At 37.9% G+C, this 69,787-nt stretch overlaps 3 protein-coding genes and 1 long non-coding RNA gene across 4 annotated transcripts in view; 1 reads left to right on the top strand and 3 right to left on the bottom strand.

Annotated features, from left to right (window-relative positions):
• LOC118802855 overlaps window positions 1-7,718 on the top strand; it is a 10,901-nt gene extending 3,183 nt beyond the window's left edge. The window contains exons 3-5 of the mRNA XM_036563276.1: window positions 3,065-3,178; window positions 5,573-5,625; window positions 7,223-7,718. Coding sequence (XP_036419169.1) covers window positions 3,065-3,178; window positions 5,573-5,625; window positions 7,223-7,351 — 296 coding nt within the window. The 3' untranslated portion in view covers window positions 7,352-7,718. The remainder of the gene's footprint in view (window positions 1-3,064; window positions 3,179-5,572; window positions 5,626-7,222) is intronic.
• Window positions 7,719-9,256: 1,538 nt separating this feature from the next.
• Window positions 9,257-29,775, bottom strand: LOC118802847. Its single transcript, XM_036563270.1, has 7 exons — window positions 29,687-29,775; window positions 15,759-15,998; window positions 13,405-13,686; window positions 11,674-11,778; window positions 11,404-11,454; window positions 11,028-11,068; window positions 9,257-9,424 (listed from the first exon to the last, which is right to left on the bottom strand). The coding sequence occupies exons 1-7, from the start codon at window positions 29,757-29,759 to the stop codon at window positions 9,257-9,259; spliced, it is 960 nt and encodes a 319-aa protein (XP_036419163.1). The 5' UTR covers window positions 29,760-29,775.
• Window positions 29,776-33,241: 3,466 nt separating this feature from the next.
• LOC118802874 lies at window positions 33,242-37,792 on the bottom strand. The gene is made up of 3 exons (XR_005006790.1): window positions 36,863-37,792; window positions 34,439-34,507; window positions 33,242-33,260 (listed from the first exon to the last, which is right to left on the bottom strand). It is a non-coding gene; the product is annotated as an uncharacterized LOC118802874 (long non-coding RNA).
• Window positions 37,793-41,346: 3,554 nt separating this feature from the next.
• LOC118802846 lies at window positions 41,347-54,993 on the bottom strand. Its single transcript, XM_036563269.1, has 6 exons — window positions 54,886-54,993; window positions 52,329-52,616; window positions 46,307-46,423; window positions 42,816-42,863; window positions 42,512-42,559; window positions 41,347-41,426 (listed from the first exon to the last, which is right to left on the bottom strand). The coding sequence occupies exons 1-6, from the start codon at window positions 54,944-54,946 to the stop codon at window positions 41,347-41,349; spliced, it is 642 nt and encodes a 213-aa protein (XP_036419162.1). The 5' UTR covers window positions 54,947-54,993.
• Between the last annotated feature and the right edge of the window lie 14,794 nt (window positions 54,994-69,787).

Raw genomic sequence — 69,787 nt, 5'->3', positions numbered from 1 at the left:
TAATTGGAATCACCAGAATCACATGTGGCCCTGTGCACAGCTAGACTGAGGTCATGAAGGGCTTGATAAGTACTTGATGGCCACAATCCTGAGTGTTAGAGCAGGAAAATATCATTTAGGATGGATTTTGAAGTAGATGGAAGTGTGAAACACATAATATGCTGAAGTTCATAGGAGACTATGCTTCCTAGCAAGGAAATTTGCCAAACTGAATGCTTTAGAGTGACATGAAATGGCGAAAAACACCATTAAATTGTTCATCACAGCTGTTATGATGGTACCAAGCAGGTAGATTATGAACTAGAACTAGAAGGCCCATTGGTTTCCATTTGGGTCCATTTTTATGTTTTATGTATAAAACTTAAAAGGATCCAGTTTCTATTTCTGGCAAAAGTTGTGAAACGTTTTCCCACAATACATTCAGCAAGTATGAGAAATTTTAAGTCACATCTCACTAAGCACTTTCTTTAGTTTGGTTTTCTTCATTTGTTACTTTGTTACTAAACCTATTCTGGTGTGAAAAAAATCCTTTGGTTAGTTTATTAACTAATTAAATAATTCACAAAGATGCTCAGAAGTTTGTGTTATACTGCTGAACACGTACTGAAACAGTGATTCTAAACTAGAGATATTTTTAGACATGTGTTATATCCTGCAATAATTTCAGACCTTTTTATTTACAACACCCCCTGGTCACATCCTCTACAGAGAGCGCACTTAAATATGGCATTTTTCTGTAAAATGGAAACCACAATTTCATCCGTATTTTTTAAAGTTGAGCATATTGGGAAAAATTATGCGTAAAATGCTAAATGTGTTATGAGTGTGCACAGGCCATATTTTATGTTTTATTTTTTCAGTATGTTAAATTCAGTATTTTCTTCAGTATGTTAAATTCAGTATTTTTCAGTATGTTAATTCAGATTTTTTCAGTATGTTAAATTCAGATTTTTTCAGTATTTTTTTCAGTAAGTTAAAATCAGTCTTTTTTCAGTATGTTGAATTCAGTATTTTTTTCAGTAAGTTAAATTCAGTCTTTTTTCAGTACTTTAAATTCAGATTTTTTTCAGTATTTTATTCTGTAAGTTAAATTCAGTTTTTTTTCAATATGTTAAATTCAATATTTTTTTAGCTTGTTAAATTCAGTATTTTTGTCAGTATGTGAAATTCAGTATTTTTTCAGTATGTCAAATTCAGTCTTTTTTCAGTATGCTAAATTTAATATTTTTTTAACTTGTTAAATTCAATAATTTTGTCAGTATGTAAAATTCAGTATTTTTTCAGTAAGTTAAATTCAGTCTTTTTTCAGTATTTTAAATTCAGATTTTTTTTCAATAAGTTGAATTAGTCTTTTATTCAGTATGTTAAATTCAGTCTTTTTTTTCAGTATGTTAAATTTAGTAAATCAACATGGAACATAATTTTGACCAGGGCACCTGAACCTTTTCATACAACTGTATATAATAGTACAAATAGTATATATGTAGTACAAATAGTGCAATAGAGATTATTAACAGTCTATATTAATGGTGATGAGTGAAGGATTTTTCCTCTCAGGTGTTTGATAGGGAAGTGACTCAGTGATCCTGTGACAAGTGTATGTTCTGCACAGCGCAGATACAGCGGAATTACCCTTAGAACCCTTCACATCTGAATCACTGGATCACAAAACCTACAGCCCTTCATAAATAATCAGCTCCAACTACTCAGTACCAGGACCCTGATTCATACACTCTCACAAACAAAAACCCTGAATGGAAACAAGAAGGCTTTTGGAGCAACGCAATCATTCTACATAGAACCGTAAACACTCAGAGAACCCTTTGTATGACTTAAGCATTCGTTTCATGGTGAAATAGTTCTTCAGATTGGTGGAGAATGTGCCCTATGGGGTTCTGTATAACACTAAAAAACATTCTATTGTTACAAGCTTGACACTGCAACAATAGAAGAACAATTTTTGGGTGCTTTTCAAACCCTTCAAACCCTTTTCAAAAAGGTTCTATAGAGAACATATACAGCACATTCTCCATCAATATGAAGAACCATTCACCAGCAAAAAACACTTAAGTCATGCAAAGAGTGTTCATGGTTCAATATATAGAACCATTTTCTTTGCTAAAGAACCCTTGAAGAACCATCTTTTTTTAAGAAGGTGTTATAGAAAAACAAAATGAGTTGTGCAAGAGAGAAGAACCTTTTTAATACTTGAATAACCTCCACATAATGTAAAGTTTTTTTGATAAAATTGTATAATTAGATGGTTAAGGTGTAAACAGAGTCATTCAGAGTGGTTTGGTGTGAAACGCTCTGTTCTAGAGTCAGAACTGTTCACAGTGGTGGTGATAGGAACCAGACGTCCACCTCTAAAAGCTCCCTCACAGAAAGTTACTACACAAAATAGTTATGAATTCACTGCCTGATGTCTGAGACACTGTTTTACCATAGTTTTGAGAAGATTTTGGTCTAAAATGTATTAGTAGTTCCATTCATGGTGGAGGGATACATGCAGGATGTTGTGAGGCAAAATAGTCCCCAAAGAAAAGAAAGTTTCTCTAGAACAGAGCGTTTCACACCAAACCACTCTGAATGGCTCTGTTTAAATCTTAAACGTTGAATTAAGTAGAAATTTTGGTGGAATTTCTTTTTATGAGATTGTAACTTTTTTAATGATAGCATCTATGAAAATCCCTCATGTAGTACTGTATGTAACTGAGGCTGTTAGTTATAAGAAGCTGTTAGAAAGAATCACATTTAAAGACACAGCTTAGGAAGAATATCTGTCACTCACACAGGCAGACCCCAGTCTGAAGACCACCAGCAGTTTCTGTTTATTGGTAACTGTTGTGGTGGAACGTCTTAGCACTCATAGCGAAAGTTACTCACACTGTGGGGCCCCAGTTTCCTCGTTAAACCCTGTGTTGTGCATGTTTACTGATTTCCCTGAAAAACTGTGGTTGTTAAACTCTTCAGCAGTTTCCAGCCACAGTTTACGCAGCTCTCGAGTCTATAGTGTGACCTTGGCCTGCCCTGTGGTCACTCCTCAGTGTGGTTTGTGTTTCAGGTGCAGAGAGAATCGAGACAGGAACCGGACTCTGCTGGAAGCTGCTCATCACCTCTGCCTGCATCCTCGCTCTGGCGCTCCTGCTTTGCGTCAGCGGGCTTTTATACAGACTCGGTGAGGGTTCAGATGAATGTGGTCTCGGTGAGGGTTCAGAGAACGAGGTCTGAGGTTCAGCTGGACCCCTGAGAGTGGAAGCCTGTTGTTGATCTGCTGTGGCATGAAGCTTAAAGGGCAGCTTCTGTTCATCTGTAGCCACAGCCTGTGCTTGCATTTAGGTTCAGCTACTGCAAAGGCACTGGTGCAGATCAAGGTGGGGCTGGGGGGGGCTGAGGGGACTGGGCGGGGGGGCTGAGGGGACTGGGCGGGGGGGCAGCACCTCCATTTTTAGAAATGACTATTTTGGGGGGGTTGGGGGGTGATTGTAGAAAAAAGTATGTAGCTAAGTTCTAAAAGAGCTCTGAGATAATAATTGTATACAGTCTTGTGCAAAGGTTTGTGCACCCCTGGTCAAATTCCATGTTTTTGTGAATAAGTTAACACATCCTCTACAGGGAACACACTTCTGCCGTTTAACACACAGTTACTGGTTTTGTACTGAATTTAACATATTGGGGGAAGAAATAAAACATATCATATCATATTTCATATTTTGTGTTTTATTTTTCCAATATGTTCTCAGCAAACTCACTGGGACTAAAATTTGCAGACAAAAAAGTCGAATTTAAGTGTGTTCTCTGTACAGGATGGGTTAACTTTTACAAAGCAGTGGGGTGGGGGGTGCTCAAACTTTTGGATATGACTGTAGCTGTCAAAACTAATTAAACCCAACATAGATAAATAGATTTAGTTGTTTTATTCAGAAAAAAAGAGCTGTGGTGAGCACAGTACTGTTTTTCGTAGACTTTTTGAATACATTATTTTGAAAAATTGCTGCCTCAATTTTATGGCAGTGTTGTAAAATAAGCTTTTCCTGCTTTGAGGTTGAAAAATAACGAGTGTTTCAGCCCCCCGGTGCACACCAGTAAAGAAATCTTGGTGCCATCTCTGCCCAATGTGGTTTTCTTGGTTTGGTGCAGGAGAGAGAAAAAGCCTCAAAGCATTTACACTGAAGTTTCAAACCTGCAAACAATGCTAAGAAATGCTCTATGATATTTGTGCAATATTAGCAACTGCTTGTTTCTACTGCCTTGTAAAATGTGATGGAAATACTTCAAACTCCATCAACTATTTCCATTTAATTTTAGCAGATGTGGTACAGCTGTTGATACTTCTATAGTGTAAATCCACAGTTGAAACGTTTTTGACAGTATAATAATGCAGATATGTGTGAATGTAACGTACTGTGTCAGGATTTCAGGAGAAGTGTGCCATGAATACTGACAAAGAAGGCTGCTCCTAAACCCTAATCTTTACCCTAATCCTAACCCTCATCTTAAAGCTAGCCATACTAACAGTGTGTGCCTGTTTTTTTTTGTTTTTTTAATTACAACATTTAAATAAAATAAATACCTTTAAAAAAAGAAACATATTGAGATATTATGAAATTAAATTAAATGAGGATGAACAAAAACATAATTTTGCATGGGACGCTGTGCAAAATGTAAATAAAAACACTATGATGTGCAAATCATTTAAACCCTATATTTAATTGAAAATGGTACAGAGACAACAAATCAAATGTTGAAACTGAGAATTTTTTTGTTTTTTGAAAAATATATTCCCATTTTGAATTTGATGCCAACAACATTGGCCCCTGTCCCAAAAAAGTTGAGACGGGGGCATGTTTTCCACTATGTTTCATCACCTCTTCTTTTAACAACACTGCTGTAGTTCTGAAAGTGAAATGTTTCCCATTCTTGTTTGATACAGGATTTCAGCTGCTCATCAGTTCAGGGTCTCCTTTGCCATATTTTTCATGTCATAATGCTTCAAATGTTTTCAGTGGTGACAGGTCTGGACTGCAGGCAGGCCAGTTTAGCACCTGAACTCTTTTAATACAGAGCAATGCTGTTGTAATACATGCAGAATGTGGTTTGACATTGTCTTGCTGAAATAATCAAGGTCTTCCCTGAAAAAGACGTCGTCTGGATGGCAGCATACGTTGCTCCAGAACCTGCATATATCATTTAGCTTTAATGGTGCCTTCACAGATGTTCACATCACCCATGCCATGTGCACTAACAGGACACTTTTCCACTTCAAATTTACTTTTTACTATTTTAATACATCCTTCCCCATAAATTACTATTGAGAGAGCATTTTTGTTATAGTGTTTGCATATCATTACTGTCGGAACAAAACCCGCCCAGTAAAGGTACGACTCTTTAAACGAGAAGTAAAAAACATCCTTAACTTTCAACGTAAATTAAAATGTAACAAGATTTTATTCTACATCATTTCTCTTTTGCTCTGTCCCACAGTGGTGATATGTTGACAGAAGTGCTGAACTGAATTCAACTGATGATTTGAAGTTAATTGAATGTAAAATGTAATTCCTCTTTCCTTTAGGCCGTCCATCGTCCTTCTGTACGAACTGTGTGAAACAGAACTCCAACCTGAAGGTAGTGTGATGTCAATGCACTTACAATATTATTTTAACCATGTAATGTCACTGTCTTAATGGGGCACTTTATAGAAATGGTGCTAATAATAACTGAAAGGCAGCACAGGCTAAGGGTCATTAGCTAGTTCTGTCTCACTGTATTTGGACCCCCAATTGATTATCTACAGATTTTTAATTTAATTTAATTTAATTTAATTTTAAACTACCTATTGAAAGTCAGTTGATTCTAAAAAGTGTTTAGGTTAGGATTAGCACCAGGGTTAGGTTTAGGACCAGCCTGAGGATACGGTTTAGGACCAGTTTGAAGGTTAGGCTTGGGACCAGGCTGAGATTAAGGTGTAGGACCAGTTTGAGGGTGAGGTTTAGAATTAGGCTGAGGGTTAGGCTTAGGACCAGGCTGAGGGTTAAGTTTAGTACCAGTTTCAGGGCTAAGTTTAGGTTTACCTGAGGGCTAGGCTTAAGAGCAGGGTTGGGCTTAGGATCAGTCTAAAGGTTAGGTGTATGACCAGGCTGAGGGTTAGGTGTAGAACCAGGCTGAAGGTTAGGTTTAGGATTAGGTTAAGGGTTAGGCTTAGGACCAGGTTAAGGGTTAAGTTTCAGACCAGTTTGGGGGTTAGCTTTAAGATTGAGCTAAGGGTTAGGCTTAGGACCAGGTGGGGGGTTGGGCTTAGGATCAGGCTGAGGGTTAGGTTTAGGTTTTGGGTGGAGGTTCATGTTGGTTTTAGGTCAAGTGTTATGGAAAATGAAGATTCATTTAGTAGATAGTTGGTAAAATCTAGGTTAGAAATAAGTATCTATGAAGCACTTACAGTGGGCTGTCAAAATAGAGCATTACCACTAATACTAACCTGTGACCAACTACCATCAGTCCCATATTAACACAAGACACAAATTCAGGTCTTAAACTGCTTGAAAAGGAACTTACATGGAGTGTCAGTTGTGAATTAAAGCTCATTAAACCTCAACTCAAGCTTTACCTTATTGATTTAATTGGCTTAATTTACATTGGTCACTTCTTTCAACTACCAATATTGATTATTGATTGTTCTAAACAACTTCCAGCTGAAATGTCATGCCTCCAATTTGTCTGAATTTTGGAGCCCTGCTGGTGAAACAAGGTAACAAGATCAAGGTCAAGACTTACTTATCTCTTTGCCATGCCTTATTAGGTCATGGTCATGCATTAGAATCTCATCTCCATGCCTTACCAAGTCATGGCCACAACTTAATTATCTTGTTCCTACGCCTTAGTAAGTCATGGCCACGCATTATTTTAATTTATACAGGATGTCACCAGCAGGGCTCCGTAGAAAGTAGTGTGATGACCTACTGTTGTCTTTACAAAGTAAAGTTAGTTGCCTCTAAATCAGGGAAACTCCAGTCCTGGAGAGCCAGATTCCTGCACACTTTGGCGACTTTCCTGCTCAAGCACACCTGATTCAACTCATCAGGTAATTAACAGGTTTAGTTGGTGTGGTAGAGCAGGGAGATCACCAAACTGTGCTGGACTCCTGCCCTCAGCTCCCACCCTGCTATAAAGCAACACGTGTTTCTATGGTGGAGTCTGACAGACTCTGTTTCCTCTGTTTCTGTAGGCGGCTGATCTGCATTACGCAAGTCTCAGACACACCGCAAAGATCCAGGAGAGGCAGCCAGCACCTGCTGAACACAACGTGACCTACGATGTGGTTGCCAAAAAGATCCCAACCAATCCTGGAGTTTAAGCTAAACACTCGTCTGTCTGTCAGAGTACATCATCTCTGTCGGAGAAAAACTTTGTATCTTCATTACTGCTTATTTTATTTTCTTGTAGAATTTGAAAATGCTTGCTGCCGTTTATACTGTGTCAAAATTTCACAATGAACAGACAAATAGATTTGAAATGTGTTACCATCAACTTACACTGAAAGTTAGAAATGTTTCTTCCTTCTCCTGTGAAGTTACTTTTTTGGAGATGCAAGGTTTTGTTCCATGAGCAGCGATGTGTCTTTATTAATCAGTATTATATAAGCTCATACAGAAGCTGGTTCTTCTTCAACAAGATTACAGAAATCTTTATTAGTATCATATTGCAATTTATTACATTGTTTTTATTTCCAAATGTTTAATTATATTTCACAAAATGTCAGAGTGATACCTCTTAAGCTTCTTTTTAGTGTGAACTATGTTTTCTATGCAAGCTGATCAAAATAAAATAGTTTAAATATAAAGTCTAAAGGTCAGAAAAAAACATGCTGAGTATTTGAAAAATGTATTTTTGAGGAAAAAAAGAAAGAGTTTAGAAATGACTGCAAAGCGGCAGCAGAGCTGCTATAAAGCTAAATAAAATCATTATGACTGTATTACCCTGTTGACCTGTTAGCTCTGTTTCCTGTCTGCTACAAGCTTTGACTGAATAAAGTGTGAAATGACAGTGATTTCAGCTGTATTAATGCATGACTGTCTGCTGTGTAGGGGAACTTGGGGCTGTGGTCACAGTACTGTTATCTGCACTGTGGACAGGAGAATTGTGTAGAGATATTGATGGTGAATTGTTAAGCCTCGAAGGCAGAGGCAGCATCTTCTTATGTTCCCTCTAAATGAATGAGATTTAGATAGAGCTTTCTTTTTTTAATACCACAAAGAAAAATGTTGGGTTCAGTCTTATATTATTTACGACAGACACATGAATGGACCCTAAAACTTGGTCATTAAAAAAACATGGCAAAAAGAGTGTAGTATTAATGCTTTGTGAGTGCTCCATCTTCAAATATGAATGTTATTAGCATGTACTTTAGCATAGCTACTCTTGCAGGGCTAATTGTGACATGTGCTATCAGATTTTTTTGACAAAAGAAACATGCATTAGATTAAATGAGGTTTAATAAATTGAAGTAATTAATTCTCTCTGAGTAATTGATGTGTTTGGTAGAGAGCTGGTTGGATCTAGAGTCTCTGAGTAATTGACGTGTTTCATAGGGGGCTGATTGGATCTAGAGTCTCTGAGTAATTGATGTGTTTGGTAGAGAGCTGGTTGGATCTAGAGTCTCTGAGTAATTGATGTGTTTGGTAGAGGGCTGGTTGGATCTAGAGTCTCTGAGTAATTGATGTGTTTGGTAGAGAGCTGATTGGATCTAGAGTCTCTGAGTAATTGATGTGTTTGGTAGAGAGCTGGTTGGATCTAGAGTCTCTGAGTAATTGATGTGTTTGGTAGAGAGCTGGTTGGATCTAGAGTCTCTGAGTAATTGACGTGTTTCATAGAGGGCTGGTTGGATCTAGAGTCTCTGAGTAATTGATGTGTTTGGTAGAGAGCTGGTTGGATCTAGAGTCTCTGAGTAATTGATGTGTTTGGTAGAGAGCTGGTTGGATCTAGAGTCTCTGAGTAATTGATGAGTTGGGTAGAGAGCTGGTTGGATCTAGAGTCTCTGAGTAATTGATGTGTTTGGTAGAGAGCTGGTTGGATCTAGAGTCTCTGAGTAATTGATGTGTTTGGTAGAGAGCTGGTGGATCTAGAGTCTCTGAGTAATTGACGTGTTTCATAGAGGGCTGGTTGGATCTAGAGTCTCTGAGTAATTGATGTGTTTGGTAGAGAGCTGGTTGGATCTAGAGTCTCTGAGTAATTGATGTGTTTGGTAGAGAGCTGGTTGGATCTAGAGTCTCTGAGTAATTGATGAGTTGGGTAGAGGGCTGGCTGGACCGTGCAGCAGTGTGGAGTAGATGACCTGCTGTCCAGTGTCCTGTGTCCATCCTCTGGCTCTCCAGTTCTGCCGTCCCAGTGACGCATACTGGATCTCACAGTGGTTTGTCAGAGGCACAGACTGAAAGGAGAACAAGGCACACACACATATAAACACTTTGACTCACTGATAATCAGTGTTGAGGGTTACGCTGTACACAGTAACCTGTTTTAGTAATGATTACTGTTCCCTATAACTATACAGTGTGATGCATTACAGTTACTGATGAAATCAGAATTTTGTCACTTTAATTATCCATATGTCTCTAAAGCCCTGTTGAAACTGTTAATAGTTATTGAACATTGATGGTGTTTCTTTCAAAGTATTTTTATTTGGTAGGTAAGTAATCTAAACATATTCTCTTGATAGTAAAAGGTAACTGTATTCTGAATACTACACTCTTTATGATGGTTCTTCAAGGGTTCTTTAGTAACAAAAATGGTTCTATATACAACCATGAACACTCAAAGAACGCTTTCCATGGTAAAAGTCTTCTTCAGATTGATTGAGAATGTGCTGTAGACGGTTCTACATAGAACCTTTTTAAAAACAGTCCTATATAGCACCAAAACGTGTTCTTCAATTGTTATTATGTCAAGCTTGTAACAACAGAAAAACCCTTTTGGGTACTACATAAAACCATCTTCAAAAAGGTTCTATACGTGTATATGTAGAACCATCTACAGCTCATTCTTCATTAATTATAGAAAGGGTTCTTTGAGTGTTCATGGCTCTATATATAACCATTTTCCTCACTAAAGAAACCTTAAGGTACAATAATTTTAAGTGTGTGACTTTACAAAATGTAGCTTTGGCCTGAATACAGGTACTTCGTTTCAGTATTAGAATACATATTCACAGTACTTGTACAAAGTTACATCCCACCCCAGTACATGATCTTCTACTGTCACACTTAATGAACTCATTATTTCTTCTAGAGCTGTTATAATCAGCATTTATAAAAAAGAACCACTGAACACTCTGATTCACCTGTAACTGTAAGATGGCCAGTTCTCTATTTGCCTCTGGATTGTCTCTTGAACTGAACTGAAGCTGGTATAGCATGCTAACTGATAGCCAGTAACTTCCCCAGGGTGGGGGGGTAGGGGGTATCAGTTGCCTCCTGCTGGTCAAGGCTGGTGTAGCAAATGACAATTTAAATTTTTTTTAGGTTTTTGACAGCTGAAACTGTAGTGAGGCTTGTTTTTTGTGTTATACAGGCAGAAAGATTTTAATAAAGTGGAAGTTAGACTCAGGAATACACTTCTTCTTCCATTTAGGGCTTCCCCACCATGCAGAAGTAATAGGTGTGAAAAGGTCTTAACGTACTAAGGTTCTTGGTGATTTGACCCGTTCCTTAATGATCAAGCGTGTGCTAATGTCAGTTCAGCTCTCAGCTGCTCATACAACAGAATTCATCAGTATATGAGGGCCAGTTTGATCAGTGGTGCTACTCTGAGTCCTTTAACCCTTTAAAACCCCTGGCTTGTTACATCCTAAAGCTTATTATTCAGTGACTTCATGGAAAACAAGGCAAACTGACTGAGCTGTTCTTCAGTAATAGGAGTGAGGAATAGAAGCTCAGACCTGCTGGCAGCCCCTGGCCACATAATGTAACTCAATCTACAGAGTGTCAGAGTGATCAGACTCAGAGTATGTAGGCAGGTGAGGTTAAAAGACTTACATGCTCCTCATCACCGGGGCTCCTTTTCGGACCTGCTCGGACTGCAGGACACACAAACACAAACATATGTATCATACCAACCAAATCACAACTGCATCTGTCCATCCATGATCAACTCATCTCTGGAACGACACCTGGACGTCTCCAGTCAGCCTGAAACTCATGAGCTTCCACTTTCTTTCATTATATAGTTTCAGTCATGCACACCTGACATTCAAATGCATCAGCTTGGTTCTTCTCCATCTGCTGTTCTTTGTAAAAGGCCCATATCTTATGACGTGGTATCATGGTATAAAACAATGTGAAAGAGTTTTAGTATGAAAGACAAAAAAAAGTGTATTATCCTGTAAAAGAGGACGAAAATTAGGTTTTGTACCTCGACCTGAAGTCTTCTTCAGCTGCAGCTCAGTGTCCTCCTGCCTGGGCGCTGTAAAATACAATTAAAACAGCTGCGAGGACAATTCATGTCCACTAGGTGGTGATAATGTCCATCATTACTGAAGCTCACATGCTAATGCTGTGCTATAGGATGAGATGCTCTTTAATAGTGAAACAATTTGAGCCTTTGACTTTTAAATAATTTCTTAAATATTATTTGTGCTTTAATAAAATCATTCATTGATGATTGTGTGAATAAATACTTTACCTGGATCTTTTCTTCTGCTTCTAAACTTCAGACAGAGAATGACGGAGAGCAGAGTGACCACAACCACGGCCAGCACAGTGAACGCCAGGAAAAGAACCAGCGTCGCTGATACATACACACATACACAAACACAATAACAACAACAATATAAACACCTATTTACATTTAAAAGGAGCAACTACGTCATGAATATTTAACAATGGCCAATCTTAAAGGGGAATTCCAACAATTTTTCTAAATTTCTGCATAATTCAGTGTTTTGGATGTAAACAGAATAATACAGAGTGGTTTGGTGTGAAATGGTTCAGATGTCTTCACAGTAGTGGTGATGTATTTACTATCAAAACCACCAGTGAACCTACACGAGTCATCTGAGTTTATATGGAATGTTGATGATGGTAAAACACTGGAAAGTTTTCTTTAGGGACTTTGTGGGAGCTTTTAGAGGTGGACGTCTGGTTCCTATCACCACCACTGTGAACAATTCTGACTCTTCAGTTTCTCTAGAACAGAGCGTTTCACACCAAACCACTCTGAACGACTCTGCTTACATCTCAACCATTTAATTATGCAGAAATCATCAGTCATCATCAGAGTTCCCCTTTTTAGAGACCTACCATTTTCAGACATTTGGGGGCCGTTATTTTCTACTTCTGTAGAAACTGAAAGATAAAACATAACACTATTCTCAGACAGATTATTAAAAATGATCATTTCTTAATGTGTACACATCTAAAAATAGAACCAACTTCATTACCTGCTGTAGTTGTCTGGAATGTTTCACTCCCTGTAGATTTGAACAGAGTTAAGAGTTTATTTGCACATACAGAACTGCAGTGAATATGCAGTGTATGCAGAATATGCAGTGACCACTAAACATCAGCAGGACACAAAAAAACATGGCTATTTTAATCAGAATATTTCTGTAAAATTAATATAAAGTTCAAAAGTTTGGAATCACTGTTTTGATTGGGTGGCAAATAAAGATGTAAAGCTTATCAAATACGCTAGTTCTGTGCAACTTCATAGGTTTAAAAAATTACAAATAATAACAAAAAGTACAATAATTAAAATGAAACTCTAAAAAAAGAAAAATGTGAGAAAAATGTTACAATTACTGCATAAAGTTATGATGTGTTCTATTTCAAAAGTGACAATTAAGTCTTGAGGCAGCTAACTTGACAAAATAATCCTGTTACTGCTTACTGGTATAGTGTAGAGTGTTTACCCAGGAGGGGGACTGAACCCCAGTCTAGGCCGAGGTGTTACCCACTACACTACACCAACCACATTTTATATATATAAAAAACTTTTTCACAGGCCAGTCCTGCCCCCATCCCACCCCCATGTTATACATTGTTGTAAGCTGCATGCAATAAGCTAAAAGGTAAATACACAGTAATTGTGTATTAAAATGTTCAGAAGCGTGTTCTCTGTACAGAGTGTGACTTAGAACATCAATAACAACATGGAATTTCTCCAGGGGCAGCCAAACTTCTGCTCACGACTGAATAAACAAATAATTACAGTATATTATTTATCCTTGAAACTCTTCACTGAAATATTGAATGTAATGTGTAGATTTTGTATGGATTATTATATAAATAACAAATATGGTGGATATGAATAGTCCAAATTTTGAGTGGTTGTCCATGTAACTGCAAACTTGCTGAATTTTAAATGTTGTAAATCTGAATGACCGTCAGCAGAGGGCAGCAGACGTTCGTATACCTGTGTGGATGACCATAACAGAAGCGACCTCGTGGCCGTTGCACAGGTAGATGCCGGAGTCAGACAGCTGCAGGTTGTCGATGTGCAGGTGGTTGTACGTGTGAAAGAACCTGCTGTCTGGATCTTCTCTCTCCTGCTTCACTGTCCCGTTCTTAAACTTGGTGGAGATGTACTCTCGCTTTGAGGCTGCTGTGTGTTTATAGGCCCATCTCTGCTTGGGCTTCCCGGAGAACGAACAAGGCAGGTACAGAGTACTGCCCTCAGAAGCCACGAAGCTGTCACCTGCAGACGAGAAGAGAGAAAAAGAAAACAGTATATCAATTACAAGAGCGCCCTCTAGTGGAATGTGCATTAAATCAAACAATATTAATGTAACTAACAATAACTGAAAGCCAAGGGCAATGCTAATGGAAATATTAGCTTTCTGTCATTGCTTTTCCACATTAGTATTACTTAGCTAAACTGTGTCTCTCAAATCAGTCTGAAATAAACGAGACCCCGGCTGACTGTGAACAGGAAAAGTGGTCAAAGTCAAAAGTTCTCAGCCCTGTTGTCTGTTTCACAAAGCAGGATTGCTTTTACATTACATTCCCAGCATTTGGCAGATATTCTTATCCAGAGCAACTTACAATTTGATCAGTTTACAGAAGTAGGTGAAGGTAGTGTTAGGAGTCTGCCCAGGGACTCTTATTGGTATAGTGCAGGGTGTTTACCCAGGCAGGGGATTGAACCCCAGTCTCCAGCATGGAAGGCAGAAGTGTTACCCACTAGACTAGACCAACCATGGCAGCCAGCTTACTGTAAGCTTAGTTCAGTCTAAAGCTGTATTTTAGGGCTACATCACCATGGTAACTTATACTGCATGGCTAAGGCCTGATTCACACATACTGCGTCTATGTGGCGTGAGTATCATGTAAAATCTAGTTTTTCATTTCAGCGCCCATGTTAAGTGGTCAATGCTTTCACACAGGCTGTGCGTGTGATGCGGCAGAGCATCCCAGATGCCGCACTGAAGTGGCACAGTATTTAGAAAATAGACCCAGTGCTTTTTTTTTTTAAGATGCTCCACAAAGTACACTGAAATAAGCCATGAAAATCAAAGAAAATTAAACAGAAAGCTGTATACAAACTGTATGAAACAAATACTGTTTTTAATACATATATATATTTAATTCATGGTGAAATACTAGTTAGACATTCCGTGCTGCAGCCAGATTTCCTGGCTGGTCTGCCAGGCTTGAAACTTTTTCCTAATCACGAGTCAGAATGCTGTTGAGAATAAACAAATATATTGTGCATGATATTTGATATGATATTTCTGTTGAGCAGAGTGACTGATTTGACCATTTATCTGTCTGGAAAAACACTTGTTGACAGAGCACAATATACAATAGTTAAAACATCATTGTGAACATAATCAAAAACCATGTTAAGGAATGAAGTAGGAACAAGGTCAAGATCACATGTGGAGGAACTTAGTTTGTTTAAAATAGTTGTGAGCTCCTGATAGTTGATAACAGAGAAAGATGTCATTACTGATGTAGGTGACCTATCAGGAACATTATAGGAGCTTGTTTCAGCTGGCTGAGCTACACCCTGTCGTATCAGGTCTGTTTTATTTTGAAAATGAATTGCAAACTCTTCACAGATATTAGAAGATAAATCATCATGAAACGCACTAGCAGAGAAGTTAGGGTTAATTAGTCGGTCTATAGTGGAAAAAAAGGATTTTGGTATTATGTTTGTGTCTATTGATTACACTAGAGAGATATGACTGTCTAGATATTTTCATAGCATTATTATAGACTGAGATCTGATCTTTGAGAATATCATAGTGTACCTGCAGTTTAGTTATGCTTTGATTTGCACGCACAAGAGCATTAATCACAGCTTGAGTATCTAAACCTGGATTAACAGAGGAAGCTGTTTACGGATGGTTTAAAATAGGTTAGTAGCAATTGCTTTTGTTAGGTTTTATGAAGCTGGAACTTAGTCAGGTCTGAGATGAAGGTGATTCCTAAGACTCCTGGACCTGCGTGAAGTCCCTTTACAAAGTGCTGGTCACTGCTGCTCATCTCACTCTGACTGGACTCACGTGATGCTGGTTGTCATGGTAACATCTACACTGAGCTCTAATTTTCCATGAGCACAAGCTGCATTAGTACTGTTTGATTGAACCCTTCTCTCCAATTCTGTCTAAACAATGATTCCACTAGAGGGCACTCTAAACATCTTCTGTTTTGTGTAAATGTCTAATATTTTTTTTTTTCTTTTTGAAATGGGATATTGGGTAATCATCCTATCTATGCTCTGGCTGTACAGCTAATGTAAACCTTCCACTGATGGTTCTGTACCTGTGAGTATGATGACCTCTGCCACCAGCCGGCCATTGCAGTAGTACCGTCCACGATCCAACTTCATCAGCTGTCTGATGTAGAGCGTTCCGTCTGGGAGGAGCTGGTATTTAGTACTGTCCAGCGGAGACTCGCTGCTCATGTGTTTAGTGGCATTGATCCTCACAATCTCATGTGTCCACTCCACATCTGAACCACGTCTGCACGCCAGGAACAGGAAGTGCTTCTCGGGCACATAGACTACAAAGGCCCCAAAGGGCAAAACAATGGAACATACTTCAAAATACAACAGCAAATTTAGAAACATAACAACAAATCCAAAATCATAACCACAAATCCAAAAACACTGGAGCAGGTCCAAAAACACTACAGCAAATCCAAAAACACTGAAGCAGGTCCAAAAACACTACAGCAAATCCAAAAACACTGAAGCAGGTCTAAAAACACCACAGCAAATCCAAAATCACCGAAGCAGGTCTAAAAACGCCACAGTAAATCTAAAAACACTGAAGCAGGTCTAAAAACGCCACAGTAAATCTAAAAACACTGAAGCAGGTCTAAAAACACCACAGCAAATCCAAAAACACTGAAGCAGGTCTAAAAACACCACAACAAATCCAAAAAAAAAAAACTGGAGCAGGTCCAAAAACGCCACAGTGAATCCAAAAACACTGAAGCAGGTCCAAAAACACCACAGCAAATCCAAAAACACTGAAGCAGGTCTAAAAACACCACAGCAAATCCACTGGAGCAGGTCCAAAAACGCCACAGTGAATCCAAAAACACTGAAGCAGATCCAAAAACACCACAGCAAATCTAAAAACACTGAAGCAGGTCTAAAAACACCACAGTAAATCTAAAGACACTGAAGCAGGTCCAAAAACACCACAGGAAATCTAAAAACACTGAAGCAGGTCCAAGCACACCACAGTAAATCTAAAAACACTGAAGCAGGTCTAAAAACACCACAGTAAATCTAAAAACACTGAAGCAGTTCCAAACACACCACAGTAAATCCAAAAACACTGAAGCAGGTCTAAAAACACCACAGTAAATCTAAAAACACTGAAGCAGGTCCAAAAACACCACAGGAAATCTAAAAAACACTGAAGCAGGTCCAAGCACACCACAGTAAATCTAAAAACACTGAAGCAGGTCTAAAAACACCACAGTAAATCTAAAAACACTGAAGCAGTTCCAAACACACCACAGTAAATCCAAAAACACTGAAGCAGGTCCAAAAACACCACAGCAAATCTAAAAACATTGAAGCAGGTCCTAAAACACCACAGCAAATCTAAAAACACTGAAGCAGGTCCAAAAACACCACAGCAAATCCAAAAACACTGAAGCAGGTCTAAAAACACCACAGCAAGTCCAAAAACACTGAAGCAGGTCTAAAAACACCACAGTAAATATAAAAACACTGAAGCAGGTCCAAAAACACCACAGTAAATCTAAAAACACTGAAGCAGGTCTAAAAACACCACAGTAAATATAAAAACACTGAAGCAGGTCTAAAAACACCACAGTAAATCTAAAAACACTGAAGCAGGTCTACAAACACCAGAGTAAATCTAAAAACACTGAAGCAGGTCCAAAAACACCACAGTAAATCTAAAAACACTGAAGCAGGTCTAAAAACACCACAGTAAATCTAAAAACACTGAAGCAGGTCTAAAAACACCAGAGTAAATCTAAAAACACTGAGTCAGGTCCAAAAACACCACAGTAAATCTAAAAACACTGAAGCAGGTCTAAAAACACCACAGCAAATCCAAAAAACACTGAAGCGGGTCTAAAAACACTACAGTAAATCTAAAAACACTGAAGCGGGTCTGAAAACACCACAGCAAATCTAAAAACACTGAAGCGGGTCTAAAAACACCACAGCAAATTCAAAAACACTGCAGCAGGTCCAAAAACACCACAGTAAATCTAAAAACACTGAAGCGGGTCTAAAAACACCACAGCAAATCTAACAACATTGAAGCGGGTCTAAAAACACCACAGTAAATCTAAAAACACTGAAGCAGGTCCAAAAACACCACAGCAAATCTGAAAACACTGAAGCAGGTCTAAAAACACCACAGCAAATCTAAAAACACTGAAGCAGGTCTAAAAACACCAGAGCAAATCTAAAAACACTGAAGCAGGTCTAAAAACACCACAGCAAATATAAAAACACTGAAGCAGATCTAAAAACACTACAGCAAATCCAAAAACACCACAGTAAATCCAAAAACACCACAGCAAATCTAAAAACACTGAAGCAGGTCTAAAAACACTACAGCAAATCCAAAAACACCACAGCAAATCCAAAAACACTGAAGCAGGTCCAAAAACACCACAGTAAATCCAAAAACACTGAAGCAGGTCTAAAAACACCACAGGAAATCTAAAAACACTGAAGCAGGTCTAAAAACACCACAGCAAATCTAAAAACACTGAAGCGGGTCTGAAAACACCACAGCAAATCTAAAAACACTGAAGCGGGTCTAAAAACACCACAGTAAATCTAAAAACACTGAAACAGGTCTAAAAACACCACAGTAAATATAAAAACACTGAAGCAGGTCTAAAAACACCACAGTAAATCTAAAAACACTGAAGCAGGTCTAAAAACACCAGAGTAAATCTAAAAACACTGAGTCAGGTCCAAAAACACCACAGTAAATCCAAAAAACACTGAAGCGGGTCTAAAAACACTACAGTAAATCTAAAAACACTGAAGCGGGTCTGAAAACACCACAGCAAATCTAAAAACACTGAAGCAGGTCTAAAAACACCACAGCAAATTCAAAAACACTGAAGCAGGTCTAAAAACACCACAGTAAATCTAAAGACACTGAAGCAGGTCCAAAACACCACAGTAAATCTAAAAACACCGAGGCAGGTCCAAGCACACCACAGTAAATCTAAAAACACTGAAGCAGGTCTAAAAACACCACAGTAAATCTAAAAACACTGAAGCATGTCCAAAAACACCACAGTAAATCTAAAAACACTGAAGCATGTCCAAAAACACCACAGTAAATCTAAAAACACTGAAGCAGTTCCAAACACACCACAGTAAATCCAAAAACACTGAAGCAGGTCTGAAAACACCACAGCAAATCTAAAACACTGAAGCAGGTCCAAGCACACCACAGTAAATCTAAAAACACTGAAGCAGGTCTAAAAACACCACAGTAAATCTAAAAACACTGAAGCAGGTCCAAAAACACCACAGTAAATCTAAAAACACTGAAGCAGTTCCAAACACACCACAGTAAATCCAAAAACACTGAAGCAGGTCCAAAAACACCACAGCAAATCTAAAAACACTGAAGGAGGTCCAAAAACACCACAGCAAATCTAAAAACATTGAAGCAGGTCCTAAAACACCACAGCAAATCTAAAAACACTGAAGCAGGTCCAAAAACAACACAGCAAATCCAAAAACACTGAAGCAGGTCCAAAAACACCACAGCAAGTCCAAAAACACTGCAGCAGGTCTAAAAACACCACAGTAAATATAAAAACACTGAAGCAGGTCCAAAAACACCACAGTAAATCTAAAAACACTGAAGCAGGTCTAAAGACACCACAGTAAATATAAAAACACTGAAGCAGGTCTAAAAACACCACAGCAAATCTAAAAACACTGAAGCAGGTCTAAAAACACCAGAGTAAATCTAAAAACACTGAGTCAGGTCCAAAAACACCACAGTAAATCTAAAAACACTGAAGCAGGTCTAAAAACACCACAGCAAATCCAAAAAACACTGAAGCGGGTCTAAAAACACTACAGTAAATCTAAAAACACTGAAGCGGGTCTGAAAACACCACAGCAAATCTAAAAACACTGAAGCAGGTCTAAAAACACCACAGCAAATTCAAAAACACTGAAGCAGGTCCAAAAACACCACAGTAAATCTAAAAACACTGAAGCGGGTCTAAAAACACTACAACAAATCTAAAAACATTGAAGCAGGTCTAAAAACACCACAGTAAATCTAAAAACACTGAAGCAGGTCCAAAAACACCACAGCAAATCTGAAAACACTGAAGCAGGTCTAAAAACACCACAGCAAATCTAAAAACACTGAAGCAGGTCTAAAAACACCAGAGGAAATCTAAAAACACTGAAGCAGGTCTACAAACACCACAGTAAATATAAAAACACTGAAGCAGATCTAAAAACACCACAGTAAATCCAAAAACACCACAGCAAATCTAAAAACACTGAAGCAGGTCCAAAAACACCACAGCAAATCTAAAAACACTGAAGCAGGTCTAAAAACACCACAGCAAATCTAAAAACACTGAAGCATGTCTAAAAACACCAAAGTAAATCCAAAAACACTGAAGCAGGTCTAAAAACACTACAGCAAATCCAAAAACACCACAGCAAATCCAAAAACACCACAGTAAATCCAAAAACACTGAAGCAGGTCCAAAAACACCACAGCAAATCCAAAAACACTGAAGTAGGTCTAAAAAACACCACAGTAAATATAAAAACACTGAAGCAGTTCCAAAAACACCACAGTAAATCCAAAAACACTGAAGCAGGTCTAAGAACACCACAGCAAATCTAAAAACACTGAAGCAGGTCTAAAAGCACTACAGCAAATCCAAAAACACCACACGAAATCTAAAAAACACTGCAGCAGGTCTAAAAACACGACAGTAAATATAAAAACACTGAAGCAGGTCCAAAAACACCACAGCAAATCTAAAAACACTGAAGCAGGTCTAAAAACACCACAGTAAATATGAAAACACTGAAGCAGGTCCAAAAACACCACAGGAAATCTAAAAACACTGAAGCAGGTCTAAAAACACCACAGTGAATCCAAAAACACTGAAGCAGGTCTAAAAACACGACAGTAAATATAAAAACACTGAAGCAGGTCTAAAAACACCACAGTAAATCTAAAAACACTGAAGCATGTCCAAAAACACCACAGTAAATCTAAAAACACTGAAGCAGTTCCAAACACACCACAGTAAATCCAAAAACACTGAAGCAGGTCTGAAAACACCACAGCAAATCTAAAAACACTGAAGCAGGTCCAAGCACACCACAGTAAATCTAAAAACACTGAAGCAGGTCTAAAAACACCACAGTAAATCTAAAAACACTGAAGCATGTCCAAAAAACACCACAGTAAATCTAAAAAACACTGAAGCAGTTCCAAACACACCACAGTAAATCCAAAAACACTGAAGCAGGTCCAAAAACACCACAGCAAATCTAAAAACACTGAAGGAGGTCCAAAAACACCACAGCAAATCTAAAAACATTGAAGCAGGTCCAAAAACACCACAGCAAATCTAAAAACACTGAAGCAGGTCCAAAAACAACACAGCAAATCCAAAAACACTGAAGCAGGTCCAAAAACACCACAGCAAGTCCAAAAACACTGCAGCAGGTCTAAAAACACCACAGTAAATATAAAAACACTGAAGCAGGTCCAAAAACACCACAGTAAATCTAAAAACACTGAAGCAGGTCTAAAAACACCACAGTAAATATAAAAACACTGAAGCAGGTCTAAAAACACCACAGTAAATCTAAAAACACTGAAGCAGGTCTAAAAACACCAGAGTAAATCTAAAAACACTGAGTCAGGTCCAAAAACACCACAGTAAATCCAAAAAACACTGAAGCGGGTCTAAAAACACTACAGTAAATCTAAAAACACTGAAGCGGGTCTGAAAACACCACAGCAAATCTAAAAACACTGAAGCGGGTCTAAAAACACCACAGCAAATTCAAAAACACTGAAGCAGGTCCAAAAACACCACAGTAAATCTAAAAACACTGAAGCGGGTCTAAAAACACCACAACAAATCTAAAAACATTGAAGCGGGTCTAAAAACACCACAGTAAATCTAAAAACACTGAAGCAGGTCCAAAAACACCACAGCAAATCTGAAAACACTGAAGCAGGTCTAAAAACACCACAGCAAATCTAAAAACACTGAAGCAGGTCTAAAAACACCAGAGCAAATCTAAAAACACTGAAGCAGGTCTAAAAACACCACAGCAAATATAAAAACACTGAAGCAGATCTAAAAACACCACAGTAAATCCAAAAACACCACAGCAAATCTAAAAACACTGAAGCAGGTCTAAAAACACCACAGCAAATCTAAAAACACTGAAGCAGGTCTAAAAACACCACAGCAAATCTAAAAACACTGAAGCATGTCTAAAAACACCAAAGTAAATCCAAAAACACTGAAGCAGGTCTAAAAACACTACAGCAAATCCAAAAACACCACAGTAAATCCAAAAACACCACAGTAAATCCAAAAACACTGAAGCAGGTCCAAAAACACCACAGCAAATCCAAAAACACTGAAGTAGGTCTAAAAACACCACAGTAAATATAAAAACACTGAAGCAGTTCCAAAAACACCACAGTAAATCCAAAAACACTGAAGCAGGTCTAAGAACACCACAGCAAATCTAAAAACACTGAAGCAGGTCTAAAAGCACTACAGCAAATCCAAAACACCACACGAAATCTAAAAACACTGCAGCAGGTCTAAAAACACGACAGTAAATATAAAAACACTGAAGCAGGTCCAAAAACACCACAGCAAATCTAAAAACACTGAAGCAGGTCTAAAAACACCACAGTAAATATCAAAACACTGAAGCAGGTCTAAAAACACCACAGTAAATCTAAAAACACTGAAGCAGGTCTAAAAACACCACAGTAAATATCAAAACACTGAAGCAGGTCTAAAAACACAACAGTAAATATAAAAACACTGAAGCAGGTCCAAAAACACCACAGCAAATCTAAAAACACTGAAGCGGGTCTAAAAACACCACAGTAAATATCAAAACACTGAAGCAGGTCCAAAAACACCACAGTAAATCTAAAAACACTGAAGCAGGTCTAAAAACACCACAGTGAATCCAAAAAACTGAAGCAGGTCTAAAAACACCTCAGCAAATCGAAAAAACACTGAAGCAGGTCCAAAAACACTACAGCAAATCCAAAAACACCGCAGCAAATCCAAAAACACCACAGCAAATCCAAAAACACTGAAGCAGGTCTAAAAACACCACAGTAAAACCAAAAACACTGAAGCAGGTCTAAAAACACCTCAGCAAATCCAAAAAACACTGAAGCAGGTCTAAAAACACCACAGCAAATCTAAAAACACTGAAGCAGGTCTAAAAACACCACAGTAAATCCAAAAAACACTGAAGCAGGTCCAAAAACACCACAGCAAATCTAAAAACACTAAAGCAGGTCCAAAAACACCACAGCAAATCTAAAAACACTGAAGCAGGTCTAAAAACACCACAGCAAATCCAAAAACACTGAAGCAGGTCTAAAAACACCACAGTAAACCTAAAAACACTGAAGCAGGTCCAAAAACACCACAGCAAATCCAAAAACACTGAAGCAGGTCTAAAAACACCACAGTAAATCTAAAAACACTGAAGCAGGTCCAAAAACACCACAGTAAATCTAAAAACACTGAAGCAGGTCTAAAAACACCACAGTCAATATAAAAACACTGAAGCAGATCTAAAAACACTACAGCAAATCCAAAAACACCACAGCAAATCCAAAAACACCACAGCAAATCCAAAAACACTGAAGCGGGTCCAAAAACACCACAGCAGATCCAAAAACACTGAAGCAGGTCTAAAAACACCACAGTAAATCTAAAAACACTGAAGCAGATCTAAAAACACGACAGCAAATCCAAAAACTCCACAGCAAATCCAAAAACACTGAAGCAGGTCTAAAAACACCACAGCAAATCCAAAAACACTGAAGTAGGTCTAAAAACACCACAGCAAATCTAAAAACATGATGAAGACTCTAAAAACATGATGAAGAACCACTAAAGGAACCAGTACTCAAAAGTGAAGGTAGAGGAATTCTGTGGACAATCCTCAGGTCCTTCTAAGCCTTTAGAGAAGAGCTAATGATTTCTAGAGACTACAAAAAATTATATCTCTATAACATATAGTTAATTTAATATTTAATAGAATCCTCTGAAGGTATGTCACATAAAAGCTCAATAAATGTTACTGTCTGTTGCAAACTTCAGTTAAAACATATAGAATGTCTTTTGCAAGTATTTAATGTTCACTTAAAAAAAGATTATTTTTTAAGAGTTCTATAGTAAAGAATCTATATAGAACCATGAACACTCAGAGAACCCTTTGCATGCTTAAATTGTTCTTTGCATCATGAAAGCATTCTTCAGATTGATGAAGAATGTGTTGTATATGATTCTATATATAATCTTTTTGAAAAATATAGCATCAAAAAGGGTCTTGCTATTGTTACTATGTCAAGTTTGTAATAATAGAAGAACCGCTTTTGGTGCTATACAGAACCCTTTTCCAAAAGGGTCTATACAGAACCATCTACAACATGTCCTCTGTAAATCTGAAGAACGCTTTAACCATGCAAAAAACCATCTAATTATGCAAAGGTGTTCATGGTTCTATATAGAACCATTTTCTTTAGTAAACCCTTAAAGAACTCTTTTTGAGAACAGCCAAAACATGCTCCTGGGCACCAGCGTCAGCCTATTAGACCCCATTAGATCCCATTGGGCCGCTAATAGAAATTAGCATTGTCGGAGAGCCATTTTTTCTCATTTTTGACCAAGTTTTGGCCTTCATGGGCCAAACTGAAGGCCTCGCTGTGACACTCCCTGATTTGCCAGCAGGACAATCACTTTGCAAATTTGCAAATCAGCATGTTTATGAATATGTTTCAAAATCAAAAACTCTAATGTAGTGTCGATTGCCATGGCTGTAGGTCATTTAATAAAAAGAGGAAGTGTCATTAGCTCTATAGTTAGGCCTTCAGCTCAACATTTCCACTGTAATGCCACCTTCCGTTTTACCCATTCACCCACTCTTCTGGGGCAGCACTTCCCACCTCGTTCACCGCTTTGATAAAATCAGTCCTGAAGACTAAAACAAACCCAAACTTTCTCCTAGTTCAGAACAGAAAACCACACTACAGACTTTCAGTGGAAGGGAAAAGAGTAAAAATAGTAAAGAGAAAATCTCACTGCAAACCATAAAGCAACCTACTCTGTCTGACATATTTCTCCCACAGACATAAGTGTACAAACCTCAGTTCCAAAACAGTTGGGACAGTATGTGAAATGCAAATAGAAACAGAAGGCAGCAATTTGCAAATCCACTTAGAAATGTATTAATGCAAATACAGTACAAAAAAGGTATTTAAGTTTAAATGTATCGATTATTTGTTTGTATCACCACTTTCCCAAGAAATGGGTCAACAAATGATTAAACAGTCTAAGGACAAATGCAAGTTAAGCACAGTGGAAACCATAAATCAACAACATCCAGAAACACCGCCGACTTCTCTGGGCTCAAGCTTATCTCAAATTGACTGATGCTCAGTGGAAATGTGTGCTGTGGTCTGAGGAGTCAACTTTTCAGATTGTTTATGTAAATGATAGTCATTGTGTTCTCTGGACCAAAGAAGAGAGGGATCATCCAGATGGTTACCAGTGTAAAGTTTAAAGCCAGGGCCTGTCATGGTATGGGCAACATGCACATCTGCGAAGGCATCATTAATGCTAAAAGCTACATACACATTTTGTTGATCTCTGGACTATGGGCCCATTTCAATCATTTTTTAATGTCCACTTAAACGCACCACAGTTATGTGTCACGTCAAGGTTACACAAGTGCCAACTCACAGCACAAGGGGAGGAATGCACTTGCCATTGGCAAGTTAGCCTCACTGTGCAAATCGGCTGGCCATGCAAACTTTGTGATGGAAAAGGTTTTTTGAGGAGTTCAAAAAACAGTAACACTTTATTTTGATGGTCCACTGTAGATTCTTTGTAAACGCTCAGTCTATTTTTAAGCAACATTCAACTACATATATATTAAATGCAACTGAATTTAACGTTCTATTAAATCTAACCCTAACCCTAAACCTAACTCAAGGCAAAACCTACACATAGTCCTAAACTTAACCTTAGCTATAATGTTGTTGATAATCAACTAATTATCACCAGAGAGATTGCTAATAATTTAAGTATGTGTAAAGCATCTATAGGGAACCATCAAAATAAAGTGTGACCCAAAAAACTGCTAAAAATAAAACGGCTCATCCAATAAACATCACTTGAGCCAATAAAGTAATGTAACAGTCCTTAAGATGGTGCTGTGGATTCCCCCAAAGTGAAATGGCAAGACCAAGTGGACAAAAGCCAGAAATTGAAATTAGCTACCTATAGATGTTCCACCGGTACCAGTGGACCTACAGATGCAGCAAAACTGAATTTTCTTGAGGAAAACAATGATTTGACCAGCATTTTTTAGATATAGGATTGGCATTGTTTGGCAAATTCAGTGGAAAACCTCCAGGCTTTCTAAGCCTTCAGTGATGCCCTTATCTAATAAAATTCACTTAAGCCAATGAAGTAATAGAATAGACCTTAAGACGGCATCAGGTATTGCCCAAAAGGGTCAGGCCAAGTGGACATGGGCATCTTATAGCCAGTATTAAAATGAACAGCATTTCTTTTACAGTGACATCTGTAGTTATTTCATGAGGACAGGATCTAATAAACTTCAGTTGAGCCAGTAAAGTAATAGAAGGCTCTAATGGTGTTGATTCCCCCAAAGGCAAATAGCGAGGCCAAGTGGATGAAGTCATGTTAAAACCAGTACTGAAATGGGTAACTCATCTTTTTCAGGGACATCCATCCAAGCCACATTCTAGTTAACTTACATCATTTACTGGTACTTTCTGGCTGGTCACTAAACATTATATTGGCTACAGCTGCTGTGGACTTTCATGAAAACTTGAACATGAACATAAATAACTGACCTTGTTTTCTAGAACAATTTATTATAAACACCAGTACACCCTTATGAATACATATCCGGCTGCTGTTCAGTAGAACAGTCGGATCTACCGCAGGCTTTCAGTGAAAGAGAAAAGCTCACCACAGACTCTGAACCACAGCCACGTGCTGTATTTAGAGAAAAGCGTTCTATCTGGCCTGTATCACTATCACGCAATGCACACTGTCGTATGCAAACGTTTGTGCACCACTGGACCAATGATGTTTTGTTAATTGTCTATGTGAAGAAAGTTGACATCTTCTACAGAGACACACTTCTGCACATTTTAATGCACAATTACTGCTTATTCGCTGAATTAAACATATTGGAAAAAAACATAAAATGTGACCTGTGCAAAAATTAAGCTCAGCCAATTAAGTAGATATTTAAGGGATACACTTAAAATCCATATTTAGTGTGCTTCCTATAGAAGTGTTAGCACTATCACAGAGGTGAGTTTTTATGCTAACATGTTGTCCTAGTTTTGACACGTATGAAGACTTAGCTCTAAGTTCTCCATTGCTGTAGACTATAACTAGGGTCCTACCAAATTCATGGCTGTAAAAAAATCACGTCACAGACCATGAAATGAGCCTTTCCCCATTTAAGAGACTATCATGAAATACAGCTAAATTTTAAATTTAAATTTGTGCCAAAGCTGGACTGTGCAGAGTTAAACGTCAGTGCTGTTCTCTTTTTTTCTTGTATTTAGATCAGTCATGAGAACATCATGCAAACTGGGTAGCAGCCAGATCCCTGAAAGCTGGGTGCGTTTTTGACGCTAAATAAGTTCTAATTTCAATAGTGGATTTAAATTTAGCACTATTCATTGACAAAAACGTATGGTTATCTATAAACACGTCTCACAAGAGGCAGACACGACATTACCAGTGTTATGTTTTTGGAGGTCATTTGAGTCGAGGCTCCTACATCTAGCTAAACTACAATAGTGCTGGCCATCAATCCTGATGTGGAGAGAACCATGTCAAAACAAGGACAAGCTTCATCTTAGATACAAGCAGGTTTTCTATCCACCAATTTTTTGCGAAATTTGAAAATGCGCCAAAAAACTAAACGGAAAAACCTGAGATTTGGGAAAAAAAACACCTTATTGCAAAAAGACTTTTTACGCTTGGACGCAGCGGTTAGAACATTGCTGAAGCCAAAATGCAAAAAGGGTGATGAAAAGGGTGTTTTTTTAATAAATGATGATGTATCAGGCCATAAGTAAGAAACAATTGGCCCTACAAATGGTCCGGTCGTGGCACATAGCTGTTTGAAGGTTGCTTTTGACACTCTGAAATGCCTGATCCAAACCTTGTTTGACAAATTTTACACAATATGCTCTCAAAATTTGTGTGATGCGTTCCAAGATGCAAGGTGGATGTCGTCGGGGTGGTACAGAGATTTCAGAGTGCAGAGCTTTCTGAGCTGCAAACAACACAGCTGGAAACGTGACTTGGTTCGCATTCTTTTCTGCCAAAATTTCATAAATGTGCATAACATTTGCAAAATGTTTGAATGCAAACCCAGCTACAGAGCATGAAGCCTTGCACTATCGCCAGATGTTCAGTGCTCACCATTTAACCATTAAGGCTGCTTGTTTGCTGTGTATGGTGGGGCTACAACATTATGTGAACAATAAGTATTATTTAATAAGCGCCATGAAACATAGCATTTCTCTCAAAAAATCAATATAATCTGTAATTTTTGAGAATCTGAATCCGTGAACGTCACCAAATTTTATTGTGAATTTAGTCAGGCCCTAACTACAACATTATGAGAGAGAGAGAGAGAGACAGAGAGAGAGAGAGACAGAGAGAGATAGAGACAGAGAGAGAGTAGGACAAAATGCATAAGGGACTATGAAATTTATGTAAGCATACTCCATCAAATAAAAACCAATCTACTACATGAAAAATCACTCATAAGAAAAACCTGATCCAAACTCAATGCTCAATGTACTCAGCACAAAACCCCATTTTTGTTGGGCCCTAACACAGACAGACAGACAGACATGCAGTGCTGTGTGTTTCCTGTGTGTCTCGTGGTTCTCCTTTATCAGGAGGAAGAGGGCACACAGAGGCCTAAGAACAACACTCACCACTCACAGTCAGAGTGAGTCAAACCTCCCACCAGCCCACTTTAGCTACTGCTGCTTTTATAACTCTGTTCTCTCACCACTCAGACACCTCGGTGGGTGGTAGATACAGGGCCCTCATTTGGTCCTCATTTGGTCTGACAAGTGGGTGAACCACCATCAGAAGGCTAAAGCTAACATGCAGCAGTTCAAGCATAAAAAGTATTATTGCACTTGTAAACACACTATATTATACTGTAATATACCGCATTAGACTGTACTACACAAGTGTGAGTTTAAATATAGACTCATACATATATATATTTCATGATCAATGAACCAAAAGAAATGGCCCAAAATGACTTGGAAAAACATCTGGTTCCATTGACTTACATATATATATTTATGTATAAGTCAATACATAAATATATATAAGTATATATACACTTTATGAGTCAATATTAAAACTAAGAAAACCTGTGTAGTACAGTGTATATATATATATATATATATATATAGATATATATATATATATATATATTAAAACAACATAATATATATATATATATATATATATATATATATATATATATATATATACACATTATTAAAAGTCAGCCAATAATAGGAATATTGTGCATATTCAGTATAGAGATTCAGTTTTTTTTTGTTGTCTAGGCATTTTTTCTTTCCATTGTGTCACTAAAACACTTAGTCTGATCTGCATTACAAATATTTTAGCAAAATACGAAATATTGATAAATATGATGAGATACAAATCATAATGAACATGATTAAGGCATAAGTCAACATACACAGTATAGTAAAAAAGTGTTGAAATGATTTCAGGAAGGTGTAGCACTCCTGTCTTTCATCGTAACAGACTTTAGCTTCACAAAACAACAGTGTATTTTGGCTAATCACACGGTGCTCTTCCTGTGGATGGTGATTGTAGAAGGTCTCTCAGCTTACCCGTGATGGCTTCATTAGTGTGGAGTACAGAGATAAAAACCCAGGCCAGCAGGACGTTTTTCATGGTGGACATTCATATGACTGACTCCCTTCTTCCCTCTTCTTTCAGAGCTTCCTGCCCATCATGTGTCTGTGTATGTGTGGATATATTAGGAATGTTATCATATCCGGGACTGTGAGAGCTGCATTTGGCGTCAGGAATCACCTTAGACTATACTACAATAGACTATACTACACTCTACCCTATTAGACTATACAACAATAGACTATACTATATTATACTATACTATACCACATTAGACTGTACTACAATAGACTATACTTAAGCAATAGAACACGAAAGGGAGTGTGTTATCGTGAAATAACAACTCGCCTTTGGCTCATGCCGGTGACCAAATCACAGCCGTGATGTTATTGGCGATAACACACTCCTCGAGTGTTCTATTGCTTTAATACAACAGTTAAATAAATAAAGTAATAAATTAATAAACTGGGCCGTGAATGCGGCGTTTAATATGTTTTAATGTTCGCAGTTCCTTCACCAAATTATAGTTCCTTAACAAGCAGCTTGTTGCTACGTAACGAACTCCGCCCACTCGCTGCACAGCCGGCAGTGCGTTCTCCAGCTCCTCACAGAGCAACTGACAGTTTGGGAATTTAGTGTCGTCTCATCTTCAGAGTCTGACCAAATCGGCTGTCGGTCAAATATGATCTTAAAAGTGTCCATTTTCTGTTTGTGGCAAAGTAAGTAGTAAAAACTTTCAGATGGCTTGAGCGTCTCCTACAGCTGTCAAAGTCGTTGCTTAGCAACGGCGTCTTAGTGGAGTGATATAGTGTGAAAAAACTGTGATGTTATGGTGAAATAACAGCACAGTTAGAATGCTTCTCAACCAATCAGCTCGTGTGGCCGGAACTAACTGTTGTATATCATACTACACTATACCATATTTGACTATACTAGTATATAATAGTATATTGTGTACTTTATCATATACTTTATCATACTATACTATACTAGACTGTACAACAGAGTATACTAAACCATACTACATTAAACTATACAGTAGGCTATGTTACACTATACTACATTAAACTGAACTACCGTGTACTACACTATACTATACTATTCCATAGTGGACAATACTACATTAGACTATGCTAGAATATACTATACTATCACACACTAGATTATACTACAGTTTGCAACTCATTTAAAAAAAAAATAGACCTTGATAAAACAGAGCATAGCTCAGCCAGCTGAAGTTCCTATAACCTTCCTGATAAGCCACCTACATCAGTAATGACATTGTTCTCTTTTATCAGTTATCAGGAGCTTACATCTGTTGTAAACAAATTAAATTCATTCACATGTGATCTTGACCCTGTTCCTTTTTCTCTCCTTAGGATGACTTTGTTCAAAATGATGTTTTGACTATTGTAAATCGCTCTCTGTCAACAGGCGCTTTTCCAGATTTATTTGTTCTTTCTTACTGTAATATTATCTGGCCATGTACTTTCAAAAATAACATAAGTTGTTTACATATTTCGGAGGCCATTTGTTAGAAAGGTCACATAGCTAATTATTATGTGAACTTTCATCCACTTTTCCAAAATATTCAAACACTTAATGTGTATGAAATCAACCACAAATATACCAGGTTATTTTCTGCATTACACACAACTGTCTTCCTGAATGCTCAGAATGACATGACAACTTTAAAGCTCATCATTACTCCACAAGATCTTCTAATAACCTCCATACAGCTCTCTTTAGGACATCGTTTATCAGTTAACATTCTTTCATCAAGGTCTTTCAATCTAGAACTGTGTACCGCCTTATCTAAAGGAAACTGTAACTGTCTTATCAGCTTTAAACAATAGGGCAAAACTCATCTGCTTTCACTCTAAAAAAATCATATACAGAACAATATTTCTGTTTGTTTTCATCTGTTCAGGAGGCTAATAATATGGGTTTTCATGGCCGAGCAACTACGCACAAGCCGAAGATCACTATGCGCAATACCAAGTGTCGGCTGGAGTGGTGTAAAGCATGGCTTCACTGGACTCTGGAGCAGTGGACACGTGTTCTCTCATACTTCTCTATCTGGCCGTCTGATGGACGAAGCTGGGTTATGGTGGATACCAGGAGAACACTACCTACTGGAATGCATAGTGCCAACAAATAGGTTTGGTGGAGGCTGTTTTTCAGGGTTTGGGCCCCTCAGTTCCAGTGAAGGGTGATGTTGATGCTACAGCTCACAAAGACATTCTAGACAATAATACACTTCCAGCTTTGCATCAGTAGTTTGGGGAGGAGCCTTTCCTGTTCCAGCATGACTGTGTCCCTGTTCACAAAGTGAGCTCCATAAAGTCGTGGTTTGATCAGTTTGGTGTGGAGGAACACCAATGGCCTGAACAGAGCCCTGACCTCAACCCCACTTAACATCTTTGGGATGAACTAGAACGGAGAATGTGAGCCAGGCCCTCTCGCCCAACATCAGTGTCTGACCTCACTAATGCTTCTTTGACTAAAGCTTCCCAGAAGAGTGGAAGCTGTTGGGGCTGCAAAGGGGGACCAACTCCATATTAATGCCTATGGTTTTGAAATTGAATCTCCAACATACCCATATAGGTGTGATAGTCAGGTGTCCACATACTTTTGGCCAAAGAGTGTATATGTTTTTGGGAGTGAGCTTTACACATTCAAAAATCGTGATTAAATATATGGAAAAATAGAAGTGCATTTCCATTATACATCAGCTTTTATTCTTTTCAAAAACTTGGTATATTCAAAATTACTATAATTAGATATTCAGCATTTTGGAATTAAACTCTTCAGAAGCTCTTTAGACTTCATATGTATTCAAATCTATCTGCTAGCTTCTGTAGATCTGTAGTGCATCTAGGTTGCTGACTTTTTCTGAGTTTTCAATAATAAGAAAAATAATGATAATATATAAAAAATAATAGAGTATAAATAATAATACTGTACAAATATTACCGCACAACCAATAATTACTTAAACATTTATTAACATGCAAATAAGCTATCCAGATTATCAAGTCAAGTCTTTACTGTACATGTGGTATATACAAAATTCTATAAAAAATCCAAAGATATGTATTTAGATCTAGTTTAAAAATGTAAACATGTAAGCAAATTCAAACAGAAGCAGACGAGATGCTGTGTTATTCTGTATGGATCTTGAAGGCAGTGAGGTCTTCATTCCACACGGCTACATGTTGACTTCTTGGATGGTGGAATAGAGCGGATCACTCTGAGGGATGAAAACAAACATCTACTGTAACACATTACTGTGTTGTTAGCACTGTTTACACTTCAAACTGGACTTTAAATACGTCCGCTGACGTTTCAGAGGTCTGATAACATCATGAAGACAGAAAAGAGAACTGAAACAGGAGAACTGTGTTATGCATTCAGAGTTTCATTAGTTTGCTTATTTAAGAAATGTTGATGTATGAAAGTGAGACATGTTACAGGTCATTTACCGGGTTGTTCTCAGAGGACTGAGCTTGTGGTATAAAAGGGGAAGCTGCATTTTGGTTCTTCAAGCCTGATAAACAGAAAACAATTATGACATTATGGTATAACATTATGACCACCTCCTTGTTTCTACACTCATTGTCCATTTTATCAGCTCCACTTACTATATAGGTGCACTTTGTAGTTCTACAGTTACAGACTGTAGTCCATCTGTTTCTCTGCATACTTTGTTAGCCCCCTTTTACCCTGTTCTTCAGTGGTCAGGACCCCCATGGACCCTCACAGAGCAGAAACTATTTGGGTGGTGGATCATTCTCAGCACTGCAGTAACACTGATGTGGTGGTGGTGTGTTAGTGTGTGTTGCGCTGGTCTGAGTGGATCAGACACAGCAGTGCTGCTGGAGTTTTTAAACACCTCAGTGTCGCTGCTGGACTGAGAATAGTCCACCAACCAAAAATATCCAGCCACTAGCGTCCTGTGGGCAGCGTCCTGTGACCACTGATGAAGGACTAGAGGATGACCAACACAAACTGTGCAGCAGCAGATGAGCTATTGTCTCTGACTACATCTACAAGGTGGACTGACAAGGTAGGAGTGTCAAATAGAGTGGACCGTGAGTGGACACAGTGTTTAAAAACTTCAGCAGCACTGCTGTGTCTGATCCACTCGCACCAGCACAACACACACACATATATATATATATATATATATATATATATATATATATACACACAAAATAACTCTGTAGTTGATGTGTAACTTATTTTTACTTCTGTATAGGATAGTATTGAGTCTTGAGGTTGTTGATCTTTTTATGAAAGTGCTCAGATGAAAGACATCAAAACCAAATCGCTCATATTAATGCCAACATAGTTTCTGTATAAAATACAATGGTGCATCCAAAAAAAGACACAGAACTTCATTTGTGCAATTACTAATGCACAGAAACACTACAAAAAGTCTAATAGAAATACCATTAACATTCTCATTGGTTCTAACACGTTACTGTAGACATGCAGACATGATGTTAAAATGCAGCCCTGGACTGTGTGGTCAGGAACTAGTCTGAGATGGTACATGTGGTAAAAGGATGTGGTTCCACACGCTGCCTGTTGAGGAAGTCTGTTTAGCTGAGTGCTGCATAATCTTATACAAAGAAGCAGAAGCAGGAGATTTTAATCAGCGCTGTAGCATCAGATAAACAACAGTAGATGTAGATAAACAACAGAAACGTCTGAAGTCTTTACCCAGTTTTATGACATCTGGATCCCCTGCCAGCACGTAAATGGCTTCATATTCCTTTGGAGGAGAAGATGCTGTGAAAGAGAAGAGAAATCCAGTTAATAATCAACACCACGTCTGTACATAGACTGCCTGTAAAACGTTTAGGGACACCTTGCTTTCTACTCAGTATTTGTACTCCGGCTTGTTTTGGATTCTATAGTATTTGTACTTGAACTTGTCCAGGACATGTCTTGGTTTCAATAGTATTTATACATGAACTTGTCTAGGACATGTCCTGGACTCAGTAGTATTTGTACTTGAACTTGTCCAGGACATGTCTTGGACTCAGTAGTATTTGTACTTGAACTTGTCCGGGACATGTCTTGGTTTCAATAGTATTTATACATGAACTTGTCTAGGACATGTCCTGGACTCAGTAGTATTTGTACTTGAACTTGTCCAGGACATGTCTTGGTTTCAATAGTATTTATACATGAACTTGTCTAGGACATGTCTTGGACTCAGTAGTATTTGTACTTGAACTTGTCCAGGACATGTCTTGGTTTCAATAGTATTTATACATGAACTTGTCTAGGACATGTCTTGGACTCAGTAGTATTTGTACTTGAACTTGTCCAGGACATGTCTTGATTTCAATAGTATTTATACTTTAACTGGTCAAGGACATGTCTTGGACTCAGTAGTATTTGTACTTGAACTTGTCCAGGACATGTCTTGGACTCAGTAGTATTTGTACTTGAACTTATCCAGGACATGTCTTGGTTTTAGGAGTATTTATACTTGAACTTGTCCAGGACTTGTCTTGGACTCCAAGTATTCATATTTGAACTTGTCCAGGACATGTTTTGGTTTCTATAGTATTTATACATGAACTTGTCTAGGACATGTCTTGGACTCAGTAGTATTTGTACTTGAACTTGTCCAGGACATGTCTTGGTTTCAATCGTATTTATACATGAACTTGTCTAGGACATGTCTTGGACTCAGTAGTATTTGTACTTGAACTTGTCCAGGACATGTCTTGGTTTCAATAGTATTTGTACTTGAACTTGTCCAGGACATGTCTTGATTTCAATAGTATTTATACTTTAACTGGTCAAGGACATGTCTTGGACTCAGTAGTATTTGTACTTGAACTTGTCCAGGACATGTCTTGGACTCAGTAGTATTTGTACTTGAACTTATCCAGGACATGTCTTGGTTTTAGGAGTATTTATACTTGAACTTGTCCAGGACTTGTCTTGGACTCCAAGTATTCATATTTGAACTTGTCCAGGACATGTTTTGGTTTCTATAGTATTTATACATGAACTTGTCTAGGACATGTCTTGGACTCAGTAGTATTTGTACTTGAACTTGTCCAGGACATGTCTTGGTTTCAATAATATTTATACATGAACTTGTCCAGGACATGTCTTGGACTCAGTAGTATTTGTACTTGAACTTGTCCAGGACATGTCTTGGTTTCAATAGTATTTATACATGAACTTGTCTAGGACATGTCTTGGACTCAGTAGTATTTGTACTTGAACTTATCCAGGACATGTCTTGGTTTTAGGAGTATTTATACTTGAGCTTGTCCAGGACATGTCTTGGTCTCAGTTGTATTTGTACGTGAATTTGTCCAGGACATGTCTTGGATTCAGTAGTATTTTTATTTTGGCTTGTCTTGGACCCCATTGTATTTGTTCTTGAACTTGTCTAGGACTTGATAGTTTTGATTGACTGATACTCTGATTCATCTTGGATACAAACATAATCTGTATTTATATTTGTCTTTGACTCCATAGTATTTGTACCTGGTTTTATTATGTATTCTAACTCGTCTTGGTCTAAGCAGTATTTGTTTTTGGACTTGTCTTGGACTCCAAGTATTTATACTTGAACGTGTCTGGAACTTGGGCTCAGTAGTGTTTGGACTTTGGCTTGTCTTGGACTCTACACTATAGTGTTTGCATTTAGACATGTGGTTGATTATATTCAGTAGTCCTTGTACTGGGACATGTCTTGCGATTGTAGTATTTGGACCAATCTTGGTCTCGGCCATTCATGTTGCCAAAATTTTTTCTAACCCTGAAACTTGACTAGTCATAATCTTGGACTTGTCTTGACTACAGCCCTATTAAAAGCACACACTGAAACTTTTTTGCCTTAAAGGTGGTTTAAACACCTGACAGGTTGAGTGCTGATGAGTGCTGACATCACAACATGGGAATAAAATGGTTGGCCTTTTCCATTATTCTCGAAGTTGTAATGTCATTAATATTTGCATAACAGTGTTTTCCTTAGTCTTTAATAAGTTATAATAAAGCTTATAATAAAACATGCTCATCTATTTGAAAAGCTAGGTGTCCCGTGTAATTTGACAGGTCATGTACACCAGCTAAAGTGTGTCACTGCATGAGTCAAACTCTGTTAAGGCTCACCAGGCTGTGTGGTCGGTGCAGCGTCATTTATGGTTTCGTAGACATGATCAGTCTTCTTGGCTCTGGCAGCTGAGAACAGTAAGACAGACAGTTCAGTACAGGATGATGTGTTGATTAAAATGAAATTTATTACTGGTATGTTGAAGATGTTGGAATGCAGCTTGTCATTTTAACACAATCTCTCACCTTTCCTTTTGAAATAGCATCTCTGTAGAAACAGAGCCAAAACTATCAGCAGCACCCCGACCAGCACAGCAATAGCGATAATGAAACCTACAGTCACAAGAGACGTGGTTTAGATTACTGGATTCAGAATACATAATGTAGAAATGAGAGTAGAGGATGTTGTGCTGTGCTAATGTGTCCATTTCCCAGGTGCAACTTACTATCCAAGGCCTGTTATTTACACTCTTCAAATAAAGGTACCACAAAGGTGTGAGTGATAGATCTTCATAGAAGAAGTGTGTGTATGTTGAGAGTGTGAAGAACCTTCATCGAATGTAAAGGTTCTTCTTGAAAACATTTACGCTACATAAACCTTTACATTATGTGGTTGTCCTTTAAACTTTAACAAAAGTTCTTCACTCTCACACACTTCTTTTACAAAAATGGTTCACCAAAACTGTGCATATGCAAAATACGCCAAAGAACATATTAAAGAGTATATCTAAGTATGTCTGGATGTTTCATGTTTAGACAGAGGACAGATTCCCAGCTACTCTTCCTTGTCCAGTTCCATGTCCAGTTACTGACTATGAGGAGGAACAGAGAATTAATTTAGATGCTGCTCATTATAAAAGTCCTTGTGACGTGAGCAGGAGGTTCACAGTGATCATAACTGCTGATGTGATGTCAATACTGGTGGTGCTGATGGCACCTGAACTTCCACACTTGCAAAAGAACATCATATGAATGATTGTTGTGCTTCTTATTAACCCCTTAACCCTCTGTTGCACGGTGTTGCCATATGGCAACTATTACTTTATCTCAATTTTACCAAAAATCAGTAATATAAAATCTGTTTTCCTATTTAATTGTTGAATAAGGGTCTTTTACTTTGAAATGACAAATAATTTATGACATCACATGAGCAGGAATTCTTAGTATGATGTTGTTATTACCATATATTCCAAATACCTTTTGAAAATGTATTAATTTATAATATTTGTGAATATTGGGTCGTATGTTTGTATTAAGTATAAGTTGGATTTGTTTGGTCTTGTTTTTTTTAATAAAATGATGTTTTTAGAGAATTTGTATTTTATGGTGCTTTTTTTCCGATTTATTGGTGCTGTGGTATGATTGAGCATTGTTGCCATATGGCAACAATTTACCAAATACCCCACTTAAAAAAATATATATATATTTTTTTCAAATATTTCCATTATTTAAGCAATTTTAAATAACCACACGTTAAAACATTTTTATCATGTTTAAGTAATAATTGCAGTAGAGGGTTAAATAGCCAGGACCTGCCAGCAGGTCTAAACAGTTATTACATACATCTAAACACTCAGTCCCGCTTCTCTCTTTATGTCATCAGCATACATGTTAAACAAGAATAGTGGAGTATGTTATTCAGTTCTTATGGATGAGTTATGGAGTCCCTATGTAGACTTTAAATAGTGTCACCACATATCTGACAGCAGCACCATTAGCTGTGTGGCCTTACTGTATGTACTAGTACCTTTATTGTGGGCTGGTTCTCCGTTTCTTTCATTTTTACCATGACTTCCACTTTCTCTTCATAAAGAGCAGTAAGTAGCACAGATAGCATGTGATTAACATGTGTACATAATATAATCAGTGGTATGAAATAATGAAAACACTACTTTAGTCTGTGATTAAACATAGTGTGCCTAACACATTCAGCTGTGTCTTACCATCCTTTTCCCACTTTTTCCACTTTTTGTTAGGATGTGCAGACTGTGTTGTGTTGCTTGAAGCTTTTGAAGAGTCTGCAAAAGAAAACACACCAAATTTTAACTGTTAAAACTCACAGATTTACTGAAAAAGATGCTAATTACTGACAGTTTGTTGACTCTCAGTCTAGCAGCTCATCGACTTAGAATTTCATACAAATGAAAATCATCTTTCAACAGCCAAGCTCTTTACTAACATCTGACCAGCGCAGTACAACCATATTTACATTTACATTTACATCATTTAGCAGACGCTCTTATCCAGAGCGACTTACAAAAAGTGCTTTGTCTATCCAGAGAAAGAATCTTTGCTAGCTACCAATAGGTTAGAGAGAAAGACAGTCCTAAACTTAGATACTGCTAGAATCAGAAAGTCATTGACACCTAGTGAAAAGGAACAGAGTTAAACACAGAACAGTGCAATACGATACAATACATAAGTGCTGTACAATACATTACAATCAATACTTAATTCAGTGCTCATTTAAGTGCTGTATAAAGAGATGTGTCTTCAGTCTCCGTTTGAAGACAGCGAGAGACTCTGCTGTTCGGACAGCCAGTGGGAGTTCGTTCCACCACCTGGGTGCCAGCACAGAGAACAGTCTAGATGTTTGCCTTCTGCGCGCTTTGGAGGATGGCGGGTCAAGCCGAGCTGTACTCGAAGCTCGAAGGGCTCGTGGTACAGTTCGAGATTTGACCATTGCCATCAAGTAGGGAGGGGCTGGTCCATTTTTGGCTTTGTAGGCAAGCATAAGGGTTTTAAATCTGATGCGTGCAGCTACAGGAAGCCAGTGAAGGGAGCGCAGCAGTGGGGTGACATGGCTGAACTTTGGGAGATTGAAGACGAGTCGTGCTGCTGCATTCTGGATGAGTTGCAGAGGCTTGATGGCTGCATCGGAAGACCAGCCAAGAGCGAGTTGCAGTAGTCAAGCCTTGAGATGACAAAGGACTGCACTAGCACCTGGGTGGCCTCTCGAGAGAGAAAGGGTCAGATCCTCCGGATGTTGAACAGGAGAAATCTGCATGACCGAGTTAGGTTCGCAATGTGAGTCGAGAACGATAACTGGCCATCCAGAACCACACCAAGACTTCTTGCCTCTGCTGACGGGACAATCAGAGAGTTCTCGAATGAGATGGCAAGATCATGATGAGGACCTGTAGTTGCAGGGATGAATAGCAGCTCAGTCTTGCTAGGATTGAGCTTCAGGTGGTGAGCTGCCATCCATATTTGGCTCACATGCTTTCATACTGAAGCTGTTTCTGCCTGGTAGAAGAAACTTTCTGTGGCTGTTTCAGGTTCAAACTGTGACTCATTAGGTTGAAATAATGAATTATTTGTTGACTTCCTGCAAATAAATTATCAAAAATTATAATTTTTAGAAAAAAAAAAGATGAGTTATTCCTCATTGAGAAAATATGTGATTATTTTAATCTAACAACTCATTATTTTGAGAAAATAAGACTTTCTGTTTTGGCAAATGGGTCAGAAACGCAAGAAAATCCGTATTTCAGTTTTGAAACACATTAGTTTTCGGCTGGTGTGATGAGCTGAGCTCTGTGCCGAGTCCACGTGGAAACTGTAAAATCTCTGTTTAATTTCAGTGAGAGCACTCGGGTCGTTTGGGAACTGTATGAATTTGATCATAACCTCAAACCTACAAGCAGCACATCAGAGAAAGTCTTTTAGAGATTCATATTGTTGTTGATCTTTCTATGTCTGTAATTGTATTTATTTTATTTGTTTTATTAATGTTTAATTGCAAACATTTTATGATGATAATCACTTGAACTAAAATCTCATTACATTATCTTATATTAAAAGTTATTAGTGTTTTGCCTTCTTCTTTGAAGTTACTATTTTGGAGATGTTCTTCTTTGAACAGCATGCAGGCCAGTCGAGAGGTCATCTGTTTCTAACTTTTTATTTGTATGTGTTCTTCTTGAAAACCTTACATTACAGAAATATTTACATTATGTGTAGGTTCTTTAAAGAAAAAAAGTTTTTCATTTACAAAAATGGTTCTCCAAAACTGTGCATATGCAAAATATGCCAAAGCATATATTAAAAAATATATGTAAGAACATCTGGATGTTTCATGTTTAGACAGAGGACAGATTCTCAGCTACTCTTACTGTTCCATGTCCAGTCACTGACTATGAAGAGGAACAGAGAATACATTTTTAATTGCTGCTGATTATGAAGTTCCTTGTGAGCAGGAGGTTCACAGTGACAGATAACTGCTGATCTGATGTCAATACTGGTGGTGCTGATGGCACCTGAACTTCCACACTTGCAAAAAAACATTGTATGGATGTTTGCTGGGCTTGTTATTAACCCCTTAAACAGCCAGGACCTGCCAGCAGGCCTAAACAGTTATTATACACATCTAAACACTCAGTCCTGCTTCTCTCTTTATGTCATCAGCATACATGTTAAAAAAGTATGTGTACTAAATAGTACATGTACATAATATAATCAGCTGTATGAAAGAATGAAAACACTAGTCTTTCCTGCTTTTCTGTGACTAAAGTTTACCCAACATGTTCACATGTAATGTAATCTTAATGTGTCTCACTGCTCTTGTTCCACTCTTGTTCAGTCTGTGTAGATTTTGTTTTCTTTCTTGAAGCTTTTGGAGGTTCTGTAAAAGAAAACACACAAAGTCTTAACTGGTAAAACACTCTTGAGCAGATTTACTGTCACTTTGTGCTGGTGGGGCCAGTTTAGCAGCTTATCTACTCAGAACTTCATACAAATGAAGATCATCTTTCAACATCCAGCCTCTTCACTAACATCTGACCAGCGCAGTACGACCATGTTTGTCTCACATGCTTTTGTACTAAAGCTGTTTCTGCCTGGTAGGAGAAAAAGATACTTTCTGTGCCTGTTTCAGGTTCAAACTGTGACTCATAAAAAATAGTTCTTGCTCACCAAGACAACGTGATTATTGTAACATAAAAATTCATTTTGAGAAAATATGACTTTATGATTTTTACGTTCTTCAAACACGGTGGCTGTCTTTTACATTGTGTAAACATTTTAAGATGATAATCACTCACAATAAAATCTTGTTACATTAACTTACATCAAAAGTTAAGAGCTTTTTATCATGCTGTAAATGTTCTATTTTGGAGATGCATGTTTTTATTTGGACTGTGATGATATCTTAATTTTATCTTTAAGGAATGTCCTACAAATGGATGTCCAACAAAAGAATGTCAATAAGAGGGATGTCCAAAAAAGGGATAACCAATAAAGTGATGTCCAAAAAAAGGGTTGTCCAACAAAGGGATGTCCAAAAAGCAATATCCACCAAAGGGATGTCCAAGAAAGGGATGTCCTACAATTGAATATCCTACAAAGGGATGTCCAACAAATGAAGGTCCTACAAAAGGATTTCTAATAGCTGAATGTCCTACAAAAGGATGTCCTATGATGGAATGTTGTGCGATGTAATGTCCTAGGAAAGGTTGTCCAACAAAGAATGTCCTACAAATCAATCTCCTACAAATGGATGTACAAAAAGGGATGTCCTACAAAAGGATTTCCAAAAAATGTCCAACAAAGGAATTCTGTACTTGTAGGAATCATGTCCACCTGTAGAGCTCGTGCAATACAGCAGAGCCATCTCACCCAAAACCCACGAATGGAACTAAGCAGGTTTGAACCAATCCTGCATCTGGGTTCTCTTCTGTAAAATAACGTGGTAGCCAGTTGGTGTCTTACCATCACTTCCTGAAGAGGACTGAGCTGTGGAGTTGGTGGTTGAGGCCTCTGAGGAAAGTAGAACAAAACAGATAAACTCCTGTGTGTTTGCAGTAACAATGTACACTGATCTTAATTACTGTTGAACTGAATAAACAAATACATATGTGTTAAATAACTGACCTGCTCAGAGCAAAACACTAAATGTCTTAATTTGTGTTCTATGAAAAGGTTTCACATCAGTCGCCAGCGTTAGGCTGTCAGGTGAGATGATTCCTTTCCTGTGATGACTGCTGTGGTACTGTAGTTATAATGGGTCTCTTACCTGAGTTAATCACTGTAGATGCAGGTGTGAGTTTGGTAGGTGAGACCGCTGAGGAAGTCAGAACATAAAACACATCAGCTGTTTACTATTGTTAATGTAAACATATTAAACAATAACATAAACAGAATGCCAATATTTGTAGCATAGTATAATTAACAAGTTTTATATATACATATATACACATAATGCCCACACAGTCACAACTGTTTGACAAAACAATTTGACAATATATACAATTACATATATATATAATTTACATATATCAGTCTTAAAGGCACAGTAACTATTTAAGCCTGTTTAATTCTGAGGGATAAAGAGAGTAAATGGCCATGTAGAAATTCATTATGACTGGTTTTGATATATAAAACCACACAAACATCATAAGTGGATGTCAGAGGGAATAAAATTGAAGAAAAATATAGCAGTACATTTATAGAGTGTGCAATGCAGAGTTTGCAGGCCTGCAGCGTGTGCGTTCAAACACCTGTGGACACTGCAGCTTCTTTGATTTCAGTTTTAAAGCAGTTCTGACCACTGAAAATAACAGCTCTGAGACTGAAAGCATAAATGAAGCTGATTTCGCATGAGAATGCTTGTGTTAGACACTGTTAACCAGTGGTGCAAATTACTCAACTTAGTTGCCAAAAAACTGTTGGTCAATTATTGCATAGGCCAGCTGTAAAGTACAGTAGCACTAACCTGCCTTGGAACTGTATTCAACACATCTTTATTGCACTGTGATAGTTTGTTGACTTATGACTTTACAATTATAAATAGTCCTTTCTTTTTCTTTTTAATTATCATCATATTTATCATTATTGGAGTATTTTGCTGAAAGTTATATAGCAACTGTCATGTGCAACTCCCAAACTGGCCACCAGAGGTCATCCTCTCCTGAATTCTAACTGTCACGCACCCACACCTGTTGTCAATCTCCGTTCATCAACTCCCCTATAAATACTCACACTCTTTCCACTCTTCGTGAAGCATTGTTCATATGTCACTACAATCCTGAGCCTTTTCCATATAGACTTTTAGTGACACAATGGTTAGAAAAAAAAGCCATTGTAATAGACAACAAAGCTGAATCTCTACACTCAGCACTTAAGGATTTCTGCAATTTCTACATACTGTGCATACATCCAGAAAATGCTAACATGTTAGTATAAGTGAACAAATTCCTACTTGCATTAGTCACAAACACATTTACCCCCACGGTTACATGAGGCTGAAGTTGGCTTCCTGTCCACCAGCTACTATTTTGAGTTTTCTGTTCCACCTTAAATGGTGACAATTCAAGCAACTTTAACTTTGTCTTAGTTACTGTAGTCACTCCCGGTCGAACAAACAACCTCCAATATCTTACATTGAATTAAAGACTGACTCCTGCCAGAAAATAAAAGCTTAAGAAATAAATTTAAAAAGGAAAAAACCAAAAAGCCCTGTTGCTGTGGGTTGTTGATATCATGGTTACAAGTCAAGATTATAGCTTTTAGCTTCATTTGTGTATTTCTTTAAATCCAACTTTGGTTTATGATTATCAAGTCACATTTCTTTACGATTATAGATAAAGTTTTGATATTTAGAGTTTGGAGTTTTGATACTGTAGCCACATACTACTGGCTGGTGCTAGCTCAGGGGCTAAGGAAGCGTGGCCACATGATCGGCCACGCAAAGGCCCATGGTAAGCATGCACCCTTCTAAAAAAAGGACTGTTTATGTTGTTCTTAGTTTAAGTTGTGCACATGTGTTTATTGTGTTGTGCTGTGGTGGGGATGTGGGTTTTGTGTTGGGAGCTGGTCACTGTCAGGGTGAAGCATGTGGCTAATGGTGACCTCCCCCATGGTTGTAGTGTTTCATGCTTTCACTGTATGTGCCTTTTCTGCCAGGTTTAATAAAGAATTTAAATCATATAATATGTTGACTGTGTTAAGGAGTGCATTTATTAGGGTTAGGTCTATTCTTTTTTTCTGGTTCTGTTAAGTTTGTATAGTTAAAATCAGATCTGCATACAGAGTATCACACTATTAGAACAACTCCATCTATAATTGTATTTTTATGTACTGAAAACATTGTGAAATGAACTTTTCCAGAAGTGCCCACACAAAATGCCCTTTTGAAACAGCTCAGCCCGCCTTCGCCAAAGTCTGTGCTCACCACAGTTGTAGGCGTTCTTTGTTTGCACATTTGAATTTCTCTATGTATGCTTTGGCCTCGAGACATTGGTCCCCCAACTTGTCAGACCAAATTTACACCCCTGCTGTCAACCACAAACAAAGCTCTTAGCAAGACTGTTTATAACGCTTTGACTTTAAAAAGGAAACTAAGGTTGACTTTTGACAGATGTGTTAAAAAGCTGTCTCTAACTAGACACATCAGTGTGGTCAGTTGGAGACAAAAAATACATTTTGAGTGAGCTTTAACACAAAATGTGTTGACATTTCTCATTTACAGAGAACACATTGTGTTACTTTTAACACAGAATTTGTTAAATCAGAAAACATAAAACACAAAGTGTTAAAATGGGTTTGGGTGATTTTGGAGCTGGATTTCTGGCTGATGGATTATCACAGGTGATGAAATCACTCTGGATGGTGAGGCAGAGTCTGATGAGTGATCTGATGTATAAATCATGTCCCTGTTTTAACCCTTTGTTGGAACATGAAGGCCAAAAAACAGAGCAATAATATCAGGATTTTGGGTGATTTTCTGAGCCGAATCACTCACTGATGCTAATATCACAGCTCGATGACGTCATGCCAGCTAGTTAGGGGCGGGTCTGCTGAATGGTCTGATATGTGTATCATATCTGTAGCTTAAAACGTTCTAAAGTTCTGAAGGCAAGAAGTGACCTACTGTTTCGGGTTCTAAGGGTTAACACATCATTTTTACAGTGTAGTTGCTTGAAACATACATGAAACTGCTGCATAACGTAGAGTGTCCTGCAACTCAGTTGTCTTGAGTTTCGTCAGTTAACTTTATCTGAGCCATGACAACAAACAAGAGTTCTTGAAAGCTAATTATTCTGCAATAACTGAAAATGACAGCTGAAAAAAATATATGAAGATGATAAACATGCTTCAAATACACTATATTGCCAAAAGTATTCGAGTTCTTTCACACCAAACTTGCTCATCCATGTCTTCATGGACCTTGCTTTGTGCAGTGGTGCGCAGTCATGTTGGAGCAGGAAGGGGCCGTCCCCAAAGGAGCCCAACTCCTGAAAAACAACCCCACACCATAATCCCCCCTCCACCAAACTTTACACTTGGCACAATGCAGTCAGACAAGTACCGTTCTCCTGGGAACCGCCAAACCCAGACTCGTCCATCGGATTGCCAGACGGAAAAGCGTGATTGGTCACTCCAGAGAACACGTCTCCACTGCTCTAGAGTCCAGTGGCGGCGCTTTACACCACCTGTTGCAAGCAACTCACAACATGCAACTAGTTGCATGTAAGTTTCATAGTTTAAATCCAGCCTAAAACTCACAGAGTGGAGAAGTTGTTTGGGTTTCATTCATTCTGTCTGCTTTTTCACTGCCACTTTCACTGGAACTCACTGGAGAAGAGCAGGACACATCAAGAGGAGAAGTGGATGATCTCTTATCTGTAAAACAAAAAAAACAGAAAATCAAAAATGTTTGTTGAAAAATGTTATCCAATAAGATGAAGTCATCTAGCTACACTCTTAAAAAGAAGGGCACCAAAAAGTGCTTTCCTAAGGGGCTCTATATTTTGTGGAATGACGTGAGTGTGAAGATCCTTTTAAAGTTCAAAAAATCCTCCATATAATTTAAAGGGTTTATAATAATGAAAGCGTTTCTAAAGAACCGTACAAATAAACCAGGAACCATTTGGTAATTAATGAAAACAAATGTATTTCAGGTTTAATTCACTATATCAGATATCCAGTAAGTCAAAAGTTTACATACACAAAGTTGACTCTCTTTTTACTGTCTGAAAGATTCCAGAAATTGATTAATATTTTTTAGATGCTCCTGATTGGTCAATTGTTACAAATAGGTGTAAATTGAGACTTCCCCTGTAACTGAATTTTAAGAGCCCACCAGTAGAGCTAGTGTCTTTTTGCCCTTGATACCATGGAAAAATACAAGCTACTCAGCAAAGACCTCTAAAAGTCCAGCTCCCTAAGGACAATTTCCAAACAACTGAAGGTACCACAACTATCTGTACAACAATCATATGGAAATATAAATATCTTGGGATCACACAGACACTGCATCATTCAGCAAGGAAGTTAACTTTCAGAGCTGAACAAACTTCGGTCAGAAAGATTCATCCGAACCTCTAAAACAACAACACAGGAACTGGTGAAAGAGGCCTTAGGTACCAAAGTATCTACAGCCATCATTAAGAATCTGACATCACCATTGTCTGAAAGGTTGTCACACAAGAAGAAGCTCTAACTTTGAAATTGAAAGCTGGTCACCAGGACAAAGACCTACAGCTTTCTGGAGGAGTGTTCTTTGGTCAGATGAAACATGAACTGTTCGGCCATAATAATCAGCATTATGTAAGGGGAAGGCTTTCAGTCCACAGAATACCAGCTGTGAAGCGTGGTGGAGGCAGCTTCATGTTGTGGGGGTGATTTGCTGGAAAAGGGACTGGAGCAATTGAGAAAATAGATGGCATCATGAGGATTGAGGATTATCTAGAAATACTGAAACGACATCTCAAAACATCAATGAGAGTCAAAACTTGATCAAAATTGGGTCTTCTAGCAGAACCATGATCCTAAGCATTCCTCCAAAGTACAGACAAAATGGCTTAAAGACAACAAACTGGAAGAATTGGAGTGGTCATCATAAAACCCTGACCTGAATCCCATTGAGAATTTGTTGAGTAAACTGAAAAAGCAAGTTTGAGCAAGGAATCCCACAAAACTGACTGAATTCCAGCAGTTGTGTCAGAAGGAATAGGCAAGTATTCTAGCAAAGTACTAGAAAAGCTTGTAGAAGGATACACCAAGCATTTGAATCGAGTTAAGCAATCAAAAGGCAATGTCACCAAATACTAAGTAAGTGTACATAAACTACTGACCCACTCAAAATCTAAAAAGAAATAAAAACCTGAAGGAAACTTGTCTCTTAGATATTATTTTGAAATGATAAAGTTTGGCTTATTTGGTGTAAAAATGTGTCTCCTCGGTGGGGAACTTGTTTCAAACTCTTTCTGTAAATACCAGCACAAAACTTCTGTCAACCTGCTCAAACCACATCCAGGTCTTAATTCAGGTCATGCAGACAAGTTGATGTGGTTTAGAACACAGAATGACTCACTATGCACTATAAACAAACCCCCAAAAGTTTGGTATCATTCTGTGCAACATAACCAAAAATGGCCTCCATCACGCAGACGCACCTTAAGGTAATGTAGCAGAGAAGCTAAGAGAGTACTAAGAGAATCAGTACAATGTCCAAGTACCAATTTGCGGCCCACATTTTCTGTGTAAATGAGCCTCAACTGTGTATGTATAAACCTGTATGTCATTTGGATGCTGGAGCCACCAGTGGCTTTTTCATAGGTTTATTGTTATTTGATATGCAAATTCTAACTCTCTTACAACAAACATAAATATGAGGAAGGCTTTCAGTCCAAAAAACACCATCCCAGCTGTAAAGCATGGTGGAGGCAGCTTCATGTTGTGGGGATGATTTGCTGGAAAAAGTTACTGGAGCAACTGAGAAAAACTTCATCACAATTAGATCTTCTAGCAGGACAATGATCCTAAGCATTCCTCCAAAGTGGTGACAAAGTGGCTTTAAGACAAAAAAGTGAAGTAATTGGAATGGGCATCACAACCTTACCTAAATTTCATAGAGAATTTTTTGGAGTGAACTGAAATTGCAACTTCTAACTCTCTTACAACAAGCAAACCTTAGTCGTTACTGTACAAACACTTAGATTATGTGTCGTGATGCTTTACAACATGCTCCTGCGCTACATCTTCCCAGAGTTTGAAGGCACAATAGCACTAAAGCAGGACATACTGTAGATGAAAGAGGCCCTGATTATTCTGTAATAACTCCCGCTAGGATGAATCAATCTTAACGAAACAAGGAACTTTTAGGAACATGGAGCGCTGGTTTGAAATGTCTCTGGCAGAAAACAGAGATCTCTTCCAGCATCGCATGTAATGCAATCGATTACATGCTCATCAAGGAATGTATTGAGTATTTTTTGGTTCAGATTGCTTCATCCTAACGGGAGTTACAACAGAATATTCGGGGCCTCTTTCGATTGAATCTCCCTGTATTTTTCTAAGCGACTTTGTGTAGCTCATTGACGTAATTTGGCATGTATTTATGGAAAGAGTTTTGGTGACTATTTTCTTTCAACTTTTGTTAGCACTGTTAGCCTGGCAGCTCCAGTTCAAAACTGAAGAAACAAAGTTTGGACAAACATGTTTTGGCTGATCGACTGCATTTGGGTATGTAGAAAAATTTTATTGATTTTCACCAAACGCAGGAAACGGATAGTAACATGAAATGTGTGGAGTTGAGTTTGATTTCATGCTAAATTTAATGACGAACACACCAACAGACTTAGAAAAAAATCTTGTTACATTAACTTACATGGAAAGTTAAGAGCAGTCTCACCTCTGATCTCTTACTTTTTTGGAGATACAGGGTTACTACATATATCTTGCAATTACCTTTTTTTCAGTATCGTGGCAGCTGCCATATGCTCTGTTCAGAGAGAGGGCCTTTGGGCCTTTTTTTTAATGCATAGTCTGTACTGTAGCCCTTTCTAAACTCCCAGAACTAAAGGTACTAAACTGTCACTGGGGCAGTGCCCCTCTTGTCACTGGGGTGGGACCCTCAAGGCTCCATCTCAGTATCTTCAGTCAGGGAACATAACTGTACCATAATCCACTGAAATGATATGTTCTAAGCTGTACTGACTCCACACACCCCGTCTCGTCTCCAGGCTTTTATTTTACTGTTCTGTTTTAAATCATTCGGTTATGAAAAGGTACAAATACAAACTTTTCACCTGGAAAAACTTATTTAAGGTTCACAATCAGACCTTAAAACCACTGTTGAACCTTTGAGGGAACATTTACACTGTTTGTACCTACAAAATATACATACACAGAACCTTTATTTCCTATATTGTGAATAGGTTATATTGTGAATATAACCTATATTGTGAATTGTAAAACTGTTTATTCTTGTTGTTGTTTGTTAGTTTAAGGTGCATTTGTGTTATTTGTGTAATATTATGTCAGGATGTGCGTTTAGTTTGGATGGATTAACGTGTCTACCGTGGGGTGAAAGTACATGGTTAGCAGTGACCTTGTCGATGTTCTTGCTGTAATTAAGTGGCGTTTCTGCCTGATCTGATAAAGGAGCATTTTCTAAGCATAAACTATACCTTCCTCTGGCTTCCTCTGTTGTGCCACAAACACCCACACACTTCCACTCACTTACTGCCCGAATGAAGTGAACATTAAAAGGCTCTTAAAGTAACACACTGCTAGTGTTTAACCTTTTTATGTTCCTCTACTTGTCTAAATCATTAAGTAATTACATGCAAACTTACATGAATTATTATTAGGTTATGAGATGAGCAATAGACATGCGAAACCACCCACACTGCTAGATGAGGTTAGTCACTCAGACCGACTCACTAATGTTAGTGTTTAGAGCCTCTGACAAGTCCACTGCTTCTGTGTTTAGCTTTACAGAATGAATGTTTGCTTTTACAAAAGGCAGAAATAAAGGTAATCAACACAAACAATCATATCATCTTCATCTACCACTTACAAATCTGACTGAATTCAGTGAAAAAGACAAAAATCATATTTGCATTATTATTGTTGCTGTTATTATTCATGTTTTAAAACAATGAATTATAAATTCACCAGAAATCAGAGAGCAAAAGTGAGTTATGTTTTGGGTTAAACAAAGAACCTCTTTTTTAAGGGTAATTCCACTGATTTGTCAAAATTTCTTCATAATTAAATGGTTTGGGGGTGGTTTAGTGTGAAATGCTCTGTTCTACAGAATTGCGATAGGAACCAGACGTCCACCTCTAAAAGCTTTCTCACAGAAAGTTATTATATGAAATGGTTATGAATTCACTGCCTGATGACTGAGACACTGTTTTATGATGGTTTTGTGATTTTGTTCTAAATTTAAATTTTATTTGTTTTAAAAAATATTACATATACATGCATAAACAGTAAATATGGGATACATACATAAGCAGAGCTGAAGTGGAACTTTTCATGGGGAGTTACAGGACCCAGACCACCCCAAACTCTCACTGTATTTCTCCTCCCAAACACAGCGTTGCCTTTGTGCAAAATAACTTTTTCATCTTTTTCACTTTCATCTTCTTCATTTCTTATACTTATTATTATGCTACACTGAGATAACCGAGATGGTTATGCAAGAGATAAAATGAAAACTGAAGCTTTTGTCTTGAATGAAACATAATCATGACAGTTAATACGCTATTAACTAATGCTAGCTAAGTAAATTAAAGTCATTTCTCACTGCCCACTTGCTCAGATATGTCCTCATCCTTAAGTAGCTTTTTCATTCTTGTGTTCTCAGTATCACCTTGGTTTTTTGGAGTTCTTGCTGCTGCTATCCATCTTCACTTGATTCATGTATGAAAAAAAGAGTACTGCTTGTTTCAAATTCAGGTCATCACGCTTAATTTTCTTATTCCAATTTCTGTCCCACTTTAAATAGTGCAGCAGTTACACGCATTTAAGGTAGTACAGGAAATGAGAATAAGGAGCTCACTTCAGCTTCATTTAATTATCCACTGTAGGAGACTCAGTTACAGTCAGCAAACTGGGGCTGTACAACTTGAGGTGGGAGCCGCTGGCTCACCGCTAAATTACTACAGATATACACTTAGATGTAACATTAACAGTTTGTATGAGTGTTCTTTTGCTTATGAATTTATACATTAGCTCGCAGCAAGCAGCCCAAAACGCTACTGGCCATTGACGCTACCACTGATGCACAGTGTAATAAAGCAAATTAGAAAATGTACTGTTTCAAATTTTCCACTATTTTCCATCATCAACATTCCATATAAACTCAGAAGACTCGTGTAGGTTCACTGGTGGTTTTGATGGTAAATAAAATGTCTATATTTGTGTTGTAGTCATGGCGACCCCTGGTTCCTATCACCACCACTGTAAAGAGATCTGAACCATTTCACACCAAACCACTCTGAATCACTCACTAGTTTGATTGTTTGCAACTGTAAGTGACATTATGCTGAATGAGGAACAGTTTCCCCATCTAGTGTTGTTCAGAAAGAAGACTCCCTGCTCACCCTCTTGTATTCTATTGGCTGAGGCTTGTGAGGTTGGCCAATTTGTGGGGTTAAAGTTCACCTTGATTAACTTGGTGCGAACGCTACCAGAAATGAACTCCTTTTTGTGTCTTTGCATCTTGTCACATTTAAGTAAACTGGCTATTTCAGTGCAACTGCAGCTCAACACAGTTATAAATGTGACTCACCTGCTGGTGGTGCAGGATTCACAGTCAGATTCACTACAGGAGTAGCGTTACAGTAGTAAATCCCAGAGTCAGAGAGAGCGACGCTCTTTATCACCAGTGATAAATCACTGTTTAATACACTGTATCTGTTTTCTGGATCAGGTCTGTGTTTCTGGGTGATTTCTCCATTTTCAGCACTGAGGATAGTAGATGTTCCTCCATCAGTGCCTTTACTCCAGATCACTTTACCCTTATTTCCACAGTACAGGCTGATGTTTCTCCCCTCTGTTTCACTCTGACTGAATATTACTGTCAAAACAAACATGAGCAGAATTACAATATGATCATCACACAACGTCATAGAAGCAGGAACTTATTAGACAAGTCTATAACTTATATAAAACAGTCTGCATTTATCTGCATTTGGGAATATTATACACCTTTATTGCTACTCCAGAAACATTAGTCTCTGTTTCATGAAGTAATTAAGTGTTTCCTACATGTAGATTATGCTTTGATGGCACATACAGTCATGTGCAAAAGTTTGTGTGCCCGTGGTCAGATTCCATGTTTGTGTAAATAAGTTTACATGTCCTCTACAGAAAACACACTTCTGCACATTTTAATGCACAACTACTGATTATTTGCTGAATTTAACATATTGGAAAAAATAAAACAAAATGTGGCTTGTGCAAAAGTTATGGTGCGTTGCTTTTAGGGTGAACAGATGAGCACTGAGACATATTTTAACATGAAGCCATGCGGTTGGGTGGGTGGGTCATAGCTCAGGTACAAGATGTGCTTTGGGGTCATTAAGCTAGTTTAAACCTCACTGAAATACATACAGAAGGAGTGGCTGTGTCTTAGAGAAGTGGACTTTGGTAATGTCTGTGGTTGATATTCAAGTAAAAGATGTAATTTGACTTTAGCTCACAGCAAAAACCCTCTGATAGGTTGTAATGCAACCTTCTGAAGCCAAAACTTGGAAATGAATCCAAACCTTAATCCTTTACAGTACTAACAAAGATATGAGATTTTTTCTCAAATCAAATTAAATACAGTGAAAAGGTAAAGTTTAGTTCCACCGCCAGCCATCACACAGATTTATTAAATCCACCAGCAGCTTCTGATTTAACATAATAAAGAATTGATTACATAAATCAGGTATTGGATGACAACTACAGTTAACCCTTGTGTGGTGTTCAGGTCTGTGGGACCCATTTTCAGTGTTTGCCAAAATAAATAAATGATGTGATTTTTATTATTATTTCAACCTCAGATTCTTGGTCTTTGCTCATTGTCTGTGAAGAACATATAGAATAACTCATTTTCAGTGTCTTCACTCTGTTCACCCCCCACACACTTATATTACACATGTGGTCTTGGGTGAACCCGCGGGGAGTAAAAGTGTGGAGGTGCTGTGTCCTTCACTCTGTTCTCCTCCTACATGGCCTGCTGTTAGTGTTTGTGTGTGTGTGTGTGTGTGTGTGTGTGTGTGTGTGTGTGTGTGTGTGTGTGTGAGGGTGAGGGTGGACAACATGGACAGGCTGCTGACTGGCTACAGCTGCTAAAGGAGAATGCTACGCTGACCATTTGTAATATTTTAAACATTTGGTATTTTTACATGAATTGTTATGGATATGATTTAAAAAAACAATAATGGGTCCACCAGACCACTGAGTAAGAAACACATCAATAGTCAATTGCACACACTCACATACATAAAATCACTACTTACGGCAATAGTGTTATTTGTATTTACTGTAATATTAGTGTTATTCTGAGCAGATAAACTCTCTCAGGTGGCTAAACCGTGTGCGCAGTACTGTGTGTATGTGTGTGTATATATACGTGGCAGTTTGTTGACCGAGAAAAATGGCCTACATGAATAAACTTTTGCTCGTTAGCCCAGTACAGTTTAACAGGAGAAAACAACAAACCACTCACGCTTAAAGAACACAGCAAGGATACTCTAAAGACATGAATATGACATGTAAATAAAAAATGTTAGTGTTAAAAAATGTTAGCGTTGTCAATGTTTGTGTGTAACTGATATTCCTACAGTCTCGTAAATAAAAATCACTGTAAAATGATTATTTATATAAATCGAGTTATAAAATATGTTATGTATTTATGGTTTATAGACGATGTCTAACAGCCAAACACCCACCCCTCAGACACCGACTCAACACCAAACTTTATCTCAAATCTGTTGGAAAAATTCATTAATAATTCATTATTAATTATTTCATTGTGACTTACATTGTAAATATGTTAATCAACTGTTCCTGTTCTTTTTCAAACTACAGGGAAGTGATTCATAGTGACTGTTTGTGGTAACAGATGGAACCAGGTGCAGCCAATAGAGATTAAGTCTAAAAATGCTGGACTATTTATACTTTTAATATATTTCTGAGGTCTTTAATTATGTATGAATATATTTGGTTTTGCTCATATTTGTTCAAAGCATTAGGTATATGTATTACTGTTCCAAAGAAAGACTGAGTAAGTGTAGAGGCCAGCCTAATAAAAGTAACCAGCAAAATAAAGTGTCCACAGTGTAAAGTGGTCTACTCACCGGTCTGAGCTGTTTGTATGGAGCTGTAGTGCAGGAGACACATTAAAAAGAGAAGCTTCATGGTCTTCTGTCTGTGCAGTGAGTGCGATCTGTCTGGCTTTGGTTTTGATGTGCAAATGGAGCCCCCTCTGCACACTGTCACGATTTCACTGGAGAATAAAAGCCCTGTTCTTTCCGCTTCTAACAATTTCCTCTTTTCACAGTTCACACGCACGTCACGACAGAAGTGTGATGTTTCAAATCAGCTGAAGGTCGACTAATGACATTTTCAGTGGTTTAATATACCAAAAACATCGGTCATGACCGTTTAACAGCCTCTCTTTATTCCTTCGAAATAAACAGCCTGCTTTTTACTGTGCTTTTAAGACTGATATATGTAAATGAGCTCTGTTCTGATTGACTGGGCTTCATTCTAAAAGCAGTCCGGATTGTAATTCTGCTTATAACTTCAGTGCGAGTGGATCAGACACAGCAGTGCTGCTGGAGTTTTTAAACATCTCAGTTGTTGAGATGCTGAACTGACAAAAATATCCAGCTAGCAGCGTCCTGTGGGCAGCATCCTGTGGGCAGTGTCCTGTGACCACTGATGAAGGACTGATCAAAACAAATTGCTGCAGCAGATGAGCTATCGTCTCTGACTTTACATCTACAAGATGGACTGACACGGTAGGAGTGTCTAATAGAGTGGACAATGAGTGGACACAGTGGAACTGCAGCTTTAAATGGAGGATAATTGATTATTGTTGTCCTTTTTTATCCTCTTCAAATCAAACCCTGCATGTTGCTATTTCTTAAAGTGAAAAAAAAAGATCTGATAAGGAAGGAAATAGGTGTTTTTCAGGTACTACCAAGCAATAAGTCAGAGATAACAGAGTAGATAGTGAAGAGATAGTGAAGAGTGAGGTAGGTCTTCGCACTTAGTCTGTGGGAGTGTGCATATATCAGTTGTCTGAGTGTTGTCGGGGGAAGGGGCAGCTCCACCTCTTCCCCACCACATCCTATGTGTTTTTTTCTGTTTGTTTTTTCTAGAGTTTTGAAGCCTTCAGGAACTGGTTTTGAATATAATAGTGACATTCTCGGAGACCTCATGCTCTGACATAAACAATTTAAGTCCTGTTAACTCTCCTTTGTTGCGCTGGTACCATGTTACTGTGCACACGCCCTGGCCACTTTATCAGAAACCCCTCACTTGTAGCTCTATCTTGTTGGAGTTCAGTTTCAAGACTGTAGGTCATCTGTTGTGTTAGCCATCCTCTTGTCCAGGAGCTCTCTGATTTTTCCACCTCATGGCCCAACTATCTATCACAAGAAAGGCCAACAGGAAAGCAAAGTTTAAGTCTTTTGCTTAAAAATAAGTGCAGTGGCCATGCAAGGGGCTCTTAAGAGGCGCTGTGTTCGCAGTAGGAGAGATTTAAATGTAAATTTATTGTCAGATCAGTCTAAGATGTGTACAAATGTTGCATGTGCTGTTCTATGTAGGCCTGTGGGGGGCTGTGGGAGGTGTTTTTGTGGGTTTACTGTCTACCACAAAGTGGAATAGTAGGGCTAGAATTGACCTGCCTGCAATCTTGGCTGTTTTGGCAATACTTTGGCCTGTATTTAAATAAAAACAACACAAAGAAAACAATGTTTCATCTTATCAACTGTATTCTGTCTTTTAAAAGTACACTCACTTGGAAATTGATGTCCGCAACACATACCAAAAAAGTTGGGACAGAAGCAATTTAGGCCAGTAATGTTGAGTAGTTCAGAAAACATAAAAGAGGTGATGTAGTCATGCTTGGGTATAAAAGGAGCATCCAGTAAAGGCCAAACCTTTATGCATCAGCACATAGTCCAACTGTTTAAAAATAATGTTTCTCCATTAGTGTTTGAAAGATTTTAGGTATTTTACCCTCCACAGTGCATAATATAATCAAAAGATTGAGAGAATCTGGAGAAATCTCTGTATATTGAAAGCAAGACCAAAACCACAACTGAATGCCTGTGACCTTTGACCCCTCAGGTAGCACTGCATTAAAAACAGGCATGTTTCTGTGATAAATATAACCATATGGACTTGATAGTACTTTGACAAACCATTGTCAATAAGCACTGTTCATTGCTGCACTCAAAAATGCAGGACTGTATTATTCACAGTGGATGCCATTTAAAAACGCTGCCGACTTCTCTGGGCTCAAGCTCATCTGAAATGGACTGGTACACAGTGCAAACATGTGCTGTGGTCTGATGAGTCAAATTTCAAATTGTTTATGGAAATAATGGATGTCATGTCTTTGTGCCAAAGAAGTAAAGGAACATCCAGATTTTTAGCAGCATGAAGTTCAAAAGCCTGCATCTGTCATAGTGTGTGTGTGTGTGTGTGTGTGTGTGTGTGTGTGTGTGTGTGTGTGTGGTGGGAGGGGTTAGTGGGTAACCTGCACATCTGTGAAAGCACCATTAATACTGAACACATTTTGTAGCAACATGTGCTGCCCGTGAGATGCTGTTCTTTCTGTGTTCAAGCTAGATCTGGCATCTGTTTACTCAAAGGATTATGAAGGGATATTTTTAAAAGCAAATGTTTATGCATTAAATATTCTCATATAGTGACACACAAACTGCAGATCTTCATGATTTATGACCGTATCGGGTTCAGAGCATAAATAAAACAGTTCATGAAATGACTTGTCATGCGACATTCAAGTATTTGCCACTGGAGCTGTACTATGTAAGATGTGGGGATTTGGAGACCTCTGGTGGAAAAGTGCACTTAACATGCATAAGAACATTTTGGAACATGGGTTGTGCTTTGAACCCCTTCCCTGAGCAGACGAATCTGATGATTGAAAAAGAATTCAAAGAGAATTTAGTCAAAACTTGGTGAAGGACATGTCTTTTGAGGATGTGAGTGAATTGTCTACTACTGTCTAGGCCTAAACATGTCAAGTCAAGTCAAGTCAAGTCAAGTCAAGTCAAAGTTTATTTATATAGCGCTTTTTACAACAGGTATCGTCACAAAGCAGCTTTACAGAAAAATCCGGGTCTGAGCCCCCATGAGCATCGCCAGTGGCAACAGTGGCAAGGAAAAACTCCCTAAGAGCAACAGGAAGAAACCTTGAGAGGAACCAAGACTCAAAAGGAGAACCCATCCTCCTCTGGTCGACACCGGATAGAAAACAGTGTTAGTATAAAATATTATACTACAAAACGGGGAAAACAGGTGGAGCAATGGTTAAATAGATTAGTTTAGTTTATGCAGCAGCAGCAGCATCAGGAGGGTCAGTTCATGAGGGTGAGGTTTGCACAGCATTCTACAGCATGAAGCTCAGTAGTGGTCAAAATGGTTCAGAAGGCTGGCGAGCAGTGGCACCCGATCAAGGCAGAAGAAACAACAGCATCAGACGCACAGGATGGGCAGCTGATCAACTCAGCAAAGAAAGTAAACACACAGAGAGTCAGTTCAGTAAAGAGTGACTGATCACAGATTATAGTGTTAACAGAGCAGCAGAGACTCCGTCAGTTCTAGTTATTACAGCCTAACTAAAAGGGAGAAACCAGAAAGTCATGAGGCTCCCTGAGATGTCGGAGCCCCTCCGCTCCACTGTCAACAAACCTGAGTGAGTGAGTGAGTGAGAACAGCGGGACGACAGCACCAACACTCCCAGTTTACCATAATACTCTGACCATGAACCCCTAGATCTGCACCTTTTATCTTACAGGAAACACTAATTACCAAAGGCTCAAGTAAACCAGTACGTTTTTAGCCTAGACTTAAACACTGAGGCTGTGTCTGAGTCCTGAACATTAACAGGAAGATTCCAAATCTGGGGGGGTTTGTATGAGAAAGCTCTCCCTGCTGACGTAACTTTATTAATTCTAGGTAATAGTAGTAAGCAGGGCCTTGTGATCTCAGTAGGCGTGATGGTTCAACATCAAGCTGAACCTTCTTTTTGAGCCTATGCATGTGACAATATCTGAAGAAGTACGCTGTGGTCTGAAAAACTCCTGCCCCGATGCCTCTGACCGCTCACCATATTTTAGCCTGTTTTTATTCTCCTCACTAAGGAAATATAATGCTTTCAGTTTTAACAAAAAAAAATCTTACACAGTTTTACATAGTGCTGCTTTAAGGTGCCACTGGAAGCACAGTAATAGTGCTGTATGGATTTGCTGCTGTCTTTTAGTTTTTACTTTTCTACTGAAGACTTGAAAACTTGCTCTGTGATTATGACGTGTTATGAATGGCATGTAAATGAGATAAAAGGGTGGCCATGCCTCATATCATGCAAATGGCAAACCACGTTGGTAATTTCCTTGTACCAATAACCAGATGTGTTGCTGCCACACTGCTGGCTCTTAATGTTTACAAATCTGGCTCATTGTGTTATAAATGATAATCCAGGGTCGCTCCAATCAGAATTTTCAAAGTGGGAAGTAAGTGATAGAGATACTTAGGTGGTTTAGCCAAGTGCCATGTTTAATTGCACTAGATATCTATATCTTTAAATATATTTCTTAAGCCCTTGTTAAGCTCCTCTCCTGAGTGCTGCCCCTAAGGCCCTGGAGGAACATTGCTTTGTCAAGCTGTGTACTTGTGCATGGATGTTTTTTCTTGACTTATTGACTTTATGAGCTGAGTCTGGTGTGTTAGAGCTGAGAAAGGACGTGCAGATGTGAAAGTGTGAAAGACTGAAACTGTTAACCACAGGGGTTGATCTCAGGTTACCTCTTTCGTTTTAAAACAAAACAGCTCAAATTTGACCCACTTCTGCTCTGTCAGTATCACTACAGCTCACTGGAGAACAGACGAACACAAAAATCAGCATCAGCTCTGTAATCTGCTAAACAAATGAACAGATTACCCAAAACTCATTTAGGCCCCATTTCATTCATTTTTTAAACACGGCCTCGCACACTTTGACTCACCACTCAGATGTGCGTCACACCTGTGTTACACAAATAGGCAGAAGGAGAGGAGGAGACAGTGGGGGGCACATTATTCAAACAGAAGACACTCAGCGGGTTAGCCTTAGTGAGCTAATTGGCTAGCCTTGCAAACTTTTCAATACAAAACATTTGAACAAAACATGCATGTGAAAAATTGCATTGTCTGGCTATAAACTAGATGTAATGTTGTGCATTTGTTGTTGTTGTTGTTGTTGTTGTTGTTGTTGTTGTTGTTAGCTGTGTAGCCTAGCAGAGAAAAGTGAGGAAAGTTGGATCAGTTGGATCAGTCATGTATAGGAGATGGAGTAGTTTGCAACGTGAAGCCCAGCGGATCGAATGTTCTGGCTTTGGAATATCAAGCAGTATTAATCAAGTAGTTTACTGCTGTAATTATAAACAGCTTTGACTGACATTTCTTTGGGTTTGAACGAGGAAAAGTGTCAAATCACAATGATTTCCGGACAAGTTCTGGTGCTGAAGTGGACACTTTAGCTACTAAAGTAATGAAGTAGTCCTCAATTCCAAGCTCTGAAAGCAACAGTGCAGCCAGAAATCAAATGTACATGTTTGATTAAGTCTGAAGTTTGATTCTATAGTTACTGGATATGTGAGGCTAATGTAGTTAACTAAGCTAAAAAAAACAATGGAAGCTTACGTGCACTAATTAGCATGTTGCTAACCGCAGGCCTAAATCATCACACTCATGCCTCTGAGTTGTTCAGTATCTCTAGTAGACTTGATTGTGATTTCTAACACTGTATGATACACTTCTATGTATAATCATGGAAAAAAGTATGCTAGCATAGCTAAAAACAGTAGTAGCAGCCTTTTTGAAGCTTGGATTTTGTCTATGTTTATTTATAGTGGAGCTTCTATGTTCAGAAGAAAGAAAATTCCAAAAAGAGATCTTGACATCTCTGGAGTTTCTCTTAGAGTGGTCTCGAAATCAGATGGAAAGACAAAGGAGACTTTAGCTAAACTATCACCTGCTCCTCAGATGTTTCTCCTGAGAAAAAGAGCCCAGTAACTTCACACGTCTCCTCAAGTTTTAGTAAACAGCTCTATAAAATCACACATTGTGCTCAGATTTAAAGGTAATACCACTTATTTTTTCCGCAACTGGACTCTCATTTCTCCTTTTTGTCTGATGCTATTTCTCCTAAGGAATATTAGGAGGATCATCATTGGGTCTCCTGAATCATCAAAGAGGAACGTTTGGGTGACCAACTATGCAAGTCTCTAGTATGTGAAGTAAAACAATGATGGTAACACTTTCTATGAATGCCACCTTTATAAGCATCTATAAACACATTCATAACATGTTATAAACATTATAAACATAGCTATAAATATTTATAAAACTGCATTATACATTATAGCCATGTTTATTATGCATTATGAATTGTTAACATAATACATTATAAGTACTGATCATAACAAATTATAAGAGCTCATAAGTCGTATTTGTCCGCTCTAAGTAAAGTGAAGCGTACTGTACTAAAGCCTCCTCCAGTGTTAAGAGTGAGGCTTTACTGAAGTATTTACTGAAGGATTTACTGAAACACTAAAACATTCACAATAAAGCACATTACAGGCTTCAAATGTCAGAGTTTAAACTAGAGCTGCCATCAGTGTTTTACCCAATGTGGGAAAGGTAATGTACACCACCGTTAGCTTGGTATTTGTCTTTACTTTACGCTGTCTAAGCTGGGACTTCTTTGGCACTGACATTATAACATGTTATTAACACTATTTATAATGCATTATGTTAACAATTCATAATATATAATAAATATGGCTATAAAGTGTAATTCAGTGTAAATCTTTTTTATAAATATTTATAACCATGTTTATAATGCCTCATGAATACATTATAACATGTTATAAATGTGTTTATAGATGCTTACAAACATGACATTCATAGAAAGTGTTACCACAATGATTATGTAAAATAGTAACGTATTTTAATGTTGAATAAATATATTGTCAAAGGATTCTGGTGATTTATTATTAACTCACTCTGTGGAAGCTAAACACTGAGTGGAATCATACACTACATGGAATCATACAGCACAGTTTGAAGCGTGAATCAGAACACGACTGACATTCATATCCTGATAACAAGAAAAAAGGCCATGGCTTGTTAGCATTTAATGTCACACTCACAGACAGTGAGCTGTAGTTGGCTTTGTAGTTGAAAAAATAGATCAAATATTAATAAAAAATTATTTCAAATAGATTGTTAATAGAACTACTTAAGGAGCTGGAAACTCCAGCTCAGATTCAGAGAGTAGTGCAGCATAGTAATGTTGACCCAGACAAGAAATCTGAAATGCCTCTGCAGTTAGAGGGCGATATGTTGTTAATAAAGGATAAGTCAAAAGTCACTGCAATCCAGATTTTCACAAGTGGTTGTCACTGAGGTGAGCAACAGAGAAAGTGAGTCTGTTTTGGTGTTTGTAATTGGGTTGTTCTCCATGCAGTGGGTCACTACTGTCAGAAGGAGGCGACATAGACCAATGCAAGCAGTGTACTTTAAAATGGCCCATATTCAATGGTTTTATTGTATTTTCTATTTTCTCCTGAGGCCAGTGTAAAACGCTTATGGGGATTTTTGTACATAAAGTAGTCATAATTAACTTTTACATGAGCATTTTCCAATCTCTCTTTATCCTTTAGAACTAAACAGTCTGTTTTTATTAGTGTGCCTTTAAGACTGATATATGAAAATGAGCTCTGTTCTGATTGGCTGTCCTGTATTATGACTCGGTCAGAAAGCAATCTGGGCTGAAATGTGGAACAAACCATTAAGTTCAGACTCAAATCCTCATGCTGAATGGGTGGGGCTAAACTGCTGTAGGCTGAATGGGTGGGATGATCACCACTTTAAATAATATCTCTTGAATAATGTTCACTTTGTCAGGAGATCCTGGTTTTATTTCTATATTCTAATTAAACTAATATCACCGTCGGTGACGTTCGCTCTGTATCTGTGAGGAGATCCTGGTTTTATTTCTATACTCTAATTAAACTAATATCACCGTCAGAGACGTTCGCTCTGTATCTGTGAGGAGATCCTGGTTTTATTTCTACATTTTAATTAAACTAATATCACCGTCGGTGACGTTCGCTCTGTATCTGTGAGGAGATCCTGGTTTTATTTCTATACTCTAATTAAACTAATATCACCGTCAGTGACGTTCGCTCTGTATCTGTGAGGAGATCCTGGTTTTATTTCTATACTCTAATTAAACTAATATCACCGTCGGTGACGTTCGCTCTGTGTCTATGAGGAGATCCTGGTTTTATGTTTACAGTCCTTCTAAACAGGTGTTGTTCTTCAGCTCTACCACTAGAGGGCGTTTCACTGCCAGAGCAGAGCAGAGCTGGAGGAAACCCAGCTACGTCTCCTGACTGTAATTCTCTCCTGATTAAACAGGTCAGTGAGGTTTAAATCCTCAACATTCAGACACTCAAACACCATAATGATCAATATAAACCTTTAACTTCATCTTCCACTCCAGTTCAGCGGAATGAGATGTTAAATCTTGTGTTTTTAGGAGTTGTTGAAGTTTCCTGAAGCTGAAGAAGCGCTCGGTGAGCAGTAACACAGTAAAAAAAAGGAATCACCTTAACAGCTGGATTTCAGCACTACCAAAGGTCAACAATTCATGAAGTCCCTGATAAAAACTATTTTTTGTACACAGAAGTTCCTTCAATATGCATAAACAGGTCTGGAGATACCAAACCAAGCTGCTGGTTTTGAGTGCTGGCAAGGTAAGTCAGCTATTGACTATTGAATTACATTCATGCTGTAAAGCTACAGGTTCAAATCACTTCATGATACACACAAAACTTTGAAATAGTAATAACATGTACTTACATTGCTTTTAATAAACAAAGTTCATAAATTATTTGGTGGAAAATAGCAATTAATGCACATTAGAGTATAATGAAGGAAAAGAAAGAACATCTAAGATTAACAGAATAAAAATCTAATCCTAAAACCTAAGAATGTCTGAACTGCAGAATCTGTACAAAAAATGTTAGATATCTATTTTTAACCCCTTTAACCACCCCCATGGGAAAAAAAACAGAAATATAGTAATAAACATCTAAAACATATTTAAATTCCAAAGGTAAATTAAGTATCATCCTAAGGAAAAAGAATAATGAATAACAAACAGCACATCAGCACAGAATGACATGAAATGCAAAACAACAATTAATTAAAACAGAAGTGTTCACATTCTGAACATCAATATGGAAAAGAAGGTGAAATTTCCATACTAATAATGAGAAATTTGCGCAGTGATGTATAAAATTAAAGTTAAAACCAGATACAAACAGAACAGTTCAGTACAAGAGCAAGAACATCAGTCAGATCAATGCAATACAAACAGCCCAAACTAGAGGTCAGTATAGTAGCACTAATGAAGTGAAGGCAGTAAAGTCCAGGCTTTATTGTTGTTGGGGTCTGAATATCAGTGCACAACTGTTCACCTCGTTCCTGATTTAGACACAAGTTTTTAAAATTTCTGCATAGTTAAGTGTTTAAGATGTAATCAGAGGCTTTTAGAGTTTTTTGGTGTGATATTCTCTGTTCTAGAGTCAGAACTGTTCACAGTGGTGGTGATAGGAACCAGACGTCCACCTCTAAAAGCTCCCTCACAGAAAGTTACTACAGGAAATAGTTATGAATTCACTGCCTGATTATAACAAATTATTCTACAATAGTTTTGAGATTTTTTTGGGCTAAAACATATTCAGTAAATAAAATGTCTATATTTGTGTTGTCATGGCAACCCCTGGTTCCTATCACCACCACTAAAAATACATCTGAACCATTTCACACCAAACCGCTCTGAATCACTCTGTTTACATGAGTTACGAAATTCTGCAATTTTTTTTGTATCATATTTGTTATAAACTTTAAGCTTCTCAGTCATGCCGAGATAATATTTGACAGAATATTTGAAAAATGAAAATATTCAGTAGTTGCAGTTACTGACACAGCTGTTCTTGAGTATTTTATAAAGATAATTGACTGTAAGTGAGCTTAACTAAAGCAAGGAACGAAAGGCAAACCAAGCTGTTAGTGAACATGCTAGATTTGAGTGCTTACATGGTCAAGTCAAAGTATTTAATCATAATTTAATGTGAGTTCAGAGATTTTTGATATTTCACAATGCAGCTGCAAAGTAGCCTTTATTTACAGCTGTGATTCCAGCTCCAGGCCTGTAGGCCTCCTTACACTCTACTGTTCTGTGTTTTCACCACTATAACAAGTTAAATCATATTGTTTTATGACATGAGACCATCAGAGCAGGGACAGTTCTTATAGCAAGACTGATTCTGGGCTCAGGCTTCACGTGTATTCCAGAATTAAATCTGTTTTTGTAAAGTTAATCCACATAATCCACAAGGGCATGTACATTTTGTCTTTTAAAACATGATAACTGTTAGAGACATACATTTACAAGTATTATTTTAAACTAATGGCCTCAGAGAGACACTATTCTATTCAGGTGCTGATTTAAAGGCTGATTAAAAGTTACTGATCAAGTTGTGAGATTCTGTATGAGGCGACTGAGTGGAACAATGATGGAGAAACAGTTTGTGTGTTCACCTGTGGTGTTGAGTGTTGGGTGTTACTCTGGGGTTATAAGGTCTCGTACACTGTCTGTTGGTAATCTGATTGTGGCAATGGAAGACATATTTATTTATTAAGTAAATGATGTTTCTGCAATTCCCAACTGGAACGTAAGGACTTTGTAGACAGTTCATTGTTTGCCTTCATTGGGTTATGTGAGGAGTGCGTAACTCTGGTCCTGGAGGGCAACCTGATTCAGCTCATGGGGTAACTGCCTGGTTTAGTGGGTGCGTTTGAGCAGGAAGCCTATCAAACTCTGCTGAACATCGGCCCTCCACAGCTGGAGTTGTGCACCCCTGCGTTATTGCCCTACACAGAGATCGCAGGATTATTTTTAAGAGAGTAATTACACAAACTATAATGCATTAATTCATCATCTAAGCCCCTTATCCTCATGGGTCACGAGTGTGGTGGGGGGTGGGGGAGCTGGAGCCTATCCTAGCGCTCATTGGGCGGAAGGCAGAATATACCCTGGACAGGTCGCCAGTCCATCACAGGGCAAACACACACATCACACACACCGAGGGTCATTTAGTAGTACCAACTGGCCTCACTTCATGTCTTTAGACTGTGGGAGGAAACTCACATAGACATAGCCTCCAGTTCTAGCCCTACGTCAATTTCAGACAAAGTACCTTTTATTTTAGATGTTTTTGCTTTTCTTGTGGTGAACCAGATAACCAGTAATAGATGTTGGATATAATAAGAAGCCCCACTGCAGTTTGTCAGCTACTCAGTACTTAAGAAGTCTAAACTGATGCTTTTTCTGCTCAGTTATTTTAGAGGGCGGCTCCTTACATTTCTACTTGAGCCAGTATTTAACTGAAGTCACTTTAGACTTTTACTGAAGAATCATTCTAGACTCCTCTATCCACCTTTGCTGAATATAGAACAGGTTCTAATAGCTAAATGGAACTATGCTTGAGACTATCCATCCCACAGCAGTCTAGCTCTGATCATTCACACTGAAGTGTTTGAGCCTGGACTTTTTAAATGAGGCACAATAAAGGGCAGCCACTCAGAACTGAGGCCATTTACATATATTATTCTTAAAGGTGCAGTGACAAAAACAGCCTGCAACTCTAATGGATACAAAGAAGTTGGGAAAGTGTGTAAAATCAAACTGGGTTTGCTGCACATAATCAAACAAAGGTTATTAGTGGACCTCAGCCAATCTGGGAGCCTGGATAAGCAAACCAGCAGGTCCACTTTCAGACAACAGGTGTTGTGGCTCAAACGTGAGTCGGGGCCTGTGGAGTGGTAATTAGCGTGTTTATGGTTTGTGCTACTGTGTTCTTTATCAAAGGTGCCATATTCAATGGTAGTGTAGACGTCATCATACGGCATCTCACAGTCCTCTGTTAAAACATTAGTAGAGTTAATACAGCACTTCATACAGGCAGCACTGGGAGTTAATAATGTGAAGCTAAAGGATAGAGACTCCTCACCTTTCCTCTTTGAGAACCCCTTTCTTGTAGAAAGTGAAGCCAGCGCTAACAGCAGAACCACACCTCCCATGACTTTAAGTAATATCCAGAGCCCTGAAACAGGTAAATGTTGATTTTTTTTTAATGTAGGTCTAGGAAAAGACATTTTAGTTCAGTGGAAGGTTTTGATGGACGTCATTGTACATTTAATTTTCATTTTATATTTTCTGTAATATTGTGTAATTTCTTCAAGTAGCAGAAAACATAAAACATGGTCTAACATTTTGCAAATAATTTTTTAATGCAGCTTTAAAATAGTCTCAATATGCACAGATATATTTTAAAAAGTAAGCCTGATGGAATTTAAACTGACAGTACACAAATATACCACTACGAAATGCAGTTGGTCGTGAGGATCAGTTATTATCGGTATTATTATTGGTGTTTCTCAGTGATTTTAGCCCATTGGGTCAGCATTTTTTTAAGGGTGTCACGCTTCCCTTCGTTCCCGCTGTCACTACCTCCCAGCCCTCGGACTTCATTACCCAGAACACCTCCCCGGATCACATGACTGCTGATTTTAGATCCTCCTTTTTTAATAAACATATTTTACTTCAGTGTGGTCTGCAATTAAAACAACTATTATTGTTTACATTTTTATTTAGATGTTATAGATTTGTTGTATCTTCTTGTTGCTTTCATTCTGTTTTCCTTGCCTTTGTTTGTCTGTCCGTCTGTAAAGCACTTTAAGTTACAGCTTCTACTATAAATAAAGATTTGTTTGATATTTGCATGTGAAACTGAGGTTTATACTTCAACTGAAGTACAAGTATATAGAACTGATTACTTAGCACAGCTGCTTCATAACAGTGTTAAAAGTGGAACAAAGTTCATCACTTTAGTTTAAGGCTCCCTTTATCAATAATGACATTTACTTCATAATACATTATACACTGTTTTGCTATTAATGCCATAATCTGTTAATAAATAGTCAAATATTGCTTACTGTATTATAAATATGTTATTCAGTGCTTATGCATGTGTAATAAGGCCCCTGTGAAGCCTTCAAATAGTGTAACCAAATATTTTAACAGCAGCTTAATTAGCCAAATGTAAATGTCTTGCAAAGCACACTGTTCTGTGTGTGTCCATCATTCCTGAAGAGACTGCAGCCTCATGTTTATTTACTCGTACCTTTCCTGTTGGGGTGGTTCTCTTCATATGTATCTCTCTTTCCTGTTGGTAAAGATCAGTCAGAAACACAGGTAGCATGTGATTATCATGTAAAATAGATTGTATGTGTAGATAATATAATCAGCTGTATGAAATAATGAAAACACTACACTGTAATCCTGCATTTCGTTTTAACTCAGATAAATTAAGTCTGTTGTACATAAAACTCAGTATATCCCACACATTGCTCAACAATTTTAGGTTAAGGGAACGTTTTTGATGATTTTGTACACTCAAATGGCATTTTTGAGTTGAATTAACATATTGCTATTTAGTTTAGTCTGTTGCTATGGCAACTTTGAAACCCTACATTCAAAAAATTATGACATTTCTGTTGGTTTTTCTTTCTCACTAAAGTTGCTGAACAAATGTGTGAAACTAAGTGAAGCTAAGTAAGCTGTGAAATACAGTTACATGTTTGTTTTGTTAACATGATCTGGTAGGATTAAACATATATTTCTCTCCCATTGGCTCCTGGCTCCATGTATTTGCATATTGAGTGTTTCTTTCCATTTGTTTTACTCACCGTCGGTGTGCTTTCATTCCACCCAGGCTGCCTTTCCTCAGGCGTATGTGCTTTATATGTGCTTTACTCAGTTGCCTGACATTGGCTAAGAGTGAAGGTTATCGTTCTCTTTGCTGATGGGAGGGGGTTTGTGTTGGTCAGTGACCATGTTCACTGTGAAGATTAACTCTTTAGTGTTTGGAAAAGTGGTCAATATCACTTAATTTGAAAAAAAATTCTCAATTGCCTGATGAAACGTAATTAAATTGCAATTTCAAGATGTTAAATATGAATTAAATAAATGAGAATAATTAGAGTTTACGAGTTGCACAAACATTTGTTTAAGTTAACCCAACACAAAAATTATAGTTATTCTAACTCAAGTTTTCATTACGCATTACTTAATTTTTTCAGGCAACCGGTTTCCTCAAATTTTTTTAAGTAAATTCAACTTATCTGGGCTTACAGTGTAGTGTTTCCGGCTCTTCTGAACATTTTCACAGGTAATGTAATCTTAACGTGTCTTACTGCTCTTTTTCCACTTTTGTTCAGTCCGTGTAGATTGTGCTGTCTGTGTTTTCTTGCTTGAAGCTTTTGTTTAAAAGATCCTTTAAACTTTTAAAGTTTAAACGATCTTCTACATAATCTAAATGTTTTATAACAGCTTCAGCTTTTATGAAGAATTATACGTACAAACCAAGAAACATTTAGAAACCTTATATTTAAAGAGTGAAATGAAAGTTACATTTTCTCAGATTAAATATCTGAACAGCTTCATTTCTTCGCTGATTTAGATCAGACTGTTCTAAGCTGAACTGAACTGTCTGTTATCATAGACTGTCAGTCAGTCTGTATTCAGCTCTATGAAGAGAAACATGTTGATGACTGAGAGCAGCAGAAGGAAATGTCAGTTGTGGTTATCTGGTGGGTTAAACTGCTCTGAGTCTATTTTAATTGTTCCAGTTAGTGGTCAGAACAAACACAAAACCATGAACTGCCCCCAACACCTCCAGCTCATAAATATAATTCTAATAAAGTTTTTGTATTATTTTATGCTACACACCCACATTTTTCCACTCAGTTTTACATCTTATTTCTACATTATTACTGTTCTGTATATTTTGTATCACTCTAAGTGCAAATATTGATTAGTCA

This window comes from Colossoma macropomum, unplaced genomic scaffold (assembly GCF_904425465.1).
Source record: "Colossoma macropomum unplaced genomic scaffold, Colossoma_macropomum, whole genome shotgun sequence".
Taxonomy (NCBI): Eukaryota; Metazoa; Chordata; class Actinopteri; order Characiformes; family Serrasalmidae; genus Colossoma; species Colossoma macropomum.
Note: the sequence above shows the minus strand (reverse complement) of the source record. Positions and strands in the feature narration are given on the sequence as shown.

Excerpts from the sequence above, each read along its gene's own strand:
- LOC118802846 (XM_036563269.1), bottom strand. The coding sequence starts at position 54,946 with ATGAAGCTTCTCTTTTTAATGTGTCTCCTGCACTACAGCTCCATACAA. Across the intron at positions 52,617-54,885 it reads CATACAAACAGCTCAGACCG|TAATATTCAGTCAGAGTGAA; the intron begins GTGAGTAGACCA and ends TTGTTTTGACAG. Across the intron at positions 41,427-42,511 it reads GTCCTCTTCAGGAAGTGATG|AACCTCCAAAAGCTTCAAGA; the intron begins GTAAGACACCAA and ends TTTCTTTTACAG.
- LOC118802847 (XM_036563270.1), bottom strand. The coding sequence starts at position 29,759 with ATGTCCACCATGAAAAACGTCCTGCTGGCCTGGGTTTTTATCTCTGTA. Across the intron at positions 13,687-15,758 it reads AGAGGTCATCATACTCACAG|GTGACAGCTTCGTGGCTTCT; the intron begins GTACAGAACCAT and ends TCTCGTCTGCAG. Across the intron at positions 11,779-13,404 it reads TGTTATGGTCATCCACACAG|CGACGCTGGTTCTTTTCCTG; the intron begins GTATACGAACGT and ends TGTATGTATCAG.